Consider the following 71,552-nt stretch of genomic DNA (forward strand, 5'->3'; position numbering starts at 1 on the left):
GCTCCGGGGCAGCCCAGAGCCTGGAAAGAAGACCAGGCAGGATCTGTCCTGCTTCAAGGAGCGCCTTTCTTATTGCTTTTCACACAGCTGGCTCCTCAATGACTAAGCTTTTCTTTGAAGAAAGGTTTGCTTGACCAAAAGAAAAAAAAAAAAGATTCTAGAAATATTTGCGGATGCTCAGGACTGAATCTCAATGTCAGCTATTTTTTCCCCCGGCTTTGCTGCTCCTCAGACTTTCTTATGGTATTTTTGGAATGAAACCACAGATTCAGACTCTAGTATGAAATCCCAAAGCCAACATCGTCTGATATTTTTTCCCACAAGTGCGTTAGAACCACAGGGAATGAAAGGACCCCCTCTTAGCAGATCACCGAGGCAGCGGGACAGAATGTGAGGAGATGAAGGTTGCTCTGGTGATTGGGGGTCAGTGCTATGGGGAGGTCGTTAGCTGGGCACCAGTCTGTCCTGGGCAGAGCCCAGGATGCATGATTCCCTGCAAGGGGCACCTGCAGGCACAGGAGCCATGGGTCAATGCCTGCTCCAGGCAGATGCCCTTCTGCACAAATGCATCTCTGTCTCCCAACAAGGAGGGCATATGGAACATGATGACATTTAATCACAGGCCTGAGAAGGCAATCAAGTATGAAATTAGAATATCAGCCTAAAATTGTACGCTAAATTTCCAGACCAAATACATGCATTAGTAGGCATGTGTGTGTGTTAGTCTCTCAGTCGTGTCCAACTCTTTGAGACCCTATGGACTCTGGCCTGCCAGGCTCCTCCATCTGTGGGATTTTCAAGAATATTGGAGTGGATTGCCATTTCCTTCTCCAGGAGATCTTCTCGGCTTAAGGATTGAACCCAGGTCTCTTGCATTGCAAGCAGACTCTTTACTGTCTGAGCTACCAGGGAAACCCATTGTAGGCATAGATCTAAACTACTAGTTGAATTTAGCACAAGGAAAGCCAACAACGTCTGGTCAGTGTACCTCCCCAGGACCTCTGCCTGCCCTGGTCCTGACCATCCTCTTGGCCTGAATGCCCCCAGAAGCCCACTCCCTGGGCTTGGTAGTTAGGAAAACTCATGCTAGAAAGATCTGTTCTTTTCCTTTGTGCTGGTTGCTCAGTCCTGTCTGACTCTGTGTGACTCCATGGACTGTAGCCCGGCAGGTTCCTCTGGCCATGGGATTCTCCAGGCAAGAATACTGGAGTGGGTTGCCATTCCCTTCTCTGGGGAATCTTCCCGACCCAGGGATCAAACCTGGGTCTCCTGCATTGCAGGCAGATTCTTTATCATCTGAGCCATCTTTTTCTTTACTTTTCTTAATTTTTTTTTTCTTTTTTACTTTCTTACTCTATAACTTGCTTTGGGCAAATGCTCTCATCAGGCTGTGGGGTACATTCAAAATGAGCAGCAGGAATGACAACTTATCTTTATTTCAACATGGAAATGTGGTTTCTCCAGATGTTTCTAATGTTCCAAATGAGGATTTTCAAAGACGAGTATTGCATTGAGGCCTCCAGCCTGAGAGACTTCTCACAGTGACCATGCTTCTGTAACACACACAAACTCACACTCTCTCACACACACACACCCAGAAGTGCAGATAGTGACTTGGTCTGTGACACGATAGTGACGAGTCATCACAAGTAAAGATGACTTGAGGGGAGAGGCGCTGTTTCTTCCTGGATGTAGTCAGACTAGACACTGAGCAGCTGCCTTCTTTGAAGATCCATGAAGTGCATGAAAGAGCATTAAACAATCCAGACCATCTAGTGGTGGGTGAATCATCCCCAGAGCTGGTTTCCCAGACCACAAAGCCAGGGAGGTGATCTGGGGAGACGTCGAGAGCTCACATCATAGGAAAAACCATATATGGCTGCAGCCTGCAGCATCCATGGAGAGAGAGAACAGATGGACAGAGAGACAGGGCAGGAGCACAGTGAAGGAAACATAACTTCTGTGAGAGTCACTTGCTGTTGTTTAATCGTGATGAATTCGTCGGTGGGGGGAGATGTGGAAATGGTGGCCGGAGCACGAGGGTTCAGAAAATGCACTCGTCTCGACAGCTGGCTTTGCCACCACATGGGGAGGCGGCTGTTGACTGTACATTGGTGCATGTCTGTGCTGTTTCAGCTGCAAGGTGTCTCAGAGTACCGTTCAGGGCTTACGATAAGCTATTTCCACAATCACCAGATGACGTCTACCTTGGGATAAAATCCTTCATTCAGTAAAACCTTTCTGCTCATCTCTTAGGCCCAGCCTGCTGGGAGATAAAAATGTGATTCCAGTGTCGACTCTTAAAGAATTCACCATCCAGAGAGGAGATGGGCACAGAGGCAACAGCTGTCATGTGAACGGTGTGCCCTGTGCGTGGGTAAGAACCAAGGGGCAGGTCTGGGATAGTGGGAGGGAGCTGCTTGCAGGAGGCAGAACTTGAACTGAGGTTCCAAGATCCTGGAGAAGTCAGCCAGACAGACCCAGGGGAGCAGGGGTGCCAGAGGTGGGCGGGGTGCGATGTCCTGCAGGTTAGCTTGTTGAGGAAACTATCAGCTGTTCAACATTTCTGGAGTGCACACAAAGATAAACTCAATCACGTATTTACTGAGAATCAATAAAAGCCTATGGGTTTGGGTCTCAGCTTGTTCAGAGGTCGCCTTTGGTGTGCTGTGCTGAGAAAACACATTTGTGTTCATACTACGTTTTGCTCTATCAGAGGACGACGGGAAAGCTCTCTGCTGCCCTTCATCCGACTGTGAGGAGGGTGGGCTATGTCCATGGAAGCACAGCAAAGACTCAGTCTCTCACCCAGTAGACTCGTTTGTCCCTGGAGTCGGGCCAGTGGATTGGCACTGTTCTCATACTCATTTTCCTGGTTCATCAGACTGGAGCCTAAAGCCACAGCCATATTAGGTATTCTCATATAGAGAGATCCACATTTGGGCCAGAATTATTTGAACATCGCTACACAACCCCCCAGTGCAGACATTTTCTGGATTTTCTAGGACTCACTGATGTTAGGGGACAGGGTCTGCTAACCTTTCTCCCTGTGTTAGTCACTAAATCTTGTCCAAGTCTTTGTGGCTGCTGGACTGTAGCCTGCCAGGCTCCTCTGTTCATGGGATTCTCAGGTAAGAATACTGGAGAATTGCCATACCCTTCTCCAGGGGATCTTCCTGACCTAGGAATTGAACCCCGGTTTACCTGAATTGCAGCAGGTAATTTACCACCTGAGTCCACCAATCAGAACATAAATAGCCCATCAGGAAACATTATCCAATACAATGATGAATTTGCCATGGTGTTTTGTGGAAGAAATGTCAGTTTTCTGGATCCCTTTATTTAGTAAAAGTTACAAGTGATGGCAAATGAATTCAACAGCAGTTCCTCACAGCTTCAGAGTCTTCTGTTTACTTGTTCCTTGATGAAAGATGGTCTTATGGTTACTGTATATGAAAAGCCCATTTGACCAACAAGAAACAGTACTGACGTGCTGATATGGTTACTGAGTTTTTCTTTCATCTGATGTCTTCTATGGATTCAGCTGGGGTGTGAATTCCACTGCGTTTGGGCTTGGTGGGATTCACAATTGCTGGGAAAGATTGAGGGCAGGAGGAGAAGAGGGCGACAGAGGATGAGGTAGTTGGATACCATCATTGACTAAATGGATATGAGTTTGAGCAAACTCCAGGAGACAGTAAAGGTCAGGGAAGCCAGGCGTGCTGCAGTCCATGGGGTCACAAACAGACTTGAGTCAGTGACTGAACAATGACAACAACAACTGATCATGTTGAGCACTGGCAATCTCAATCTCAAAGCCAGGAATAGTTTTATTTTATTTTTTACTTATTTTTGTTTGCAAATTTATTTTATTGAAGTATAGTTGATCTGAGCTTTCCTGATGGCTCAGATGGTAAAGAATCTACCTGCCAATGCAGAAAACCAGGGTTTGATCCTTGGGTCCAGAAGATCTCTGGAGAAATGAATGGCTACCTACCCAGTTTTCTGGCCTGGAGATATCTGTGGACAGAAGAGTCCATGAAGGTCACAAAGAGTCAGACAAGACTGAGCAGCTAACAGTTTCAACTTTCAATAGTCGATTTACAATATTGCTTTAATTTCTACTGTGCAGCAAAGTGGTTCCGTATATGTATATATATTTCATATTATTTTCTTTATTTTTAGCTTTTTACGGGAAAGAGAGTAAAACAGAGACCTGAATAGGTGTGAGTCATGTTGTCTGTCTTTTCTTTTGTGAACAATAAGGATTAGTGGTTGGCACTTCACTGGACTAACTGGGTTAGCTTCTAGGAAAAAGCCGAAAAGGACACCAAGGAGGATCATCCCTCAACCCCACTTGGCTTTGCCTCCTTCTTTCAGCTCAGCTGCACTAGTGAAGGGCAGAAGAGAAGCTTGGGGTAAAGCCCGTGGCCTGTGGGGGACCTGTCGTCCATCCCAGGAAAGTAGGGGTCCAGCCCCCCATCCCTGACTTCTGGAGTGGGTTTGCTGATGATTTTCTGATCTAGTGGGGTCATCACTGGTGTCGTGACAGCCACACACTGACTGAAGCATCGGGGTGTCCTGCTCACTTGCTGCCCTTGTGCAACATCCAGTTGGGGGTGTATAAGGGTGGAATTCACACATCCATGAAAAAGATAAGTGAGACATCTATTTCTAAACTTCCTTTCTCAACTTAGCTTCAAGATACTTCTCTGCTGCACATCATTTTAATCCTCCTGATGGAATGAAAATTACTTTGATTTTAGAAATCACTTTATCTTTGATATAGACCCAGATAACAGGTATAGAGCACAGGGAGGAAACCTGGTTACAGCATGGGATATGAAGCATCTGTCCTGGACTTTTCAAAGTGTTTCTTTTCTGATTTCAGAAGTGAGATACTCTCATTTAAGTGTGCACTTTATATAAACTCATTGTACAGAAGGTGAAAAATTTTCAAAGTTCTTGACAAACTCATTGGATGGAGAGCTTTTCGTATATTTTTATGGTTTGTGAGTCTGAGAGATATCCTTCTGACTTCTCAGGTTCTTGCAGTGCTCTGGGTGAGACAGCCTGTGGGCTGCTGGGGGCAGATTCTGACCTGTGATGACCACGTGGTGAATGCTCACATCACGCTGATCTCAGGTGGTCTTGTTAACTGCCCAGAGCAGGGAAGGGAGGCTGCTGAAGGGGAGGGAGCGTCTCTTTCTAATAGACAAGGATAGAATCACTTTCTCATTGGAGAAAAATTATGTTTTCAGCTTTCTCCTGAGAACTGGTGTCTATAGATTGAAAACCAGGTTCAGTTTGAAGGAAAAAAGTGTGCTGATCCCTGCTGTGTGAGACACTATGGCCTGCACTCCTCACCCACCCAGAGTCAAGAACGGTCCTCACTGCGGCTGAGGGAGGGGAAGCACTAGGCCGTCTTGGGTTGGGCGTCGAGCGGGGTCAGCCAGGGAGCCAGAACCCTGCACGCCTACCCCCGCCTCCGTGCTAGGACCGCAGACCAGAACTGCCTAGGTTATGATGGAGCTGCAGCCATCAGTTCCTTTAAAAAGTCCTGTCACTGATGTTTGTGTTGCAGGATGGCAGTTTTGCAGGATAAATGAAAATGCTGCCCCTTCCTTGTTTAAGATCTGAAGTTGAAAAAGGAGAGTGGCTGCCTTTAAGGTCAATCAGAACGCCTCCCTGGAAAGGCACCTGGGCTCTTTTGTGTTGGCAGGGGTAGAGGACCAGGCTGGCGCCCTGGGGAGGACGCTCCCGTCCCAGGTCCAACCGGCATCCTGGCAGCGGCTCCATCCTGAAGGCCTCCAGATTTTCCTAAATTGTAAAAAACCTAAAAGTTACATTTCAAAATCGTCTTTTCTCCTAATTCTTTTTTATTGCCTTTTTATTGCCTCAGGAAAGCAGTAATACAAAGACCCTTTTACGTCTTTGGTTGAAAGCACAGAATCCAAAAAGTGCTTGTCTGGCTGGGATCATGGAGGGAAATCCTTTTCTGATCAGCATTCGTCCCACAGTGGGAGCCCGATTACGGCAGACAGGCCCATTCAGGCTAGCTTACAAATGCAAGAAAATGACTTTAAAATTGTGGCATAGGAGCCAAACGCCTGGATTCTCACTCAGTTTCATTTATTATGCATTATAAAGAAACCTTTGTAACTAAGGCCTCTATCATTTTCTTTCTCTTTTGTCCTGTAAAGTTGTTTTTATTGTGCTAAGAAGCTCCACCCCCACCAACCTGAATTTTATATGATATCAGCTTAATTTCAACTTAATATCTATTATACTATATAATATATTAATATATAATATCCTTAAACACTATATATATATAATGTGCTTTTCAGCTGAATTTCAAACTTTCTGAAAGCTGCTATGCTATAAAGAAATTTGTAAAGAATTTGGAATCATTCAGAACAAGTGTGTGCTGTTTCCATTCCATTCTTTCACTGGGGGGATGGTCTGCTCTAATAGTCCCTTCGCCTAGGACCGGGCTTGCTCAGCAAGCAGTGGGATGCGATCAACCGGAGTGAGCGAGAGAACGATCCTGAACTTTTGCACAAGCCCTAACTCTCATCCCATCATGAAATGCAGGGGCTCAGCCTCTATCCCCCTCCCTTCCTGAGACCCTGCACCCTGACCAGCTTTTCCAGCCTAATTTGGGAGCTTGGGAGACATGCAGGACCTTTGGTCCCCTGCCAACCTTCTAATTCTGAATTTGGGGGACAATGTATGTTTCCACCTGTCTTTTGCTGATTCCGTGCTTAGTCTCTAAATCTTATCTGACTCTTGGTGACACCATGGACTATAGCCTGCCAGGCTCTTCTGTTCATGGGATTTCCCAGGCAAGAATACTGGAGTGGGTTGCCGATTACTCCTCCAGGGGATCCTCCCATGATTCCAATGCCCTTTCAAATCCGAGAGCCACTAAGCAGCCACTAAGCAGCAGTGCTCTCCATGGCCCTGGGACCCCTTCTTCTCCATTCATCTTACCCCCGATGCTGGTGATACTCCACTGGGCCTCTCACCTGTCTGTGTGTCTGTCTTCAGGACACATGGAGGTTGGAAGGGCCTCTGGTCCCCCAAGGGCTGCTGTAGGTCCAGCCATCATCCTCTCTTTCCACAGGAGACAGGATGGGGGACTATGGTCAGTGTGCTTCAGAGGGGACCAGGTGTGCATTTTGGGCTTGGACTCAGAAGATTGCTTTTATCTCTAGCACATATAACTTGTGGTGATGACCAGAGCTGATGAGCAAGGCCTGAAGCACAGCCAGGAGGAGGGCAGGACCTCAAAGCTCCACAGGCGCACAGACACCACTGCCTCCACCTGGGTCAGACCACAGCATCTATCCCCCTGTCAGGGGTGGCAGGTAGGCCTCCCAGGGACCCCGAAAAGCTCGAGTTAAGCAAGACGGGGCTAACTGCGCCTGGTCAATGGCCACCCTGACAGAGATGCCCGCCCTAGGCCAGTGCCGCATCTCGTGATGCTCTGTGGCATTTTGCATTGTGTGTGTGTGTGTGTGTGTGTGTGTGTAAGTCATACAGTTGTGTGCAGCTCTGCGTACTATAGTCCACTAGGCTCCTCTGTCTGTGGAATTCCTGAGGCGAGAATGCTAGTGTGGGTAACCATTTTCTTCTCTGCGTCATTCCCCAAATCTGACATTGGTTCTTACCTTGAGGCAATTTCTGCTGAATTTACCCCATTATAATTCACTCCTTTACTTCCTTTAGACCTATAGGCTTAAGACGTGGTGATCTGTATTCATTCTATTTTGTTTTGACAAACATGGTTTTAAAATAAATTTACTCCATAAAATAAGAGGACACAAAGTGATCAGTATATGGTCAATAATGTGAAATTTATCCTTCAGATGGTACTTAATGTAAGAAACAGGCACAAAAGATTACTGCTTCCTGTGAAAGGGTGTATGGAATAATGTTCTGAGCCCTTGCATATGGAAGATGCTCTTCATAGCTCCTTCATTTGTGATTGTTTGGCTGGGTGTAAAATTCTAGATTGGAGATAGTTTTCTTTTTATTTTGAAGTCACTGTTCCTTTATCTTCAAATGTCCAGTATTGTTGAAATGTCTAAAGCCATTCTGATTCCATGTTCTTTATATGTGACTTAAGAAAAAAAGTCTCTTCAAAGTTTTAAAAAAAGAAGTAAGGAATCCTTCATTATACACAGCTGACCCTTGAACAACACAGGTATAGGTGAGGGGTGCCAAACTGCCCACAGATGAAAATCTGTGTATAACTTTACAGGTGACCCCAGTGTCTGTGAATTCAACCAGTCATGGACTGTGAGGTGCCACAGTGTGTAGTGAAAACAATCCATTTATAAATGGACCCGTGCAATTCAAACCTGTGTTGTTCAAGGATCAACTGATTATTATTATATATTCCTCATTCAATGATAGACTTAGGGAGTAAAATGATCCTCAGTTTAATTGTCTGTCATCCTTTTATTGTATTTTGGATGAGTTTGGCTATTATGGGGGGGAAAAACATTTAACAGAGAAAAGAATCACTTGCCATCTGTTCATAAAAAATCATTTTCTCCTAAGAGTGCCTATTTGAAATTTTATGTAGGATTAGTAAGTCATACATAACTAAATTAAAACAACACAGCAAAAGTAATCTAGGAACTAGAGAAAAAATACATCAATTAATTTCCACTCGGCAGGATGTCAAATGTCTGTAAAAGATACAAGGTGATTGGGCAGGAGAAGCCTGTGCAGTTGCTCCCCAAGCTGTGAGCATTCCTAGAGGAGGCCCACAGTACTCAGGCAGGAGCCCACCGGAGGGCCAGGGGAGCGGTCCAGGCTGGACCTGCCTCATCAGCCTTGCCAGCGTGGCTGGTTTTCTCCCTTTGGGCTGAAATCACATTTAAGCTTCTCTGCAGAGAGCAAGGCCCAGTCTTGCAGTGGGAGTGGAAGCAGCTGGTGTCTGTTTTCCTGTTCAGTGGCTAAGACACATCTGACTCTTTGCAACCCCATGGACTGCAGCATGCCAGGCTTCCCTGTCCTTCACTATCTCCTGAAGTTTGCTCAAACTCAAGTCTATTGAGTCAGTGATGCCATCCAACCATCTCATCCTCTGTTACCCCTTTCTCCTCCTGCCCTCTATCTTTCCCAACATCAGGGTCTTTTCCAATGAGTTGGCGCTTTGCATCAGGTGGCCCGGAGGAGAGGAGCCGCTTCACTGGACATCTGTGTGGTCTTGTCTTTACCACCTTCAGCTTGCCTGGGGAGTGGGTGGAGCTGGGAGCTGAGTGTGGTCACAGCCTGGCACCCTGGGGTGATGTTCAAGGGTCAGCCTAATACCTGGGAGCCAGCTAGAAATGCAGACTCCCAAGCCCTGCCCCACCACAGACCCCAAGACGACCACAGCTCATGGAGATCTGAGAGGTGGGGGCTGTGAGGACCTTAGCCTCTTTCACTGTTCTTTCTGCCAAGTCTGAGTAAAAAACTCATGCATCACAGGAGAGCTCCGACTCTGCTCATCTGAGCGTCTATAGGCAGAAACTGGAACTCAGGAGAAATATGATGCTCATTCGTTGTCTTTGTTAGAAGAATGTCTCCCTATTTCACTTTGCCTGAGTCTTTCTTCCCGCTTTCTACAACCAGCTCTTGCTACCTGCTGATTCTCAGAAGCAGAAGTCCTTCCCTGGGAGGGGTGGGGCCAAGTTCCAGCCCACAACAAATCCCAGGAGAAGGCCATCCATCCTTCTCCCCATCTTGACTGTCCCCCGACGTTGTCTAAGAAAACTAGTTAGTGATAACTCACAGATCATCTCCCAAACAACTGGCCGAGTGGATCATAAGCAGAAGAGCCTACCTCAGTGAGCGAGTGCACAGGCTGTACCAGTGCACCGGCTCCTGTGGGCAGCAGGCTTCCCACTCACGGCTATAAATACCCTGCCGGCCTCTCTGGGGTCCCAGGCCAGGGATGCAGGGCCGTTTCCTCTGCTGATCGCTCATTGTCTGGGGTCTGGCTGGGGGCCAGGGCGGAAAGCCTGCCAGGCTCACTGCTTTTTCCGTGCACGCCGTCCACAGGGTAATGATTACTTCCTGGAGGCCTGAGCGGCCGGCCCTCACTTAGCCCAGAGCTCAGGCCCTGTGGTTGTGGACACGTACTTCTACCAATGCAAATGAAACGAGAGGATTTTCCCCTCCATGTGTGTCTGTCTCACGTGAGGGGAGTCTTTCTGCTCTCCATCTGCCCCCGGTGGGAAGATAAGAAGGAGAGAAAAGCCGTCTCACTCGAGAATCCTTGCTCCCTGTGATGACAGGACACTCATTCTTAAGTGAGTTTTGCTCAGAACACTTCCCGTATCTAAACTAGGAGCAACTCCTTGGAAGTGGATGTCAGCCAGGGAAGCCTTCGACTTTTCACAATTATAATTGCCTCATTACCCTGGAGTGTCCACATTTTAGTGGTGAAAGAAAGGATGTTTGCCTTGGAAGCCTTGTTGTCTCTGGAGATAAAAGCCGGGTGAGGAGTGTGGGTGTGAGAGGGAGCCGTAGTGGCCTTCAGAAGATGAAGTGTTAACGGCCAAGGATGGAGACCAGCTGCCTTCCAGCTTGCCGGGGTGGGGGTGGGGGAGGAAATGGTTTGTGGCCCCAGGAGGGCGTAGGGGAGCCGTGGGGAGCGGGCCCTGCCAGGCGGCCCTGCAGGAAGTGGGGCCAACAGGGCTTCTCCAGCCGAGTTGGGAAATGCCTCGGGAGATTGTTGGACGTGATTGTGTAATCCCCGAGTTAGATGGTTCCTGAGCTCAGTCCTGCACTGTGTGATCTAGGAGCGCATCCTCTTGGGCTTCCAGAGGCCTCTGCCTGCCGTGTGCCTGGGACGTGGGTGCCCATGACCCGGGTGCTCCAGGGGCTCTTCCTCCTAAGGGCAGCGGAAGAAGCAGGTCTGGAAAGCCGCAGAATTTGGGTTTGGATTTCAGTTCTGCAGCTCGTGGCCTCTGCTGCCCTGGCTCCGTTTTCCAAACTCGGAGTTTAATGTTTGTAGCTGTAAAAGACCAGCTGCCCAGAGACACTGTGGCCACTGGAGGTGACCGGATGAGGGACATCTGTCCAGGGAGCAGGTTTGGCTGAGTGTGGAGTGAGAGCACCGCGGATACCGTGCCCGGGACTGTCGGGTCGCGGTTGTGACCCTGCGGGTCTTGTCCTCCTTGAAACTTCAGGAAACGGGGTGCCGAGGGGTTAGGTTGCAGAAGGGCATAAAGCCAATAATGTAAACATATGAGCTGAAAATAAAAGCTGGGACGACTCCTACTGTGCCACTCTGTCTCATACTATAGGGAACAAGAATGGATCCTGAGTAGGCTCTTTAGAACACATCCTGATTATTAAAACCATAGTTTTCAAAGCTCAGGTTCTCAGAAAGTCCATCAAACCTGGTCCTAGTGCCCTTGCCCCTTATCCCCTGTTTGAAGCATCTGCCCTGTTGGAGGGAGGCTGGCATCACTAAGTTAGGAGACTCACCAGCACATTTGCCTAGAGGATCTCTCAAAAATTATCAAGACTTTTTGCAGTAAAGGGAAGTATGTTAAATGTATTTTAGGTCTGCAGACCATTTTCACCAATTTCTATTATTTTAATTCACTTAATTCATTCAACAAACATGCATTAATATCTGTGTTCTAGATGATGTACTGGCTGCTGTGAGTTTATTTTAAGGTGCTCTGTCTAGTGAGGGAAAAAGGTTTCAAGAAACCGCCCTTCAGGGAGATAAGTACCACATTGTAAATGATATAACTCTTTCAGAAAGATCAAATTTGGGGAAGTATTCGAAGTATGTGACATCCAAGCCAGGTCTTAAGTATTACAGGATGTGCAAAGACCTCATAGAAAAGCTGAAAATTCTAAAAAATTACTGAGTTATACCTATAGAAAATCTCAATATCTTATTGATGTACTATACTTCAAACTCATGACATTAATGAAAGTAGAATATTTAAATCATGAATCCAATGAAAATTGTGAGGACAAAGCAGAAATATACATTTTATATGTACTGCAAAAAATATATAATATTGCAAAAATATTATCACTAATTCTCCACTAGAAAATTAAATGAATGAACAGATTTTCCCCTTAGAATATAATGTTTGTGTTTTGGACACCAGGAAATGAGATGCCTGCAAATCTACAGACAAGGAAAGGAAAGCGAGCCATGTGGTTCTGGGAGGACCAACCAGAAGGCCCCAATGATGCTGCCTGCCTCACTTACTTGTATCCTTGTGAGATATTTCTACTTATTACCTGGCCTGCAAGCTTCTGGGCATCGTTTATATACCATATACATGAACTAAAGCAGTCTTTTCTTGACTTTAGAATGCCCCAGACAAGACATCAGCCATCTCTGTTACATTTATAAATTGCTCTTCAAATAATTTTGCTTTTGAGAGCTATGTCCTGAGATACGAAAAAATTAAACAGAATATGAAATTGAGGGGTTTCTTGGTCAGCGCACTCCCTTTTTATATGTCAGCTAAATCTTAAATGTAACACACGTTGGGATGTGTCTGAGCATCTAGGGGATATGCTGGTATTGCTAATGTCTTTGAAATACTGGTTCTGGCTTTTGTTTGTATCACAAGGACATTAGAAGGAAAAATAATTCTTTGAGTTCTGAGCAAGCCAGAGAGAAGTGATTAATGGCAGCAGGAACTCTGCTCAACATGGGTTTGAGTCTGGATTTAAATACATAGTGAGGTGACTGTCACAGTGCCTGTGATGGTGGTTTAGCATCCTGATGTGTGAGTTACTCCACTGTGTTTGGTGAGCATGTGCTTGTAGGTGGGCTGACCAGTCTTGCCCTGTTGGAATAGGTCACAGTGGGTTTGAGTGGGGGCCTCTTCAAAATACCGTAAAAAGAAACCCCAACCTTCTCTTTCTTAGCCATGCACCTGTCAGACTGCTGATTATCTTAACCCACTAGATGTGGGGCTTTCTTTGAATGACTTAATTTTCCAACCTGTGTAATTTATAATAAGTCTACCGCTATAAATAAATCTTTTTCCTGATCTTTTCATGCAGATGCTCTATTTTTCTTCTTATATATCATTAATGACATTTCTTTTAAAGTCCTTAAACTGTTCTGGTGGCAGACACTAATTAACCAGTGACCGTAATTTGATTTCATAAAGCCAACACAATCAAGTCATCAAACAGAAAAAGTTTTGAAAGATATTCTTGACTATCAGTAAGGTGAATATTCTTAGCACTCAGAAAGTGTGATTTTTGTTAAAGAGGCATGCTAACACACTCCCAGTAAGATGTTGTCTTTCTGAATGTAAGAGTATTATCTTAAGAGTAAAAAAAAAATTACTGGCTTTACTATAATCGAACACATAAACTAACAATTGATATTCATAATGAACACCATTCACTTTATCTCTTATTAACAAAAGAAAAGCAGCTCTTTCTATAGTTGTTTGAACTAATCATGAAGTAAGTAAAGTTTCTGAGAGCATACAAACAATAGATTTTAAATCAAAAATGTTTATTGTAAAAAAGAACCTTGAAAACTTTTTTTTTAAAAAAAGAAATGTAAATTTCACAAGTCTTCAGGTTGTTTATAGGCATTGGCTATAGACAACTTTTCACTTTCATACAAAACTCATTCAATCATATAAAAATAAACACAAATTTACATGGACTCATCAACTATACAGTTAACTAAAAAGACAGCTAGAAGGGGTGCAGTTGTGGATTGCATTTGTTGTATGCATTTAAAGTTGTTTAAGTACATCACAGAGTTTCTAAAAATCCTTTGTTGCACTTATTCCCATCTTTAGTTGATTTTAGAAAATCATTAAAAATCTTTTAAAACATAAGACATGGAGCATGCACCAGGAATGTTCAAAATAGTCTTTCCTGACTCCTGAAGGCACATACTATTTATTGGCTAAAAAAGAAGAAAAAAACACTTTTAATACATTCTCTTGTGTTTTTCCTTCTTGTTCTTTCTCTCTTTCCTTCTCCCTCTCTCCCTCAAAAACAAAGTTTAAAGTACGACAGGTAATAAAGCAGGCTTCAGTTCAAGGATGGTGACCAGACATGACACATGTAACAAAGTGAACTTGGAATACTTTATAAGGCACCTGAGATAGTGTCTGGCAGATTCTTGTCCTATAGGAAAATCTATTACAAATCCCGTACAAGGCAACACTGTTCTTTTCAGTTGAAATGCTTTGGCAGCAAAGTAAATCTTTGCATTCTTTCTTAGTAAGGAAAGATGCAATGTGCTTTTTGCTTCATCTCAGAAGAGCAAGATTCTTGTCTTTTATCCTCTCCATCTAACGGTCAGTAAATATATGGTCATTTTAAACTTCACATGGAAAGGATTAATCTGATGCACATGGAATCCCCTGCCCTGGCAGCTGTGTGTGTGTGTGTGTGTGTGTGTCTATACATATTATTTGGGTTTGTCAGCACAAGACAAAATGCCTTAGGACTTTTACTTGTCACTCAGAGGCGGAGTGACAAGTAAAATGCGTGACAAGTGAACTAGAAAGGCGTCCGCCCGAGTAAACAGGGGCTGTGTCACTAGTGCGCCGCACAGCAGCCAGACTCCTCGTGCTTGTGCAGGAGGGACATCCGCGAGAAGGTTTTGGAGCAACTCTTGCACTGGTATTTCTTGACGTCCGAGTGCGTCTGCAGGTGAGCCCTCAGATTGGACCTGTCTGCGAAGGCCCTGCTGCAGTGAGAGCAGGAAAAAGGCTTCTCCCCTGGGGGTTGGGGCGGGGTGGGGAGAAAGAAAGACGGTCAGTGTTTTCAGAGGAAATGCAAATCCAGAAGAGGCTTACAGCAATCTTCACACTTTGCCAAAAGCAGGAGAAGGAGCAAAACATGATTCAAATCCCCCTTAATCGATATTTGTTTCAACGTCTGGCCCTTTAAGACAAATGTGAAAGTTGCACTTAAAAAAAAAATCAAAGTTAAAAAAATTAAAAAAAATATATAATTGCTGCTGCCAGTCCTAGAGAAATAATTCCTGTCGTCCTAGGACTTGGCTTGTTCAAGCTCTCTTCTTCGGCAGGTGCAGCTAACGGCCAGCTCCTCCCCAGGTTTCCCAACAGTTCCCCTTTTCCCTCCTTCTGTATTATGACTCAGCCTGGGTGAGTGCCCCCGCTCCTGGCAGGGTGATTTTGTGCTAGGAATAGAAAACTCAGCAGCAAAAACAAAACAAAAGCAAACAACGGAAAGCAAATTCAGCTCTCACTATCCAACTTGCTGTGGGTGAGAGACAGCACAGCAAGAATGTAGCTAACAAAAACCCAAGAACCAAAAACGTCATCGGTCTGTCTGCCTAATCAATTGATTGGGAGAATAGCATCTGTATTTGCTAATCATTGGGAGACATTTCACAGAACACACCTCCAAGCACATCTCTCCTGATTTGCTAACTGATCTTTGAGACCAAACCTCCTGAATCTAACTTTCCAAAGTCTAAATGCTGTTTGCAGTCCCGGGAGCAGAGGCTGTGAGCAAGCAGTGGAGCCCTTTGTGCTTTGACGACTTTTTGAGTCGTCAGGAAATAGCTAAAACCGAACATCCATCATCAAAAGTACTGTGTCACCACTTAAGGCAAATCGGACAGCCAGCCCAGAGCTTCCTTCTGCTGGACGGCGACACCCTGACTATGTGTTTCTCTTACCAGTGTGAGTTCTGATGTGTCCTTGCAGTAACCAGGGTCTGGAGAACGCCTTGCCGCAGATCTTGCAGACACAAGGTAAGGTGTGCGTCCGAATGTGCATCTTGAGGGCGCCCAGGCTCACGTATTCCTTGTCACAGTACTTACAGCTGAAGGATTTCCTGGACTGGGCGTCACAGTGCAGCTGCCTGTGTTTGCCCAGCCCTGAGAAGGTCGAATAGGTTTTATTGCATAAATTGCACTGAAACTTTTCAGCTTCGATGGCGTGGGGGTCTGAAAGCTTGGACTGTAGCCTTTCTTCTTCGTCGCTAATGGGGCTCTCGGAGCCGCTGTGGTCCTTGGATGAGGTGTCGGACGGAGGAGGGGGACTCACGCGCCCCAAGGATGCGGGGTATCCGGACAGAGGGGAGAGGCCGGCGGGCAGCGGGGCGTGGAAGGGAGAGGCGGTGGTCCACACGGCGATCGGGCTGTAGGCTCCCGACCTGAGGACCTCCGGCTGCGGGATGACAGGCACCGGGTAGCCCTCGTAGAGACACGGGGAGATAATCACTGCGGAGAACGGAGAGGAGCGGGGCGTGAGACAGAGGGCACTGTGAAAGCGCAGTGAAGAGCCAGGCTGCCGGCGCAGGGAACGAGGAGACAGACTTCCCAGGAGCAGGCAGGCGCTGGGAGGACATTAGTTTTCCGCCGCTGCTGCTCGGGGTCACTGCGCTTAAGGCTCATTTGTGCCCCCCCCCCCCCGACCCCCGGCCCCGCACACGACCGAGTGTGGGGGCTGCCCGACCAGCGAGCGCAGGGGGAAACCTACCCACTTTCTAAAGATACAGAAAAGTTCTCTTCCATCTTATGCGTGGGGTACTTGCTTGGCTCACGCCGGTAAGTACAAAGATTGGCGTAAATCAAGCCGCTTTCTGGAGGAAAGGAGCCTTATTACATGAAAAAGGCAATAATTCAACGTTCACGCACTGCCTCACCCAGCCTCCACGTCCTCATTATGCAAGTATGTACACGCTGCGGAACGTGACGTCGCAAGAGCCCAGGGAAGATCTCCTCGCCAGCTCAGAGTGTGGAAGTTTTGAATTAAACCCGAGCCCAAACGATCTGAGGAAGGACCGCTCTTTCGGGAGCAGATAGCCTGGGTGTCCAGCTCTTTCGTATCAAAGTCGAGCGGCGGCACACCCCTGTCGTTACCTATTTACAGACTGAGATGCGGACATCTGACCCCCCACCCCGCCCCTTACCTGTGTGTGTGTCCAGCTCGCTGTAGTTGGGCTTCTTGGAGGCGTTGAAATGCTTCTTGACCAGGAAGGAGCGCGGCATCCTGGCGGCGGCGCGGGGCGCGGGGCGCGCGGTCCTACAGCATCTCTGCCCCGCAGGTGCGCGCGCGGCGCCGCCAGGTCGCGGGCTCCTCGCGGACTGAGCCCGCGGTGGCGGCGGGGAGGCCTTTTTTTCCTCTCTTTTGCGAGAAGGGTCCAATCACAGCCGAGAGGTTCAGATTTCAGCTCCTCCCTCTGGGCCAGCTGTGAGCAGAGGAGGAATCTGTTGTCAGACTAAATTATTCTGGTTCAAAATGGGCTGTTCCCGAGCTTTCAGTGGAGAGGAAAAAAGTGCTTCAGTCTTTTCGGGAGAGGTCGTTTTCCTTCCTGATCGCAGAGCCGGGCGTCCTTGCTCCGGGCGCGCTGGGTCCGCCGGCCGGGCCTGGCTTTCAGGTGCGGGGTCCGCGCCGGCTGGGAAGGCTGGGCTCTAGGCTCCCGGAGCCCCGCGGCTTTGGAGAGCTTTGGCGCGCACAGGGACGGAGCAATTCACTCCTGGCTTTTGAAAAAGGAAGGTAGCGGCGAGGACAAAGCCCCAGTGAGTGAGCCGCGGGCCTGCAAGGGGGCAGCCCGGGTCGAGACCCGCCCGCTTCGCGCGCTTGGGGATGCGCTTCGTGTCCTGGCGGCTGGGGGTGGGGGAGAGGGGCGCTTCCTCGGGAAATAAAGCGGTCGTGTCACTTGTTAAATTTGGGGCTTGAAAGAAGCGCTTTGTGGCCCCCGAAGGACCCACGTCCAGGGAGAAGCGGGCCCCCCGGGATGAAAGGAAAGGATGAACTAAGGTCCCTGTCGTGGGAATCTGGAACCCTCTCCCAGAGGCCTCTGAGAAGCGCTTCTATCTTTTCACGCATCACGAGTTTTTTTTTTTTTTTTAATGGAAAAAAGCCTGAATGGGCCGTTAGGGACAATAGTTTCAAACATTTATTTGCTTTCTGTGGTGCTGTTTTTTTCAGTATAGTCACCGCATCATCTCTCTGCCCCTCTCCTGTGTGGCGTTTTTAAGGAAAGGGTGCCTCCTCTAGCGCTTGGTTAAGTTTCTAAACTAGCCGGGTAACTAGCAAAAACACCTTGATTTTGCGTACGGTATTGAGTCTAAAAATACACTAAAGTGGCTGGTTGTAAAAATGACATTTCAACCATGTTTTCAAGCATCTCTTCTCCTTTCCACCTCTTGCTTAAAGATTAAGGAAAGAACAAATTTGCAATCAGATCACCCTACCCTTGATTCGAACAGGTGCTGGGAGAAAAAAAAAAAAAAAAGAAGTGGAAAAATAACAGTTGAAGTCAAGACTTGCAAGAGGAAGGCGCATGTCTGGCACATAACTTCTTAATCTTGCGGTGAGGCGGCAGGGAGGGCGGGGCCCCAGCTGCCTCGCTATTGTGCAGGATCCCTTTACCTTCCTCCTAACAGTCACTGGTTCAAACACCAGAGAAAGGAATTTAGATGAAACTTTATGTTGAAAGAAGCAGTTTTCATGGGTGCCAGGAAAATATGAATATGCATCAGAGTCCTCCACAAACCATGAACTGCAGGATAACCCAGAGCAACTTTCCGAACTTCTGTTTTGTGAGGGAGTGGCTACTCACTCCAGTATTCTTGCCTGGAGAATTCCATGCACAGAGGAGCCTGGCAGGCTACAATCCATGGGGTGGGTTTCAAAGAGCTGGACTCGACTGAGCGACTAGCACTTTCATTTCAGATTGGCCGGTTTATTGGGACAGGAGCTCTCCTCGTCCCTCCCAGCCCGCTTCCTGCAGGAGGCACTTTCTCATGGATGCGACCCCCTTGAGAAAACCCAGATGCCAATGCACTGACTTCCTCCTTCAGCTCCACCCAGAGTCTGCTCAGCACAGTGAGGGGGCTGGAGGCATTCTGGTGTTTGTTGGTTGATAATTATGGCACAGGATGACCTGCTTAAGTGTGTATGTGAACAATCTGCTCTAAGAGTTGAACAGTATTTCACTCCTCAAGGGAAAGCCCTTGAATCTGGGTTACAGATGCCTCATCACGTGGACATCGGGCAGAGTCGGGACGTGTTCCCGCGCCTGCTGGGCGGCGAGGGTGTCAGGAGCCTGTCTGAGTCGTGTTCTCGCACAGGTCTGCCAGGCCTGTGTGAGGTCCTCTCTGCTGCAGGAAGGGCCAGCCCCCGGTGAGTCAGGGCACAGGTGCCCCGCTGAGACACCTTGGGGCTGGTGAGGATGGCAGGATGGAGGGGACCATTGGGACACCCCCTGGCAAGAAGACCCACTGCAGGGATTCTGGTCAGACCTGTGGAAGTTCCTCTCATGTGGGCCAGAAACTGGCCCAGTCACTGCCCAGGACAGAGCCCTACATGGAGGCACGGACCCCTGGCTTCCATGTGTCACTGGGGCAGTCACTGCCCAGGACAGAGCATGGAGGCACGGACCCCTGGCTTCCACATGATACGGGGGCAGTCACTGCCCAGGACAGAGGCCTGCATGGAGGCAAGGACCCCTGGCTTACACATGTCATTGGGGCAGCACACTCCCAACCTGGGTTTTGTTCAGCAAGAAACCAGTCCTGGGCTGATGGCTTAGGTGGCCAGGAACAGTGAGGAAGGACACTTGTCCCGAGATGTTACTGACTCACAGCCCAGCCAGGGAGCAGCTGGGGGCACAGGTGTGCCCCCTGACAAGGGACAAAGTGGGGACAGGCTCAGGGTGGCTCTGCTGTGGGGCAGAGACGTGAGGGGAGGGTGGATGGTCTGAGGGCAGTGTCCAGGCTCCCTGGCTCTGACTCCCCAGAGAATCTCGGTTCTCCTGGAGGAAGTGGGGCTCTAACAATACCTGCCCCGTGGCTGAGTCCCACTGGCAGGAGTGCCTCGCCTTACCTGTGATCTGTGGGGAGGCCCACATCACCTGGTTCCTTACTCATCACGAAGTTTATTAGTCAGGACCTGGTGTGGCTTAGCAGGCAGTCTCTCCTTTGCTCTGTTTTCTGAAGAAGCTGACGGAGAAGACTTGTAGACAACTCTGTGACCTCGTTGGGGGCCAGCCCTTCCCCACGGCTCCCTGTGCCAGTGGGGTTTCTCCCAGACCCAGGCTTTTCTGTGAAAGACATATTCTTGCCTTGCCAACTTGGGGTGTAAAGTAGATGCATGAGGTTTGGGAGTGCATCTCAGGTCTGTGTACTTTGCAGGAAGATTTGTGCACAGGTAGGTCCTCAGATATGGGAGCAGCAGTACAGATACTGAGCTAAGGAAACGGGGTGATTCCAGCTCCAGAAGAAGCCACAGCTCAGCCAAGGCAGAGAACCAGCTCCTGAGACCATGGCTTCTTTTCCGACTTCAGTTTGGGCCATTACCCTGGTGTGGGCGGGGGCGGGATTACCTCTGTTGAAAGACATGCAGTCACGGAATGTCGCTGGTTTGACTGTGATATCCGGAGAATATTAGAGCGTGCAGCTAACTTCTTAACTATTTAGACAGTAACAAAGTGTCATGATACTGAACTTTGAAGTTTGAATGACAAACGTGAGCAGCCTCATGGTATTGTGTGTCTATGTGTTGTTCTAACTCATGATGGAACTCAGCTTCAGGTAAAGTCAACCAGCCCCTGAAAGAGAAGTAAATGTTTCCTTGGATTCCTGGGTTTCTCTGTCTGTAAATTATGTTCGGTACTCTTCCTTTATTTCTTTTATGGTGATCTGGGGACAGATATTTCCCAAGGCAGAAGGGAGACAATCAGAATGCTTGTCGGGTTTTGCTAAGATGTTCTGAGCTTTGTGACAAGCAGGATCCCTTTCCTCCAGGGATGTGGATGGAACTCAGGTACACACGTGTGTCTGCTCAGGGACGTCAGCGTGAGCGTCTGTGTATGTGTGTGTGTGTGTGTGTGCATGCACTCAAGGGAGAACCGGGGTAAGGAACCATGGGGAAGCGTGCTGTCTGTGAACTCTGTCCTGTGTGGTATGTCGGTGTTCGTCCTTCCTGGGTGTCTGGGGCCTCCAGTGCCAGTCTCCCAGCCACAGGCTCTGTGTGAGTCCATCTGGCTCTGATGTTGTGGTCAGGAGACACCACAAATGCTGTGCATCTGACATCAAACAGAAAATCTTGCTGAGCGTGGGAGCAGCACGAGATGCATTTTGTGTTGAATCCCTTGGATTCTGACCCTCATTTCCAGCTACGGTTTTCGTGTCCCTCTTGCCTCTGGCGGCTGCCCCGCGGTTACTGTGTCATTCAAGGTCAGACATCCGGGCCCCCAATGTCCTCTCTGTACTTGTGGACTCTGCAGTTAGAGGAACAGGAATGACTGCAGAGAGCGGGTGTTTGTCCTCCGCTCCGCGGCTCCGGGATCTGTGGGTGCACAGCGACCCCTGCTGGTGAGTTCTTGCTTTCCTTTCCAGACTCTAGCAAGGCCTGTCACCTCCCGATGGTGGACCAAGAGTCTGTGCACCCAGGACAGGAACTTGACCTCATTTTGTAATTGCCCCAATTTCAGGAGACTGTTATTTAAACCTTGACTTAAAAAAAAAAAACTTTTCTGAACTAACGATGGCTTACTTGGTTTGTAGAAACACAGGTGGTGTTTACAGATGTGTTATATCCCTTACATGTCGGTGAGCAGGGTGATTGTGGTTGATCCGGGCTATCATGAAGAAACCTCATATTGGGACTGGGAACTGAGTGTGGGAGGGGCTGAAGCACGGGAACTGGGGGTCCGAGGCAGGACTGCCCCTTGCCCCTTGGCCCTGCCCAGGTGTGGACCTTCTCAGTCTCACTGGGATTAGATCTGACACTGCTGGTCTCCAGATAAGGCACCCACAGAGGTCTTCACAGTGCCCAGAGCCAGGCCACCTTGTGCTGGGATGTGATTCATCTGCAGACCCTCCTCCAAAGCCTTTAAAGGCATCACAATAGAAAGAATGAGCCTCAACTTCAGAACTCCTGCACATTTAGCATCCTGCCGTCCTCTGTCCTCCCCAGCCCAGGAGGGGGTCTGGCCTAATGCCTCCGTGAGGATGCCACCTGCCTGGTTAATTTCGGTTACCTCCTCTCCTTCTGCACATCAGATGTCCCGGCGCTATGCAGAGATTGCAAGAGACAGCAGGTGCCGCTGAGATGGCAATCGTGCTCCCACCCAGGAGAGACCCTCACTTGTGGGAGGAGAGGGCAGAGAGACTTGGGTTCTGAGTGTAAAGGAAGACTTGGACCCTGCGCCCTGCAGCAGAACAGCCTCTGTGTAAGGGGCAGCCTACAGGGCAAGGAGCACAGCTCAATCTGGTCTTCCCAGACCCCAGTTTTTGGTTTGCTCTTTATGATCACTGGCAGGGAGACTCCCCTGGACACTGAGCTGTTTTGGGGGAGCACTTCAAACAGGCTGGTCTGGCTCATGAGTAGGTGATACTCATGGATATCATGACACGTGAGGATGGGGCTGTCTCCGAGGTGGAGACATAGTTCCTCTGCCCTGACACCTGCCAAAGCACCGGACAAATCTGTGTTCTCATGAGACTGGCCACGTGGGTCGTGGAAGGCCCCCCAGCCCCACCCAGTCCCTCCTGTGGGAACCTACAACCATGCTGACCCCCTGGTACAACACAAACATCCCGCAGTTCTTAAGATGATGACGTATATTTGTTCAGTTATGCTAAGGGAGAGGAAGGAAACAGGTTTCTGGTAGCCATAACCTTTAAACATGCAGGCTGAGGCCAGGTCCCTGATTCTGGAGGGCTCAGAGTCGGCTGTCCCTGTTGTCTCCATGACATGGATCAAAGCCGTGCTGTGTCAGAATGGAGACTCCGTGCTGGCAAGTGTCACCTCTGAGCCCCTGGGAAGCCCCAACTTGACACTATGATGTTGAAAGTCAACATGGATGATGCCCCAAGGTTAAGCAACGGAAGAAAGTGAGTAGGTGCCCTGTGAGGAAGGCTCCCCAAATGCAGGCCTCTGTGGGCCCCTCCCTAGAGAAACCTGCTGGGAGGAGGCAGGGCTGGACTCCACACAGGGGTGGAAGCCCAGTGATTGTAGGGCCCTACAGGAAATTTAATGCACTGCCCACTTGATTCCAACCAGTTTGGAAGCTAGTCCTTTGTGCAGAGGACGAGATGGTTGGATGGCATCACTGACTCAATGAACATGAGTTTGAACAAACTCCGGGAGATGGTAAGGCACAGGGAAACCTGGCAATCTGCAGTCCACGCGGTTGCAAAAAGTCGGACACGACCGAATGACTGAACAACAACCTATTTGCTGTGCATTCTTTTTTAAGGATAGGATTGTGCTGCTTTTTTCCCTTTGTACTTGGAATCAGTTCAGTTCAGTTCAGTTGCTCCGTCGTATCCGACTCATTGTGACCCCATGGACTGCAGCATGCCAGGCTTTCCTGTCCATCACCAACTCCCGGAGTTTACTCAGACTCATATCCATTGAGTTGGTGATGCCATCCAACTATCTCATCCTCTGTAGTCCCCTTCTCCATCCACCTTCAATCTTTCCCAGCATCAGGGTCTTTTCCAATAAGTCAGTTCTTTGCATCAGGTGGCTAAAGTATTGGAGTTTCAGCTTCAGCATCAGTCCTTCCAATGAATATTCAGGACTGATTTCCTTTAGGGTGGACTGGTTGGATCTCCTTGCAGTCCAAGGGACTCTCAAGAGTCTTCTCCAACACCACAGTTCAAAAGCATCAATTCTTCGGCCCTCAGCTTTCTTTATAGTCCAACTCTCACATCCATACATGACTACAGGAAAAACCATAGCTTTGACTAGATGAACCTTTGTTTGCAAAGTAATGTCTCTGCTTTTTAATATGTTGTCTAGGTTGGTCATAACTTTTCTTCCAAGGAGCAAGCATCTTTTGATTTCATGGCTGCAATCACCATCTGCAGTGATTTTGGAGCACCCCAAAATAAACTGTTATTGTTTCCACTGTTTCCCCATCTATTTGCCGTGAAGTGATGGGACCAGATGCCATGATCTTAGTTTTCTTAATGTTGAGTTTTAAGTCAACTTTTCCACTGTCCTCTTACACTTTCAACAAGAGGCTCTTTAGTTCTTCTTCACTCTCTGCCATAAGGGTGGTGTCATCTGCATATCTGAGGTATTGATATTTCTCCCAGCAATCTTGATTCCAGCTAGTGCTTCATCCAGCCCAGCATTTCTCCTGATATACTCTGCATATAAGTTAAATAAACAGGGTGACAATATCCAGCCTTGATGTACTCCTTTCCCTATTTGGAACCAGTCTGTTGTTCCATGTCCAGTTCTAACTGTTGCTTCCTGACCTGCATACAGATTTCTCAAGAGGCAAGTCAGGTGGTCTGGTATTCCCATCTCTTTAAGTATTTTCAGAGTTTGTTGTGGTCCACACAGTCAAAGGCTTTGGCATAGTCAATAAAGCAGATGTTTTTCTGGAACTCTCTTGCTTTTTTGATGATCCAACTGATGTTGGCCATTTGCTATCTGGTTCCTCTGCCTTTTCTAAATCCAGTTTGAACATCTGGAAGTTCACGATTCACATACTGTTGAAGCCTGCCTTGGAAAATTTTGAGCATCACTTTACTAGTGTGTGAGATGGTGCAATTGTGTGATAGTCTGAGCATTCTTTGGCATTGCCTTTCCTTGGGATTGGAATGAAAACTGACCTTTTCCAGTCCTGTGGCCACTGCTGTTTTCCAAATTTGCTGGTATATTGAGTGCAGCACTTTCATAGCATCATCTTATAGGATTTGAAATAGCTTGACTGGAATTCCATCACCTCCACTAGCTTTGTTCACAGTGATGCTTTCTAAGGCCCACTTGACTTCACATTCCAGGATGTCTGGTTCTAGGTTGGTGATCACACCATTGTGGTTATCTGGGTCATGAAGATCTTTTTTGTTCAGTTCTTCTGTGTATTCTTGCTAGCTCTTCTTAATAGTTACGTCCATACCATTTCTGTCCTTTATCGAGCCCATCTTTGCATGAAATATTCCCTTGGTATCTCTAATTTTCTTGAAGAAATCTCCAGTCTTTCCCATTCTGTTGTTTCCCTCTATTTCTTTGCACTGATCACTGAAGAAGGCTTTCTTATCTCTTCTTGCTATTCTTTGGAACTCTGCATTCAAATGGGTATATCTTTCCTTTTCTCCTTTGCCTTTCACTTCTCTTCTTTTCACAGCTATTTGTAAGGCCTCCTCAGACAGCCATTTTGCATTTTTCCATTTCTTTTTCTTGGGGATGGTCTTGATCCCTGCCTTCTGTACAATGTCATGAACCTCTATTCATAGTTCTTCAGGCACTCTGTCTATCAGATCTAATCCCTTGAAACTCTTTGTCGCTTCTACTGTATAATCGTAAGGGATTTGATTTAGGTCATACCTGAATGGTCTAGTGGTTTTCCCTACTTTCTTCAGTTTAAGTCTGAATTTGGCAATAAGGAGTTCATGATCTGAGCCACAGTCAGCTCCTGGTCTTGTTTTTGCTGACTGTAGAGAGCTTCTCCCTCTTTGGCTGCAAAGAATATAATCAACCTGATTTTGGTATTGACCATCTTGTGATGTCCACATGTAGAATCTTCTCTTGTGTTGTTGGAAGAGGGTGTTTGCTATGACCAATGCCTTCTCTTGGCAAAACTCTATTAGCCTTTGCCCTGCTTCATTCTGTACTCCAAGGCCAAATTTGCTTGTTATTCCAGGTATTTCTTCACTTCTTACTTTTGCATTCTAGTCCCCTATATTGAAAAGGACATCTTTTTTGGGTGTCAGTTATAGAAGGTCTTGTAGGTCTTCATAGAACTGTTCAACTTCAGCTTCTTCAGCATTACTGGTTGGGGCATAGGCTTGGATTACTGTGATATTGAATGGTTTGCCTTGGAAACCAACAGAGATCATTCTGTCGTTTTTGAGATTGCATGAAAGTACTGCATTTCGGACTCTTCTGTTGACTATGATGGCTACTCCATCACTTTCTTCTAAGCGATTCCTCCCCACAGTAGTAGATATAATGGTCGTCTGAGTTAAATTCACCCATTCCAGTCCATTTTAGTTAGCTGATTCCTAAAATATTGATGTTCACTCTTGCCATTTCCTGTTTGACCACTTTCAATTTGCCTTGATTCATAGACCTAACATTCCAGGTTCCTATGCAATATTGCTCTTTATAGCATTGGGCTTTACTTCCATCACCAGTCACATCCACAACTGGGTGTTGTTTTTGGTTTGGCTCCCTCTCTTCATTCTTTCTGGAGTTATTTCTCCACTGATCTCCACTAGCATGCTGGGAACCTTCTGACCTGGGGAGTTCATCTTTCAGTGCCCTAGCTTTTTGCCTTTTCATACTGTTCATGGGATTCTCAAGGCAAGAATACTGAAGTGGTTTGCCATTCCCACTCCAGTATTCTTGCCTGGAGAATCCCATGGATGGAGGAGTTTGGTGGGCTACAGTCCACGGGTCGCAAAGAGTCGGACACGACTGAGCGACTTCACTTTCACTTTCTCCAGTGGATCACGTTTTGTCAGAATTCTCCACCATGACTCGTCCATCTTGGGTGGCCCCACACCATGGCTCATACTTTCATTGAGTTAAGACAAGGCTGTGGTCCATGTGATCAGAATTGTTAGTTTTCTGTGATTGTGATTTCTAGTCTGTCTGCCCTCTGATGGAAAAGGGTAAGAGGCTTATGGAAGCTTCCTAATGGGAGAGACTGACTGAGGGGGAAATTGGGTCTTGTTCTGATGGGCAGGGCCATGTTCAGTAAATCTTAATCCAATTTTCTGTTGATGGGCGGAGCTGTGTTCTCTCCCTGTTATTTCAGTTCAGCTCAGTTCAGTCCTGTCCGACTCTTTGTGACCCATGAATCGCAGCATGTTAGGCCTCCCTGTCCATCACCAACTCCCGGAGTTCACTCAAACTCACGTCCATCGAGTCGGTGATGCCATCCAGCCATCTCATCCTCTGTCGTCCCCTTCTCCTCCTGCCCCCAATCCCTCCCAGCATCAGGGTCTTTTCCAGTGAGTCAACTCTTTGCACGAGGTGGCCAAAGTACTGGAGTTTCAGCTTCAACATCAGTCCTTCCAATGAACACCCAGGACTGATCTCCTTCAGAATGGACTGGTTGGATCTCCTTGCAGTCCAAGGGACTCTCAAGAGTCTTCTCTAACACCACAGTTCAAAAGATTCAATTCTTCAGTGCTCAGCTTTCTTCACAGTCCAACTCTCATATACATGACTACTGGAAAAACCATGACTAAAGGGACCTTTGTTGCCAAAGTAATGTCTCTGCTTTTTAATATGCTATTTAGGTTGATCATAAGTTTCCTTCCAAGCAGTAAGCGTCTTTTAATTTCATGGCTGCAATCACCATCTGCAGTGATTTTGGAGCCCCCAAAAATAAAGTCTGACACTGTTTCCACTGTTTCCCCATCTATTTCCCATGAAGTGATGGGACCAGATGCCATGATCTTTGTTTTCTGAATGTTGAGCTTTAAGCCAACTTTTTCACTCTCCTCTTTCACTTTCACCAAGAGGCTTTTTAGTTCCTTTTCACTTTCTGCCATAATGGTGGTGTCATCTGCATATCTGAGGTTATTGGTACTTCTCCTGGCAATCTTGATTCCAGCTTGTGCTTCTTCCAGTCCAGCATTTCTCATGATGTACTCTGCATATAAGGTAAGTAAGCAGAGTGACAATATACAGCCTTGACATACTCCTTTTCCTATTTGGAACCAGTCTGTTGTCCCATGTCCAGTTCTAACTGTTGCTTCCTGATCTGCATATAGGTTTCTCAAGAGGCAGGTCAGGTGGTCTGGTATTCCCATCTCTTTCAGAATTTTCCACAGTTTGCTGTGATCCACACAGCCAAAGGCTTTGGCATAGTCAATAAAGCAGAAATAGATGTTTTTTGGGAACTCTCTTGCTTTTTTGATGATCCAGCAGATGTTGGCCATTTTCTCCCTGGTTCCTCTGCCTTTTCTAAAACCAGTTCACTGTTCACTTATTGCTGAAGCCTGGCTTAGAGAATTTTAAGCATTGCTTTACTAGTGTGTGAGATGAGTGCAATTGTGCAGTAGTTTGAGCATTATTTGGCGTTGCCTTTCTTTGGGATTGGAATGAAAACTGAGCTTTTCCAGCCCTGTGGCCACTGCTGAGTTTTCCAAATTTGCTGGCATATTGAGTGCAGCACTTTCACAGCATCATCTTTCAGGATTTGAAATAGTTTAACTGGTATTCCATCACCTCCACTAGCTTTGTTCATAGTGATGCTTTCTAATGCCCGCTTGACTTCACATTCCAGGATGTCTCTAGGTGAATGATCACAGCATCGTGATTATCTGGGTCATGAAGATCTTTTTTGTTCAGTTCTTCTGTGTATTCTTGCCAGCTCTTCTTAATATCTTATGCTTCTGTTAGGTCCATACCATTTCTGTCCTTTATCAAGCCCATCTTTGCATGAAATGTTCCCTTGGTATTTCTAATTTTCTTGAAGAAATCTCTAATCTTTCCCATTCTGTTGTTTCCCTCTGTTTCTTTGCATTGATTGGTGAGGAAGGCTTTCTTATCTCTTCTTGGTATTCTTTGGAACTCTGCATTCAGATGCTTATATCTTTCCTTTTCTCCTTTGCTTTTCACGTCTCTTCTTTTCATAGCTATTTGTAAGACCTCCTCAGACAGCCATTCTGCTTTTTTGCATTTGTTTTCCACGGGGATGGTCTTGATCTCTACCTCCTGTACAAAGTCACGAACCTCTGTCCATAGTTCATCAGGCACTCTGTCTATCAGATCTAGGCCCTTAAATCTATTTCTCACTCCACTGTGTAGTCACAAGGGATTTGATTTAGGTCATACCTGAATGATCTAGTGGTTTTCCCTACTTTCTTCAATTTAAGTCTGCATTTGGTAATAAGGAGTTCATGATCTGAGCCACAGTCAGCTCCTGGTCTTGTTTTTGTTGACTGTATAGAGCTTCTCCATCTTTGGCTGCATAGAATATAATCAATCTGATTTCGGTGTTGACCATCTGGTGATGTCCATGTGTAGAATCTTCTCTTGTGTTGTTGGAAAAGGGTGTGTGCTATGACCAGTGCATTTTCTTGGCAAAACTCTATTAGTCTTTGCCCTGCTTCATTCCGCATTCCAAGGCCAAATTTGCCTGTTACTCCAGGTGTTTCTTGACTTCCTACTTTTGCATTCCAGTCCCCTATAATGAAAAGGACATCTTTTGGGGATGTTAGTTCTAAAAGGTCTTGTTTAGGTCTTCATAGAACTGTTCAACTTCAGCTTTCTTCAGCGTTACTGGTTGGGGCATAGACTTGGATTACTGTGATATTGAATGGTTTGCCTTGGAGACGAACAGAGATCATTCTGTCGTTTTTGAGATTGCATCCAAGTACTGCATTTTGTACTCTTTTGTTGACCATGATGCCTACTCCATTTCTGCTGAGGGATTCCTGCCCACAGTAGTAGATATAATGGTCATCTGAGTTAAATTCACCCATTCCAGTCCATTTTAGTTCGCTGATTCCTAGAATGTCGACGTTCACCCTTGCCATCTCCTGTTTGACCACTTCCAATTTTCCTTGATTCATGGATCTGACGTTCGAAATTCCTATGCAATATTGCTGTTTACAGCATTGGACCTTGCTTCTATCACCAGTCACATCCACAAGTGGATATTGTTTTTGCTTTGGCTCATCCCTTCATTCTTCCTGGAGTTATTTCTCTACTGATCTCTAGTAGTATATTGGACACCTACTGACCTGGGGATTTCCTCTTTCAGTATCCTCTCATTTTGCCTTTTCATACTGTTCATGGGGTTCTCAAGGCAAGAATACTGAAGTGGTTTGCCATTCCCTTCTCCAGTGGACCACATTCTGTCCGTGTTATTTACCTGGGGCCAAAGTATGGTGAATGTAATGAGGATAATGGTGACCTCCTTCAAAAGGTCCCATGCATGCACTTCTACATTCAGCACCCCTATCCCTGCAGCAGGCCACTGCTGACCCAAGCCTCTGCCAGAGACTCCTGAACACTTATGGGCAAGTCTGGGTCAGTCTCTTGTGGGGTCACTGTTCCTTTCTCCTGGGTCCTCGTGCACACAAGTTTCTGTTTGTGCCCTCCAAGTGTCTGTTTCCCCAGTCCTGTGTAAGTTCTGGTGGCTCTATGGTGGGGTTAATGGCAACCTCCTCCAAGAGGGCTTATGCCACACCCAGGTCTACTGCACCCAGAGCCCCTGCCCCTCCAGCAGTCCACTGCTGACCCGTACCCCACAGGAGACACTCAGACACAGTTCTGTCTCAGTCTCTCTGGGGTCTCTGGGTCCTGGTGCACACAATTTTGAGCCCTCTGAGCATTTCTGGCGGGTATGGGTTTGATTCTAAATGTGATTTTGCCCCTCCTACCATCTTGCTGGGGCTTCTCCTTTATTCTTGGATGTGGGGCTTCTCCTCAGATACTTGGAATAGAGATGTTAGCTATTTCACTAGCAGTGAGTCAAATGGATTCCAAAGTGAGCTTAACAAATTGTAATCTGGAAATCATAGGAAGTGTTGTGCTTACCTTTATCTTCATCATCTTCATCATTTTTCCATAACAACCCTGAAATTTGTGTACTTTCAAGATATTTTACCAGATACACCTACGATTAGTCCAGGTAGACCAACCACTCAAACGAAGCTTCAACATGATGGCTGGTACATTCAGGTGAGGAAAAGTCAGTTTTTGACTTGGAAAGGACAATTAAAGATGATCCATTATAAATCCTTTGTTTCTAGGGGACTTACATTTTCTCAAGTAAGAGAAAATCTGTCAGCCTGGGGATAAAAAGGGGTTTGAATAGAAGCACTTGAAGAGCAGTTCTTCTGCTTTGTCCCACCAGCCGCATACACAGGCTTCCTCTCAGGGTCCCCAGCTCCTGCTTGGAGTCCTGAGTGTCATGGTGCTTCTCCATCTTGATGGCTGTGTTTCCGTCTCTGACCACCAAGGTGGCTGACCATGCCCATAGGCTGCGGAAGCCCTTCCCGAACCCCCTGAGACCACCCTCAGCTCCTGTCCATCCATGTCAGGTGTGTCCTGTTAGATGGTGTCCATCCCCAGGAGCTGGGACCTCACCCGGACTTGCCTTGGTCTCCACTTCCTGGATAACACGGAGGACAGGACAGAGCAGCAATCCCTGGCCCTGGGTCTCCCACAGCCTTGCCTTTCCCATACACTTGACTTCACCTCCCACCCTGGGACCCAGAACAGAGATGTGAGGATGTGGGGCCTGATCAGACGACAAGCCCTTGACAAATGCAGTGCTCGAGGCCAAAAGGCCTCTCTGCTGCAGCCTTGAACCAGCAGCCTTCAGATTTGACCCTTTGGTTGTTTTTCCCCTGGAGGCTTCTGGTCCTTGATGCAAACAGACACCTGGAGGCATCTCTCTGGGCTGGTGCCTCCTGGTGGTCAAGGGTCAGGATGAGCAGAACTGGATTCCTTCGCTTCCATCTCCCTCCTTCCCTTCCTTGCTCTCTTTCCTTCTTTCTCTTTTCTTCCCTCTTTCTTATGGATTTTATATCCTTATGCTGCTGCTGCTGCTGCTGCTGCTAAGTCGCTTCAGTCATGTCCGACTCTGTGTGACCCCAAAGACGGCAGCCCACCAGGCTCCACCATCCCTGGGATTCTCCAGGCAAGAACACTGGAGTGGGTTGCCATTTCCTTCTCCAATGCATAAAAGTGAAAAGTGAAAGTGAAGTCGCTCAGTCGTGTCCGACTCCTAGCGACCCATGGACTGCAGCCCACCAGGCTCCTCCGTCCATGGGATTTGCCAGGCAAGAGTACTGGAGTGGGGTGCCATTGCCTTCTCTGTTATATCCTTTTAAGAACATGCATATATATATATATATATGTATATATATATATATATATATATATATATATTCTTTTTTTAAAAAATAAACACTAATGAGTGCCTACCTTTAGCCAAGAATTGCACTAACTATATTTATGAATCTTATTTCCATCTCATAACAACTGTCTAGGACAGGTATAATTTATTATTTCACAGCTGGTGAGACTGAGAACTAGACTTCATACACATGGCAGTTGTTCTAACACTAAGTCTACTGGCTTTTACACTGAATATTAGCAGATCGACCATTTATTGACCTCTGAGTATTTGGAAATCAGACAATAACAGCCCTTATGCAGACTTGGGTAATTGTGTTTGGTTAAGGGTACAATAAAGAATAATATGACCCAGCCTGAGTGCCCATTAAATTATGCAGTTTTCAAGTTAGGAATGTTCGCAGACTTTGAAGTTCAATAGGTCTGGATTTGAGTAATGACTAGTGTCACATAGTAGCTGAGTGACCTCAGGCTAATTATTTCATTCTCATTTACTCTTTAGTGAAATGAGAATATTGACGATTGTCTCTCAGAGCTGTTGTAAGGACTTGAGATGTTGTGTGTAAGGTGCTAACTATAGTGCTCAGCACAGAGCAGAGTATTAAGAGCGACCCTTTATTCTGTGCTTACCTTGTGCTAGATATTGTTGAATCCTCTCCTCATCCCTTTAATCTAGTCCTGAGTTAGTTGGAATAAAACTCATTTTGCACACGAGTTGCCCAAGTTACACCCATCAGTCCTGTGGACAAGACTCGAGTCCAATTAGTCTGAACACAAATGTTATGCCCTGTGCTTCTCTGGCAGTGAGACCTGCTGATGAGAAGTTGAATGAATGACAGCTATTATTGTTAGAGTTCCATAATACAGCACCCTAAAAATGGCATTTTTTTTGTTGTTGTTATAGAAATATTTTTAAAAGGAGCTCTGGGATGGTTCAGACTGTGAAAGATCTGCCTACAGTGCAGGAGACCCAGGTTTGATCCCTGGGTTGGGAAGAATCCCTGGAGAAGGAAATGGCAACCCACTTCAATATTCTTGCCCAGAGAATTCCAGGGACAGAGGAGCCTGGTGGGTTACAATCCATGGGGTCACACCGAGTCAGACACGACTGAATGACTGACACTGTGACTTTCATGCTGACCCCTGGCAAATCCAGCAGCAGTTTTGCTTTAGGAAACAATCATTGGCCTTTCGGTGCCAGGATTCTAGGTGCCAGGTGACCCTCGGTTACTTTTTGTTTTGTTTTGAAACATCTTCTGACAGTCTGGGGTAGAAGCAACTCTGGGGCTTCTTTGAAATAAGGTCCTGTCCCCACCCTTACTGCCCTGGGTCCTCAGGTTGGTGTTTTCACTGCTGCCCAAGAAGGCAATGGAGCTGAGCCAAAGTAAGCTATTGAGACCTCTGCCATTCCCCTACCAAACCTGAGCAGTACAGTAGATCCTTGTCACGACATGACTCATCCTCAGATCTGGGTATAATGCCGGTCAGGCAGAGTCTTCCAAACATAACAAGGATGCCTGCCAAAGTCTCGATGAAGACGGTGAGTCTGTGATACAAGTATTGGTCCTATTTCTTGGGACTGGAGTTGTAAGGATGAAGGTGTTACAGCCTGAGTATTGCTGGGATAGAGTTTGTTACACTGCAATAAATTACGGAGATAGATTTAATTTCTGCTTTGCTCTTACTCTCAAAGCTGGAGTTTGTACATTCTATGTGAGGAGGTGTGTGGGCTTTAGGAAACGTAACCATATATATATTAGTTCTGCACTTATTCAACAAATTCCATGTTGATAGTTTTCTTTTTTTAAGTAACTGACAGCTGTCTTTTTTTTTTTTTTTTACTAGTTAGAGAGAGATAAACATCTATGGTGTTGTTTTTACTTTTAATACATCAAGCTAAATCTACTATACTATAAACTAACAGCAAATATATTATTGATACAATAAACCAGTTTATTAAAGAGAAGAGTAATGAAAAGACAAGGCTGATGGAAAGAAAACAAGAGGACTCCATACACTGAAGTCTTTTGAGATTTAAGAAGAAGTCTAGGGAATCGAGGGTAACAAGTTGAGGTGATTAAGGGTTATAATCAGACAGGGGAAATTTGAGTTAGTGCCTTTTTTGGCAGGGGGGGAGGGGCGGATCTCCATGTCATTCAAGCATTCATATCGTTTGAAATGAAGAAGATGAAAAAAAACATGCATGTGCAAACAGCCCCCATAGAAAACTAGAGTGGCTACATGACTATCACACAAGAGACTCAGATGTTGCTAGAGACAAAAAGGAAATTTTATTATAGAAGTGGTCAACCCATTCAAAAGTTATAGGAATTCCAACTTAAATGCACCTACCAGCAGAGCCTTTACAGATGAAGTAGAAACACTTGATAAGATCCAACATTTTGTTCTTGTGTGTGATAAAGACAAGCCACTGTCTAGACATGGAAGGGATTTTTCTCAACATGACAAAGGAGATTGATGAAAAGAAAACCACACAGTTCACATACTTAATGATGAAGGATGAGTGTTCCCCCTAAGATCAGGAGCAGCACAGGGATGGCCAGCCTCCTCACTTCTGCTCAACATGGTATGGAGGTTCCAGCCAGGAAGTCAGGCAAGAACAAGGCATTGAGATTAGAAAGGAAGAGCTAAAACTTTCTCTATTTTCAGATGACACGATCTGGCTCATAAAGAATCCTATGGAGTCTCCTGCAACGTGATTAGAACTAGTAAACCTGCCCAGCGAAGAAGCAGGATACAAGATCAGCATACAAGTATCAGTAGTCTGTGAACCGCTTGAAAAGGAAGTTAGCAGCTTCACGTAGCACCAAAATGAATAAAACACTTGAGGACAGATTTAGCAAAAGATGTAGAAAACTTTTACTCTGACAATTACAAACCTTGTTTAAAGAAAGAAAATCCTGCAATAAATGGATAGGCATTTCATTGTGAAACAATGAAAAGAAACATCGATTTGTCTGATATGTCCCAGCACATATTTAGAGGCAGAAAATACACTCATGGATGCACAGGGCTGAAGGGCTTGGGGGTGGGACAGAACTGGAAATAAATGCTGATGAGGATATGAGGATAGATGGATGAAGGTAATGTTGTCAAGTGGACCGTGGTGGTGGCTGCACAATCCCACGGATTTAGCAACACTAATAATCATGAGGCTTCCCTGGTGGCTCAGAGGTTAAAGCGTCTACCTGCAATGCAGGAGACCTGGGTTCGATCCCTGGGTCGGGAAGATCCCTTGGAGAAGGAAATGGAGAAGGAAATAATCATGAAGCTGTACACTGTCCTTAGCTGAACTGTATAATATAGGAATTATATCTCCCAAATGCTACTACATATTTTGTCTATATTATGAAACAAGATCACTGTAAATTAAACATTTTTTAGTATTGAAGTGTTGTGTATAAATAAAAGAATCATTGAATATTTATATTTAACAGCGTTAAAAACTCAGGGTGGGAACATGCTTATCTTCTTTAAAATGCTGTTGAAAATCTGAAAAATACAGGAAACTCAAAATAAGAATGAGGAATATGATCTGTAATTTCTCTCTTCTCTCATTCTCTGCACTTCCCAGAATAAAATAGGAGCCAAGATTAGGGATGTTATTCTGTCTCAGGGAATCAAAGTCTGAATTCTTTCTTCTTAATGTATGAATAGATTTAGAAACAAATGGAAATCTTAATTGATACTGAAAAAAGGCACTTGAGAAAACCCAGCATGTTACTAGGATAGAAACAGAGGTGAGACTGAGCCAGAGGGAAGTCCAGGTGAGAGGGACATCCCGTCCAGGGAAGTGCTGGTCCCGCGGATGGGGACCACAGCTGTCGGCAGATCCGATGGTTCACGGCAGATGACTCATGGCTTCCTGACGAGACAGCAAGGATGCAGGGCCTGGAAATCCATTTGCTCAGCATCTGGGTGCAACTGACCCAAAGACCTTCATGTGGTGACCTCGTAAGGAGAGAAAAGAGTAGTATTTCTCAACCTCACAACTGAGCCCCCTGTTGATCTGACTGTAATCTATTCACAATCTACTAAATTCTGTTGGGGTTTAGATTATGTCCTGAGAGAGGAGGCTTCATCGTGGGTTTCTGTGGTTCACCCCATGGTGCCCATGTGACCAGGGCAGGAAGCCGTCCCTCATGGTTCAACCGCCCATGGGTCCTTCAGCCACTGGACACCACCAAAGGAATCAATTTCAATCAGCTTTCCTTCCACAGTTAAAATATATTCTGTTATTGTTTTTTTTTTTAAATTTTATTTTGAGCTTAAAAAAATAAGTCTTCGTAAAGGAACAAGGCTGTGTTAAACAAACACAAATATCACGAATATCACACCCAGACAGGAGCTGTGGAGCTGGCATCCAGGAACCACAAACCACTCAGGTTCGGCTGGATTGTAATCACAGCCTTTCAAGTGTTGGGTCTAATCCCGGTTCATGGCCGGCTTTGAGGGTTGTTCAAGGAAGACTGAAAGAATGATGAAATCCTTGCGCGTTCATCCCCCTAGAAGGAATGCGAGATGCTTGGAAGGAATGGGCTCCCCAAACACTGTGCAATTTATTTTCAGCTTATCAGCTGGACACACAGCAGGCTTAGCAGAACCGCTGGCCCTGGAGTTTCTCTGTTTGCCTTTTAAGCAAATGAACACACTACTCGGTGGGTTCCAACTGTAAGTCACAGCTTTGATGAAGGCTGTCCCAGCTGTCTAGTATGAAGTCATCCGTCCTTCCAAAGACTGGAGAACTGTAACACTTTAAAAGTAATATTTTTTTCTCTTACATTTTGGTTTCTTTATTCTTTTATTTTACTGTAATCTTTTGATGTATTAAGAGATCCTAAACTATTTGATACCCATGTGAAGCAGCCCAGTGATATCATATTTTCTGGATGTATTGTTTTTTATTTCTTGGAGGTTTTGTTAAAGGCTAAAAAATGCCAGCTTTTAAATTGATCAAGTATGTTTTCCCCTAAAGGTAATAGTGTTACTGCAGATCCTTGGAAAAGAAAAAAAGGCTACTGTCTATTATATTTATAAAAAATAAATTATGTTACATTGTTGAAAAGAATATACAGTTTTTGAAAGATGTGGGAAATGGAGAAAAATTTGTTATATTGCTATTAGCACTCTAACAGAGCCTTTGGTAACACGTTGTTGTATTAATTTTCAAACTTCTTTCTATACACATTGCATATGTTGTAAAATAATAATGTCCAGCAGAACGGTGTTCTGCTCTTCTATTTAGCATTGCACCCTAAGGATTTTCCTGTTATTAAATCTTCCTCAGGATTGTAATGTAAATAGCTACATAATATTCCATGGTTGCAAAGAGTCGGACATGACTGAGCAAATAACACACACACACGATATTCCATCACAGGGACAGATCCTTAGGTGTTTCAGTATCTTCTGTTTGTGGACATTGTTTGTTTCTGGATGTTCAGTGTTACAAATGATGCTACAATGAATACGTTTGATGACACAGAAAACAGTTCTAGAGGTAAAATCATTAGGCCAAGGGGTACAAATGTATTCATGGCTCCTGATGCAAATGCCAAGCTTCCAGCTATCAAACCCAAGCCATTTGTGTCCAGAGGTGGTTTGCGGGCGAGTTCCCGCAGCCACACTGCCATCCACAAGGTACACTGTTGTTTTACAGCTGATGTGTCTTTAGTAGCAGAGAAAACGGATATTACAATTTAAATCTTGGTTTATCAGATTCATTTAAGTTGTGTGAGGCCATCAGCTAGCAGTGAAGTCAAGAACAGAACCCAGGTGTTTCTGATCACAAAGCTTATTTTATTAAAACACATGCCATATTTCTTCTATGATCATCGCTAGAATGAAATTGAGATAATAAACCTCTACAGGATGTGATAAGATGCACGAGGTGATATGTGTGGGGCTTTAGGACAGAGGCAGGGCCTGAAATCCCTCAGACTGTGCCGTTGATGATTATTTCTATGTGTAGCCCACTCGCATGAATATGTGTATTTTCAGTTTTTTTTTCCATTTGTTTCAAAGAAGATTAAGAGCCCTTTGCTTTCACTGATCTTTTTTAAGCATTCAAATTAACTGTGTAACAGAGCCAGTGTTACTGACCCTTCCCTGGCGAGCTCGGACTCGGCTGCCCTAAATACAAAGTCTCCTCGTGCAGAAATCCCGTGAGGATGCAGTCAGCTGAGACAGTCACCTGCCCTCGGAGGCAGGGCACTTAGTGGAGAGGTGGAGATGGAGCAGCGCTGGGCGCGGGCCTGCAGGTGATGAGTGGACATCGTGAGGCACGTGAGGCACTCGTCACCTGTAGGTATGGATATTCTTCTCCACATCCCTGTCCTCTGAACTGTTCTCTTATTTCTACATCAAGGAAATAGAAGTAATAGATGTAACGGTCTGTGATAAATACATAGCAATCTCACCTGCCACAGCTGTTTCCATGGAAACCAAACAAAGACTAAGAGAGATGCATTGTATATTCCGCTGCTTTCGGGAACAATGCCATAAATTCATAGTTTCATGTTTTGTTTCCATTAGAACTCCTTTAATGTGTTGAATGAGAAAAGCATTTGGGCTGGCCACAGACCCCAGAATATGCTAAAATCTCTCCACTTGCAGCCATCATTTGCTAAAAATATCCACTCACCAGCAGTATTATTGAGAGTCTAGCATGTGCCAGTGTTGGAAGGTACACCCATGAGAACTGTTGCTCAGACAAGGAAGACGGAAGAGGTGGCAGCTCCTGAGCCCCAGCTCTGCACGAGAAGAGGCTGGGTGACTGCAGGCAGCGTCACACTCTGTGAAACACGCGTTATTACTCAGAATAATGAGGCAGTGATCCTGTGCTACCTGTGGTCTGAGGATGAGGAAGCTGAGGCTGAGTGACAGTAAATATCTGCCTGAGGTCACGTTCTTAGAAAGCAAGCTGATCTATGACTTTCAAATTCCGGCTGCCTGTTACTTTCTGTTTCAGTTGTCTGTGATGCCTTTATCAAACTCTAACATGTAAATATTTTCATAATTTAAAAAATGAAAAAGAAAGAGAAAAAATAAATTAGTGAGTTAAATCCATCCATTTTGGTGGTGCAGTCTATCTAGAGAATCAGTGAAATGTATGGCACGTCTTGGTTATAGCCTTATCTTAGAATTATGTTCATGTGTGAAAATATGTTAAATGGAAAATAAAAAACATGAAATAAAAAAGTTTAAAGTACATTTAATATTTTTAAAAAGTTTTTAAAATTTAATATTTTAAAAAAGTTTAAAATATGTTTAATTTGAGAAAAGTTCTATTGCACATATTTTATTGTTTTAACTTTTTATCAGTGACATTTTGATAAAAATATTCTAAGAAAGATTCTAAGATTATAAAAAGATAAAAGATAAAAATATTCTAAGATAAATAGTCTAAAAATATTCCAAGATTACCTTTAAGTAACTAGCTATGCTTAAAAATTAAAGAAATAAAAATAAAAATTTGAAAATATTGTTTGTTGGAAAATAAGTTTCAGGAAACAGCTCATTCACTTCGGGAAAAATAGTTTGTTTTCTGGGGAATGCTGGGTTCTTCACAGACTCAGTTCAGTTCAGTTCAGTTTAGTCGCTCATTCGTGTCTGACTCTTTGAGACCCCATAGAATGCAGTGTGCCAGGCGTTCCTGTCCATCACCAACTCCTGGAATTTGCTGAGACTCAAGTCTATCGAGTCAGTGATGTCATCCAACCATCTCATCCTCTGTCACCCCCTTTTCCTCCTGCCTTCAAACTTTCCCAGCATCAGGGTCTTTTCCAGTGAGTCAGTTCTTTGCTTCAGGTGGCCAAAGTATTGGATTTTCAGCTTCAGCATCAGTCTTTTCAATGAATATTCAAGACTGATTTCCTTTAGGATGGACGGGTTTATTTATCAGATTCATTTACATTGTCAGAGGCCATCAGCTAGCAGTGAAGTCAAGAACAGAACTCAGGTGTTCCTTGCAGTCCAAGGGACTCTCAAGAGTCTTCTCCAACACCACAGTTCAAAAGCATCCATTCTTTGGTGCTCAGCTTTCTTTATAGTCCAACTCTCACATCCATACATGATTACTGGAAAAATCATAGTTTTGACTAGATGGACCCTTGTCTCAAAGTAATGTCTCTGGTTTTTAATATGCTGTCTAGGTTGGTCATAGCTTTTCTTCCAAGGAGCAAGCGTCTTTTAATTTCATGGCTGCAGTCACCATCTGCTGTGATTTTGGAGCCCAAGAAAATAAAATCTGTCACTGTTTCCATTGTTTCCCCATCTATCTGCCACGAAGTGATGGAACTGGATGCCGTGATCTTAGTTTTTTGAACGTTGAGTTTTAAGCCAACTTTTCCACTCTCCTCTTTCTCTTTCATCAAGAGGCCCTTTGCCTTCTGCCTTAAGGGTGGTGTCATCCGGGTATCTGAGGTTATTGATACTTCTCTACAGACCAGGTCCACATCCATTTTCATAGTAGGCACACAATGACCAGCAGAGGGTGGTATGGGTTTACAGTTGGCCTGGAATTATTAAAAAGGGAAAATATTCTAACTTGCTCCAAAAATCTATTCTGTAGTAGGTGAAATCTTTAAAATTATTTGCATTATATATAGGTGGGCCTGTGATATTTGCTTAACTATTATGACAAAGTACGGTGGTTGAATATTTTTTATAAACATGAAAGGGACTATTGCCTGCCACCTGGCCCAGAAGCTTCCTAGCCCGTGGACAGGACTCAGCAGGGTGACTGGGCCTCTGTCCTGTGATGTTGACCCCAAAACCTGCTTCGTCTCTGTGGCAACCATTCAGACACCCCTTCCCTCTCCCCTGCCACCCTGTCCCCTTGGTTGATCTCTGTTTCCTGGGCTTCTGTCTCCTTGTTTTGCTGATATTCATGCCCTGGGGCTTGGGCTTCCCTGGTAGCCCGGCTGGTAAAGAATCCACCTGCAGGGCAGGAGAGCTTGGTTTGATTCCTGGGTCAAGAAGGTCCTCTGGAGAAGGGATAGGCTATCCACTAGAGTATTCTTGGGCTTCCCTGGTGGTTCAGCTGGTAAAGAATCCACCCGCAATGAGGGAGACCTGGGTTTGATCCCTCAGTTGGGAAGATCCCCTGGAGAAAGGAATGGCTACCCACTCCAGTATTCTGGCCTGGAGAATTCCATGGACTGTATAGTCCATGGTGTCACAAAGAGTCAACACGACTGAGAGACTTTAACTCACTCACTCTGCCCTAGGGGGACAGGTGTGCTGGCTGTAGGAGTCCTGGGAAGCAGAAAGGTCTGCCCCTGAGAGCCTGATGCTTGCAGCCGATGTTAATGGCTATCAAGACAGTGGACACACAGAGCCTTCTCAGCTCTGGGGGCAGGAAGTCGGGGAAGGCTTCCTGGAGGAAGTGGCATTGTTACGATGGAGTCTTGAGCTGTGAGCTGTAGTCTCTCTGAGGCCCCAGGAGCTCCCGAGGTGAGGAGGGCAGTTGTGCAGTATGGAGAAGTGTGGACCCTGAGACTGGGCAGAGGGGAGCTGTGAGACACCACAGGCAGGTCGCGGGGTGACCTCCCATCTTGATATGAGGGCTCTGTTCCGACAGTGGTGACCACAGGTGTGGTTTGGAAACCACCCTCCGTCCAGGCAGTCCCTGCTGCGTCCCTGACCCTCTGCTCACCAGGCAGGTCCGCCCGGTTCATCTCTGGCACAAAGAACTCACGGGAGCAGCTGGGTCTGTTTCTTTTTCATTCTGCTTCTCACAGATATTATACTGACGAAAAGAGTAAAGCAATTTCTCTTCTTTTCAGTTAGTTCTGTTTGTGTGAATTCTAGATATGTTCCATGCAAAGAAAGCACAGGCATGAGTGCACACACACACATATACACACACTAGTCAGGCAAACACGCACACACACATGTACACACATGCACACACATGCGGACACACACATGCACACACACACAATGTCCATGAACACAGTCTCCAAGCTCTGCCCACTCACTGTTTGCCCTGCTCTCCGTCTAGAGGAACTTTAGAAATCAAGTAAATCTACCTTTCTCCTGCCTGGACTGTGAGTGTCTCACAGCCCTCACGTGAGAGCTGCCTGGAGATGCTGCAGGGCTGCCTGTGACCCTGAACTCCACAGCTCATGGCTCCCTCCTTCAAACGGCAGCAATGGGTCAAAGTCTGAGGTTGTATAATTAGTAGTGCAGCATTTTCTGGGAAAAAGATTTATTTTAGTATAAATATATATTTGCTCTCATTTTTGTATAATAAGGATGTTTATATAACAATATTAATATTTATATTATTTTATTATAATTATATACAATTTCCAAACTTGCTAATCTCTCTCAAGAATGGAACTGGCATAGAAAAATCACACACATGCAAACCGCGGGCAGCTCATCCCTAATCCAGAGCCTGAAAGATGACTGCCTACCGATGCCAGTGGAACTCGGGCTTCCCATCCATGCTAGGTAAACAGTAGTTCTCAAGGATGTGTTAGTCACTCAGTCGAGGATGCCTACAGTCTGACTTATGTGTTGAGATGCCAGCAGCACCTGCCTCCTAGGCTAGTTCCAGGAGCAGAGGTGTCTTCTGGTGCTGCCTGGATGGATGGGGCTGAATGGACTGCTGGGCGCCGTGTCAGAGCAGACTCACTTGGGGGAGTGGGGTGCCCCAGTTACCACCATGTGGGTGGGCCATTTTGGGTGTCAGACCCCCTGAGCTAACCTGGCTGCTGCTAGAGGAACACAGCTGGTTTGGGTCAAGGCTGCTCCACCAGCCCTTTGCATCTGGTATGGTGGTGGTGGGTTGTTACAGGGATGTGTGGCTGCTCCATGAACAGTGATTAACCCCATGTTTTCAGACCCCCATCTCATGTCTGTGTTCTGTTCTTTCTAGAGATTCCTGGGGAATTGAACTGCAAGCTCCCCTCCAGGGTCCCCTTGCTGGGAGTTAGAACCCACTGCAACCCTCCTTCCCACTGTCCCTGGGTCAGCCACAGCCCCCACCCCCCCGCTATCCTCACCTCTTGTTTCTCGGCAAACCTTTCATTGTCACGTCAAGGGGCCTGGCCTGGAGAGGTCAATACAACCTAGTCTCCGTAGGGTACAACTGCCTTGTCCAGTGCCCTGGTTATGGCCCCCATCTCCGCATCTACCCTGCGTAGACTTGGCTTTCATTTCACTCTTGTGGGAGCCGGCAGCTTCCACCCTTCACGTCTATTTTTCTGTGCATCTTGACTTGTATCCACCCAGGGAATTATTGAATTATTGATTTAACTTCCCGTTTTGATCTTCTGATGCCTGGGGTTGAGGCCAGTTTTTCTACCAGTTATCCTAGCATCATTTAGGAACTGATTTTTCATCCTTAATGGAACAACAGGCACGTTTAAGGAAGAACTCTATTCCTTTCTCTTGTCCTGCCACCTGGCTCAGGGACCACAGTGGGGACACAGGGACAGAGCAGCTCCTGGATCTGTCCCCCATGCAGGAGGCAGAGGAGGGTGTCAGCTTCCATGGGGAGAGGAGACCCAGGTCACTGAGTTCTGCCTGACGTTGTCACCAGGACCTCCAACAGGAAGGGGCAAGCCTCCCTGAGCTCCCTTCTGTTGCTAGATCAGGGTCAGAGGTTCATGCCTCGGTGGCTCCTCAGTTGGGAGGAAGACTCTTGAGGGCCCTTGGATAGCAAGGAGATCAAACTAGTCAATCCTAAAGGAAATCAGTCCTGAATATTCATTAAAAGGACTGATGCTGAAGCTCCAATATGTTGGCCACCTAATGTGAAGAGCTGACTCATTGGAAAAGACCCTGATGCTGGGAAAGATTGAAGGGTGGAGGAGAAGGGGACGACAGAGGATGAGATGGTTGGATGGGATCACCGACTCAATGGACATGAGTTTGAGCAAACTTTGGAAGATAGTGAAGGACAGGGGAGCCTGGAGTGCTGTAGTCCATGGGGTTATAGAGAGTCAGACACGACTGAGCGACTCAGCAACAACAGTTACACTTTTTGCTCTCCTAATTCAGCCTTGGCGCTCTGAGAGTTCCCAGAAGCATCCATACATGAAATATAAAGGTATTCAACACCTAAATAGAAAAATATCTTTACCACCTTGGGCTACACACAGACTTCTTAGAGTACAAAAAAACACAAAACCTACTTTTTAAAAGTGATTAACTGGTCTTCAACAAAATTAAAAACTTCAGCCCACCAAAAGACATGACTAAGAAAAATTGTAAGGCAGCACACAGAACGAAAGGAAATATTCACGAAGGAGAGAAAACTGTTCAGAATAAAAGCTTGCTCCTACAAGTCAATAACCAAGGGCAAATAACCCAAATGCAACACAAACAAACTTGAACTGATGCTTTCTTTTCAGAAAAGAAAATATGTTGTCAGGAAGCAGAGGGAGGGATGCTCGACATCATCAATTATCAGAAAATACAGAAGAGAAGCATCGTTAGACACCATTTCACCCCAGCAGGATGGGTGATGATGAGCCCTGACAAAGACACACACTGCGAGCACAGCCTTCCCTGGGCTAGGCTCTCACACATTGTTGGCAAGAGAGTGAAAATTTACAGCCATTTTTAGAAAACTGTTTGGCAGCTTCTTATAAAGTTAAACACATGACCTGGCAGTTCCACCCCTTAAGTATTTACCCAAGAGAAATGAAAACACTTGTCTACAAAAAGACTTGTAAACATGTGTTCTTAGCAACTTTACTTACAATAATCCCACACTAGAAACCCCCAAATGTCTGTCAACAGGAGAACGGACACACACAGTATGGTAAAGTCACATGTCGGAATGCTACTCGGCAAGAAAAAAGAACACAGAGTAATAAAGAAAAGAATAAACAAATATGTGTAAGACTGAAGTCATTGAATTTTCCTAAAATGAGATGATCTCTTTGCGTTTTCTGTTTGGGAAACGTCTCATCCTAACCCTAAACCCCGACTACGGCCACCCCCTTACTGAGCTTGTCTGAGATTGCCCTCACCCTGATGCCAGGCATGAGTCAGCTCCTTCACTCAGACTCTGCCCGGTTCACCCTCTCAGAGAGGCTGTTCTCTCTACCTCACCTAAATCAGCTCCCAGTGCTCTGCCTGCTTGTGAAAAACTGAAAGTGTTAGTCGCTCACTCATGCCGTATTCTTGTGACCCCATGGACTCTAGCCCGCCAGGCTCCTCTGTCCATGGGATTCTCCAAGCGAGAATCCTGGAGTGGGTTGCTGTTTCCTTCTCCAAGGGATCTTCCTGACCCAGGGATTGAACCTGGGTCTCCTGCATTGCAGGTGGATTCTTTACCATCTGAGTCACCAGGGAACATCCTGCCTGCTTAGTTATCTGTTTTTTGCTTGAAGTATGTTTCCCTGCTAGGAATTATACTAGTTTACTTCTAGCATCCATGAGATCAAGGATGTTGTCTTGGCTACCATACGTGTCAGCATGGTGAGATACCTGCTACATAGTACATGCTTAAAAAACACCTTAGGAGGAATGAACAGTAAGCAAATCTGAGTTTCAATGGGTGCTGAGGATTCAGAATATTGAGTTTCACCTCCTTGTAGAACCATATCCGTGAAAGACTAGTGTCCATGAGTGATAAACACCAGATGTCTGTTGAAAATGCCGTTGTGATATCAACTCCTACTTTCCATTCTGTTGTAGACAGAGATGTGACATTCTGTTAATCCTCAGGAGTCTTCACTGAGTCCACAGGATTCTCAAAATTAAAAATAGTAGCCTGGTGCCTGACACATAGCAACCGCTCTGTAAATAGCTGTGACATGGATCTACTTGCTGGAAAATTCATTCTCATCTTAGTTTGTCATTTGATGATGACATTTGACTTCTGACTTCTAGATTGTAAAATTAATTCATCAGTTTTTCAGGATTTGGTAACTGTCACCTGTAAACTCAGTATTAGAACTTTGTCTTTCCTGCCCCCCAACTTTTTGAGAGTTATTGAACACCTCTTGCTAACATGACAGATGGGGCCTAAAACACTGCTGATCCCAAGTAAAGAGGTGCAACGTATGTTCCAAAGGAAGAAATACTGATGCTCACCAACATATGTGTGGTTTACCTTCAGGGATGTTCTTTACGTGGCCCTTGAAAAGATGACAAAGTGCTTCAGTTCATGATCTCTGTTTTGGGTGAAATATTCAGGAACGTTTTTAATGAGTCTGAATGAATGATTGTGAATTTTGGACAATGAGCTTTCATAAATATTCATTGAAAAATCATAAACACTTTATCCCTTGTATGGAAATCTTAATTAATTAAAAGTTAAAACAAACCCAGAGTATTCCCACTAGACATGAAAGAGCGGCTTCTGTTTTGTTTACTCTAAACTCATTACTGATTATGTTTAATAAAATGAAATCAGTGAATTTGCAGTCATTGGGTGTATTGTAGCATAAGCCCTACAGAAAACATGTCCTAATTCTGTTCAATTCTCAATAAAATATCAAATCAAAGATACTTCAGTGGAGCTGCTTCATAAAAGGGCTACATTCACCAAGGATGTAAAATTGCTACAAAGGCAGACTGTTTTTAATGATCAAGGAAAGTTAGTTCTACAGAGTTCATTGAAGGGAGCCCTTGGCCTCTAATATGGTTATTTACTCTATAACCCAACTCCAGTAGACATATTCTCCTGAAGATTTGCTAAAAGAGGCTACAATAGTTCATGATTTTTCACAGATATCTAATGTACAATTAGAGATTAATTTTTAAGTAAAAGGAGAACACTAATTGGATTGAATCGCTAATAAGGGGCATCTTGTGTCATGTTTTTCAGAGCATAGACCAACTTAAAGATCCTTGGGTGCAATACTTTGAAGTATATTTAAACGTTAGGAGTCCTGTTCTTACAAAAAGAAATAAAGATGTAGGGAGATGCATGCCATCTTGCTCACCCAGCACTTTTACGCAAAATCCAGACCTAAATGGACTGGGTTCTGAATTTCATTAGCTTTCTTTCCCAATAGATACAAGTAGAAACTATCCATCATGGGAAGTCAATATAAGGAATTTTGTCCTGGTTTATGTGGGTTTGATCCCTGGGTCGGCAAGAGCTCCTGGAGGAGGGCATGGCAACCCACTCCAACATTCTTGCCTGGGGAATTCCATGGACAGAGGACCCTGAAGGCTACAGTTCATTGGGTCACAGCTGAAGAGTTGGACACAACTGAAGCGACTAAACATTAATAATGTAGGGTGACTCTGGGGGATGATTTGGGGAAGGTGATGCAGCCTTAGTGAAGAGTTATAAAACATCAAAACACCTGTGAAAATCCACCCTCATCTGAAATGAGCCTGGATTCATGAAAGGATCCTAAAGATAAAATCTTTATTTTATCTTTACATAGAGATACATCTATCTATGCATTATAGATGTATACACAGAAGGTTGTGCCACCGATTGAAGCAATTAAATTTTCAGCAAATATTTCACCAGTATTTTCTCTGGATTTCAGGTAAAACTAGTTCTACAAATATTTACTATACAAGCAGCTAAAATTTCACATCTAGGCATGTTTCTGTGATTGAGGGCCTGCATTTACATACACATAGATCTGACACCGCTAGAATCTAACGCTTTAGAAAAACACCCTGTGACTCACGTAACCTTAATTGCTCCTGCCTTTCTGTAGTTAACCATTCATAAATTACCTTGAATACGTAAAACTATTTTATAATGTTATAATGGGTTTGCAATACAAGTGAGCTTTCTGTGGCTCCTGGCAACAGCTTGGGAAAGTTCTGCCAGAGGTCCTTTTTTCCTCCCCTTCCTCTCTGGTGATGAAATTCATAGAGATAGCCTTCCTTCCCTGGGCTGAAGTTCAAAATCCACTTGTGTTTTGGATCATCTGATAAAAGTTGATATTTCATCTGAAAGTTGAGCAGAATTATTTTTGAAAAAAAAAAAAAAAGCAGATAGGAAGTGAAAAATGCCACCTTTAAAAACTCGACTCTCCATCAGGCACAAGGAGTGAAAAGGACAGTAAAATAAATATCACTGTGAAAAATATTGTTTCATTTTATTTGTAAATCTCAGACTTAAAATAATCTAATGTTTTCAACATGTTAGGTTGATTTGTGCTCTTTGATAATTACTATGAGTCGATTAAAAATGAATCTCATGTTTCTGCCTCTAAAGTTCATGGCTTCTCTGGTTTTAATTCTAAATAAGAAACTATTTCTTGTAAGCTTAGTCAAAGGATCAGTGGAAACATGACCACAGCATATGAAATTTTTTGTCAGAAACCATGTACATCATGTTCCAGCGATAGCAGTGCCCAGATTTATGGATAAAGATACATCAAAATGGATATAATTCAGGATATTCAATCAATTCATGTCTGAAATGAAAGCTTTTGTGCTTAGCATACACTTTGTGTTTGAAATCTCGCTTTACCTGGCAAGCTGTCTGAGTGATCTCGTGATGTGTTGATGAGACTGATGAATTGAACAGATAACGCCCAAGGCTTCTTTCTGCGCCATGTGTGTCTCAGTTTCTGCTCTCCAGGGAACCCGGCCAAGGACAGGGTGACCTGGGGCTGGGGTTTCAGAGTTGGAGCACCTTTCGCCTGGTTGGCAGCTGTGTGGCCCCCGTGGTTGGTGATGGGTGAAGTGCCACAGCCTGTGGGAAACTCCAGCAGGCCGTTCCAGGCTGAGGCACGTGTTGAAGTCCTAGCCCCCAGGACCTCAGGATATGACTATATTTGGAGATAAGGTCTTTAAAGAGGTGATTAAGTTCAAATGTCATTGTTAGGATGGGACATTGGTCCAATATGACTGAGTACCCGTTAAGAGAGGAGACTAGGACACCAGACACACAGAAGACAACCCTGTGAAGACACAGAACAGTCTACAAACCAAAGACAGGGGCCCCAGAAGAACCCAACCGCTGCCCCCAGAACCGGGAGAAGAGAAAATATAAATTTCAATGGTTTAAGCCACCTCGCTTCTGGTGCTTTGTTACAGAAGCCCCAGCAGACCAGGGTGGCTATTACAGCCTCTACCAGTGATGATTTGGGGGTGGAGGAGTGGGGGGCACTGTGGCAGGGGCTGGTCTAGCATCCATGGCTGTTCAGGGGTGTGATGGTCAGAGAAACAGCTATCACTGGACATTGGGATGAGCTGGACATAGTGGGATGGCATCCACACACTGGAAATATCTGTGAAAGGAGAAAGACTATTAACCAGTGTAGGTGGATGGGAAGAGTCTGTAGGTGAAGGATTTCTCACCTCTGGCAGCTGTCAGGCAGGGTCACCAACAGCCTCAGGGTCAGAATCCTGAGCTGTGTGAGCAAGGTGGGACCCTCGCGGTCCCAGGTCCACAGCTGTCCCCTGGCGCCACTTGAATCCGACACTGCGAGCTGTAAGTTCGCCCTTGGTGACTCAGGCAGGTTTCTTTTCTTAGGAAAGCTCACAGGAGGAAGGTGAGGGGGTGAAGGGTGATTCGCCAATCAAGCACCTGCCACAGATGGTTGGATGGCATCATGGACTCAATGGACATGAGTTTGACTAAACTCCTGGAGTTGGTGATGGACAGGGAGGCCTGCGTGCTGCAGTCCATGGGGTCGCTCAGATACCACTGAGTGACTGAACTGAACTGAACAGTGTTCATTTGAAGCTTTGGTTATTATAGAGGCCTTGTGTATGGTTTTGGGCTTCCCTGGTGGCTCAGTGGTAAAGAATCTGCCTTCCAACGCAGGAGATGCAGGTTCGATCCCTGGGTTAGGAAGATCCCCTGGAGGAGGAAATGGCAACCCACTCCAGTATTCTTGCCTGGGAAATCCTGTGGAGAGAGGAGCCTGGCAGGCTACAGTCCACGAGGTCTCAAAAAGTTGGACAACACTGAGTGGATAACAACAACAGAGTGTTTGTGTTTAGTGGGGCATGTTCATTGATTCCAATGTCACTGCATGTTTAAGACCCCCAACGTGTTGTGTGCACACACAGACATGTCAGACTGGAGCTGGAATGAGGCAGAGGCAGTGAAGTCACCCAGACTGACCTCACCTGGTCAGTGGTCTGACAGCACGGGGTGGCAGTGAATTATCTATAAGCACCATCTTTCTGCCGTGAATTTCCATGCTCTACAAAACAACGATGGGATATCTGTCTCCTACTTCATCCATCGTCAACAAACCCAGAAAGGGTAATAGTGTCTCACATGGAATAAACTGGTCACCCCTCAGAGAGACTATGGTGAACTGTGACTAGTAATTAGTCTTACTTAAATATGCCTTTCTCTTCCTTTAATGAGATGTCCATTAAGTTTGAAGTGTGTGTTATAATCAAAGAGAAATGTTTGCATAACTTAATTTTAGGATAAAAGACTCAGTGAATTGTGGATGGATCTAATTTTAATAGTGAGATATTGGAAAATAACATGGGTCAGAGAACAATCGGGGAGAAATTAGCCTGCCTTATGTCTTGGTTGCGGTGTGGAAATCGGAGCCCTATTATAACATTTTAATCGTTAGCCGAGGATATAACCCTCATTACCACACACAGGAGGAAGACCACATTGGTTTTGCTAGATTTTCAGAACAGGAGCTACGGTATATATTCGGTTTTGTACTGGGTGTCGCTAAAGCAAAAATATATAGGATATCCATCTCACATGCTAGCAAAGTAATGCTCAAAAATTTCCAAGTGAGACTTCAACAGTATGTGAACCGAGAACTTCTAGATGTTGAAGCTGGATTTAGAAAAGGCAGAGGAACCGGAGATCAAATTGCCAACATCCGTTGGATCAAAGAAAAAGCAAGAGAATTCCAGAAAAACATCTGCTTCATTGACTATGCTAAAGCCTTTGACTGTGTGGATCACAACAAGCTGTGGAAAATTCTTCAATAGATGGGAATACCAGACCACCTTACCTGCCTCCTGAGAAATCTGTATGTAGGTCAGGAAGCAACAGTTAGAACTGGACATGAAACAAAAGACTGGTTCCAAATTAGGAAAGGAGTACGTCAAGGCTGTATATTGTCATCCTGTTTATTTAGCTTATATGCAGAGTACATCATGCAAAATGCTGGGCTGGATGAAGCACAAGCTGGAATCAAGATTGCCAGGAGAAATATCAATAACCTCAGATAACGCAGATGACACCACCCTTATGGCAGAAAGTGAAGAGGAACCGAAAAGCCTCTTAATGAAAGTGAAAGAGGAGAGTGAAAAAGCTGGCTTAAAACTCAACCTTCAAAAATAAAGATCATCGCATTTGGTCCCATCACTTCATGGCAAATAGTTGGAGGAACAATGAAAACAGTGAAGACTTTATTTTCTTGGGCTCCAAAATCACAGCAGATGGTGACTGCAGCCATGAAATTAAAAGATGATTGCTCCTTGGAAGAAAAGTTATGACCAACCTAGACAGCATATTCAAAAGCAGAGACATTACTTTTCCAACAAAGGTCTGTCTAGTCAAAACTATTGTTTTTCCAGTAGTCATGTATGGATGTGAGAGTTGGGCTATAAAGAAAACTGAGCATTGAAGAACTGATGCTTTTGAACTGTGGTGTTGGAGAAGTCTCTTGAGAATCCCTTGGACTGCAAGGAGAAACCAATCCACCCTAAAGGAAATCAGTCCTGAATATTCATTGAAAGGACTGATGTAGAAGCTGAAACTCCAATACTTTGGCCACCTGATAGGAAGAACTGAGTCCTTAGAAAAGACCCTGATGCTAGGAAAGATTGAAGGCAGGAGAAGGGGATGACAGAGGATGAGATGGTTGGATGGCATCACGTACTCAATGGACATGAGTTTGAACAAGCTCTGGGAGTTGGTGATGGACAGGGAAGCCTTGCATGCTGCAGTCCATGGGGTTGCCAAGAGTCGAACACGACTGAGTGAGTGAATGGAAGTGAACCCCCTGTCTTTGAGAGGCTCATTTTCGAATCTTTCAAAAACTAAAACCATGGGTCAAACCTGGATACCACCAGACAGGAGAGAGGTGTGGTGTAGTGGCCAGGGGTGGTGCACAGCTAGACAGAGCAATGGAAGTTGCCTACCACTCAGAAAGAACCTGCAAATCCATATCCCAAAATTTGTGAAGAAATTTAGTGCTAAGCAACTCAGCCAACAGTTCAACAACTGTGACAGAAAGTGTATCTGTAAAACTAGGAAAAAATAATGTAGCTAAAGGGAGCTAATAAGTTATTTTTAAAAAGAAACAGAACAGATAGCAGAAAATAAAGAGATGAAAGGAGATAATTTCTGATTGCATATAAAAAAGCAGCTGCCACAAAATTAGCATTAGACCAATGAAAATCTAGGGCTGAAGTTAAACCTTTAGTGCTGATAAAGGAAAGTAAAATCCAAGATCCACCAAGAAGCTATGACATCAGGATTCTGTGCACACTTGCCCACATGGCTGCAAAACACATGAAGCCAAAATGGACAGACTCAACTGATGCAATTGCAGTACAAACTGGGAGGGCAGATGGTAAGACATCAGTAAGTACATAAATCATTTGTTTAACATAATTAAGTAACACAATCAAATAGATACAAAATCATGACTGTGCAATGGAAGAATATTTACTATTATTAATACACAGAAAGCCACTTCCAAAATTATTTGAAAGAATAAATAAAAAAGAAAAGACTCTCTTGACAACATAAGGTATTTAGGAATCATCAATTAAAAGATAACTGAGAAAATTTATATGTCTAGGAAGTGAAAGTGAAGTCACTCAGTAGTGTCCGACTCTTTGCGACCCCATGGACTGTAGCCTACCAGGCTTCTCTGTCCATGGGATTTTCTAGGCAAGACTACTGGAGTGGGTTGCCATTTCCTTCTCCAGGGGATCTTCCCAACCCAGGGTTGGAACCAGGGTCTCCTGCATTGCAGGCAGATGCTTTACCCTCTAAACTACCAGAGAAAGTATATGTCTAGAAAAGCATCACTAAATAATTCAAATATTCAAGAAATGTCATAACAGCAATAAAAATATTTTGAAATAGATAACAAGAATAACCTTAAAGTAAATAAAAGGAAGAAGAATAAAAGAAGACAGGAAATAAAATATAAAACCTAAAAACAAGAGAGGTAGTTCTTTGGAAGAACGATTTAATAGAGAAACCGCTAGCAAAATAAATCAAGACAAAAGGAGAAAAGGCAGAAATGAATAATACTGGCAACAGAAAGGAGTCATAACCAGGTAGAAGGTGAAGGTGAAGGTGAAGTTGCTCACTTGTGTCCAACTCTGCGACCCCGTGGATGGTAACCTACTAGGCTTCTCTGTCCATGGGATTCTCCAGGCAAGAATACTGGAGTGGATTGCCATTTCCTTCTCCATGGGATCTTCCCAACCCAGGGATCGAACCCAGGTCTCCCGCATTGGATACAGATGCTTTAACCTCTGAGCCACCAGGGAAGCCCAACCAGGTAGAGTAGGTATTTAAAAAGAACCATGATGGCAAACTAAGACAAATATTTTGAGTAAATTTGAACATAGGTGATGAGCAATTCTGTATACGTTGCCAAAATTGCTTTAAGCCAGTGAAACTAACAGCCACCAAATGAACGGAATCATCAACTGACAGCATCTTCCTCCTAATATCCGGGGATCCACAGCTGGACCTCTTGGCAAACTGAGTCTAGGAAATGGCAAAACAGTTCAAGTAAGGACCATTGCTAAAAGCAGAACAGAAATGCAGCTTTTGTTTCAACCAACATTGTTGCTAGAAGGCTATCAAGCTCCTGTTTCCTCAGTCCCCATGATTTCCACGTGTCTTGAATTGCTCTTGCTGGACTCTCTAACCTGCTGTCCATTGTGGATGCAGTGAACGGCCCTCCTCTGGAAGGCTCCCACGCTTCCCCGACCTCTTTTCTGTCCCTGTGACTCTGCGCTGCATCCCCGTGGCTGTGATGACATCCAGTCCCCCTGCTGGCCTGCAGCCTGTCCGTGGTGTCCCCCTCAGAGCCCAGCGTGGTGCTGTCCCCAAGTGTGTGACTGACCCCAAGTTTGTGTCTCTGTCGCCAGAGTGGCTATTACCTCTCTCCCTGTCAAGCCAGCAGTCCTGAACCAGGACTGTCCAGAGGGCCTGGACAACACCACGTCCGGGCCAAGGCCTGCCTGGCCCACAGCCCCCCTGGCAAGCTGACCCAGTCAAGGGCACACAGGCAGGCAGGGTGCCTCTGGCTCCGCCTGTGGTGGCCCAGTGCCCACCTGCGTCCACTCCCAGCTCAGGTTTCTGCCTTCCAGACCGAGGGGTACTGTGCTCCCTGATGGCTCACTCCGTGCCCCATAGCAGGTCTGTCCTGGATCACCATCAGTCAGCCCTTCCCAACTCTGCATTTTCTGAAGAAGCTGTAGACCCTCGTTCACTGGAAGAGCAGGCTGAAGAAAGCAGGCAGGTGAGTGATGGTCAGGGCTGTGTTGACACTTCTGGAGCCAGCTGTGGACATGTTACACCTGGATATAAATTTTTTCTTGTGTTTTCACAAGAAATGAATTGCATTTTTTGTTTATGGCAATGAATTTGATTACAATTTTGTGTGAACTCTTTAATTCTTTACGGGGTATTTATTACATGGTAAGTTATGTTGCTTTACAAAAAATACTCGTGGGAAAAGAACAGGAACCCAGTATGATTAACTTTAGCCTCTCACTGCCCGTTTTGCAGGCTGCCGGGCACCAACTCACTGGCTCCTGCTCAGGGGACAATGGCATCCGTGCCTTCCGCTGGTTGTCTTCTGGCCAGAAATCAGTATTATCGAAGTGAGTCGTAACAAATCTAGAGGGTGGCCCTAGACAACATGATCTCCGGTGATGTTTGTGGGGTATAATTAACCTACGTATCATGTCCTGTCAGACCTAAAGGGAGAATATGACAATTCTTTGTGACAGTGAAGAAAATAGGAATAGACCTATCAGAGACTCCCCGAATTAGTAAAAACTGGCAAACGTCATCACTTTGCTTTAACTATATTTTGTTATAGCCATGAAACCATTAACACATAGATCAGTAAAAAGAAGCTTATATTTCACAATTTTGGTGGGGTTGTGGGGAGGGTGGGTGCACTTCCCCAGTGGCGCTAATGGCAAAGAATACTCTTGCCAATGCAGGGTGCGAGGGTTTCATCCCTGGGTTAGGAAGATCCCCTGGAGGAGGAAATGGCAACTCATTCCTGTGGGTTTTACTTTCATGTGCCTTGCCTTTAATAGGATACACTAAAACCTGATAATTTTGCATAAATAAAATATTCATTTCTGAGAAAAGAGAAGTAGCGCAAGTGTGTTTCAGAGGTTCTCTCATTTCCATTTTCTCCTGTGGTTAATCGGTCAGCTTCTACCTGGCCAGTTTTATTTTTACTTATCTCTCCATCTGTGAAAATTTATAGCTAAATGGAAAAGTACAGCTTCTCAAAGAAAATTCAGACATTTCATAAAACGAAACAATCACTTCAGAACCAGGCTATCATTTTTTGAAGTCATACCACCTTGTAGAAAAGTCTTATTTCAAGGGTTATTTGTAGACAAGAGATGGAAACATCTACTAATTTATTCTCCCCCACCCAAAGTTAATCTATGCCCGTGTTCTTAGAATTATTACATTCTTGAAAGTTATTTTTCTATTCTTATCTTTTAGAACACTTAGGTTTAAAACACAAGTATGATATGAAAAATTAGATGTTTTTCTTTTAAAATGATTCTTTTATTTCTAAATTTGATAACTTCTGTAGGATATTTAAATATAACTCATTATATATGACTCGTATACAAGTAATATATTTAATATAGTACAATAATATTCATTCTTGATTTTGTACTTTTTAAGATTTTGAATTTGATAACATTTATTATATATTTTAAATTCTACTTAATATCTGTGTGAGAGTTGTTCACCAGGGAAAGGAACACACTTTATTAATACAAATGTAATATGCATTATTCTGGGAGACTTCTGATTGGCTGGTATTATAACCGAATTTTCAGTTTATAATCCAGGATTAAATGATTTCAGGCCATGCTACTTGAGAGTTTATATGTAAAAATCTGTGTTGGCTTATTATTTATTTGCTTGTTTATTATTGTTTCTTTCCTACAGAGGCCAGTGTTTCTTCAGGCACCTCTTTAACTAGCCCTGATTCTGCCAACTTCGTAGGTGATGACAAAGCCCAGCTAGGTATGTAGTTTACTTCTTATCAGCATCACCCTCCCTATTTCCCTTTGTTTTTCATCTCTCAATTGTGTTTGATAAGACCCTGATGCTGGAAAAGATTGATGGCGGGAGGAGAAGGGGGTGACAGAGGATGAGGTGATCGGATGGCATCACTGACACGTGGACCGGAGTTGGAGCGAGCTCTGGGAGATGGTGAAGGACAGGGGAGCCTGGCGTGCTACAGTCCTTGGGGTCACAAAGAGTCAGACACAACTGAGCGACTGAACCACAAATGTGCATTTTATTTGATAGGATCACCCGAAGTGGCAGAATCCACCTGGTGGTTTAAATCCTTTTTTCAGTCTCTACCTGTGCTTTCAAATGTAAAAAGAGAAGATCAGTCTGCTTGTGGGTAAGTTTAAGTTTCTTCTGATAAGAAGATTTCCTTTTCAGATGAAAGCAGTGCATGTCATAATTGTCACATCAACCGACAGGGAGAAAACATGGTTCTCTCTGGAAGGTGAAGTCTTTGATGTGACCTGTACTTGAGGGCAGAGGTGGGGACGCAGTTTCTTCTAGTTAATCGTTGGTCAGATCTGAGCATTCTATCTCTAAAGAGAAATGGAAAACTCATATGCTGTTATTATGGTGTAGGGGGAATGGACCAGGAAGCAGAAGCAAGGTACCTTTAGGAACAAATCACTACTCTCTTCTCCAACAAGAGGAATCACAGCTCCTTGGAGAAATGGCTGATTCTGGAACAGTAAAACAGTAAAAGACAAGCCTGGACCATTTCATGATGCCCCCAAAGATACAAATGCCCCCCAATGATGGGGATATATCAAAATGACACGGGAATGAATTGGGCACGTCTGGGACTATTTCAGCAATATTTTTCCAGTTTACCTTGACTGTGAAGACAACCTAGCTTACAAATAAGCATTTCTCAGCTGATGATCTCTGCTTTGCGGTTTGGAGGGCAGTGTTGTAACAGTTAACTACACTATGCAAAGTATTACCATTGTTTGCAACTCTATGTAATAGCCACCCTCTGAGGCCCTGCAGGTGTGACCCCCGGACCATTTAGCACCTGAGCTACTCCTGGTGATTGTCTCCTTTATAAGAAGATGAAAAACTTCTGGATATCTCACTTACAAGACAAGACCACTGCAGCCACACACACGGCAAAAGTTTAGGCATTTTCTTCAATGTTGAGAGTATTCCTGCCACCGGTGTCAGCTACATGGAGAACACTGGAAAAGCCTTTGCAAACACGTGACCTTCAAATATACATGATACCTTCAAATATACAAAGATTCATGTGAAATAGCCTTTTCATTACCCTTATAATTAAAAATCAAAAATTGTGTGTTAATTTTCAAAAAGCTTGTTAAACTCTCATTACATCTGTTAATTGTTTTATTATGCCTGAAAACTGAAGCATTCATGCCTAACATAATTGTTTTAAGAGTCCTGGATTCAGAAGTGTAAAAAAAGAGTTGTAGAAATTATATTTTTAATCATGAACATTGGAAATAGAAAACATACCCATTAATACATTATCTGTTGAATACATTACTGTACATATTTGGTTATGTAGACTTTAAAATTCATGATTGTAAATTATTTTCAACAGCATGGAAAACCATGATGATACCACGTTGGATGAAAAAAAGCAGGATAATCTGTATATGATATGAACTTTGTCGTATTTAAAAGGTATATATGCTTAAGAGTAGATTGGAAGGGAATATATCAAAATGGTAACAATGGTTATTTTTAGAGATGGGAGTTTGGGTGGTTTTCATTTTCTTCTTTGTATTTTTCTGTACCTTTTCAAATTGACTAATATGATCATGTTTTTGTGTATAATTTGGAATACGTAGAGGAGGGCTGGAATACACTTTCTGCATGTGAATATCCTGACATCAGATAGAATATTTCCTTCTTTCCTTCATGTTTGGTAGATAATGCTAAAGGAGCTTCAGCTGAAGGTTTTCTGATACTGCTTGCAAATATCTTTCAATGTAAGCTGCCAGTCTTAGCAGTTAGGGATGCTGCGTTCACCCAGAGGTAGACATCAGTACACGCTGGTGTGGCTGACGGTGCACTAACCACCTGAAGGCAGCACTGTCTTTCTGCCAACACAGGACCATGCAGCCATGGCAGGATGGCCTCCTCAGTGATGGACACCTCACCAGCCTTCACCAGTCCCTCCAGATGGGATGTGTTCTCCTTCTAAGTCACGTTCCTTCATCACTTTGCTGTCAGTGAAGGGATTCAAACATCCCTGTGGCCCAATAGTACTTCATTGCTGACATTACTGCTCTTCTAATGGTTACTTGCCTTTACACTTTTTATGCATTAGTGGAGGCTCATTAAACCTTTGAGCTCTACATTTCATTTGCCTTTACTCTAAAATCAAATTAGCATGATTGAAGACTGAATTTTTCCAAAGTGAGAGAAAAGTGCAGTGAAACAAAATGGTAAATTGTGGGGGGTTTTGTTTTAAATTTGAGATTATTAACAAATTCCTTTTTTTTGGTAATCACTTGGGATATGTGTGAACAGATGGCTTGTTTAGTTTATTGGGTAAATTTCCCCAAATAAGCTATCAAGTCGGTATTTACTTTGTCTACTTAGAAAGATACTGTTTGTTAAGTTACATTTTGCCTTTGTGTTTGCAGTATTTTTAATGTGTTTAGTGCTGTTACTGACGGTTATTATTGTTTAAGGTAGTTAAATTTTACATAAGGTTTTAAATCCAACATATTATCATGAACATATATAGTTATTAAGCACTTTAGAGTAATGTATATCTACACACACACTACATCTGTTTGTGCGGATTTGTAGTTGCCAGATAGATAGATGTATAGCTATAGATCCTCTGAAAAATATTAGGAGTCTTTCCAAAAAATAATGTTAAAGTGAACTCATATAATGTTTGGCTTCCCTGGTGGCTCTGTCAGTAAGGAATCTGCCCGCAATGCAGGACGCTCAAGTTCAATCCCGGGTCAGGAGGATCCCCTTGAGAAGGAAATGGCAACCTACTCCAGTATTCTTGCCTGAAGAATCCCGTGGACAGAGGAGCTTGGTGGCTGAAGTCCATGGGGTTGCAAAGAATCGGACATGACTTTGCGACTGTACCACATACAATGATTAAAAACTGAAAGGCTTGCTTTGTGCTATTCCAGAGTTTCTACAGAATTATGATGATAAGAAATAGTGACAACAGAATGTCTCCTAGGTAAATTCTAGATAATTGATTCTCATGCAATTTTCCCACCATTCAGACACTTTGGGGCTGTACTTTAAAAAGTACCTCAGATGTAGGTCTCAGCATTAACTGTTGTTTTAGTTAAAACATCTCCTGGCCTTGTTGCCTACTGAAGAGATAATAAATAGTAAAGGTAATTATGTCAGAGGGGTGTCCATGTGATCTGAAACAAGCTATGATCATTCTAGTGTGATTTATGAAATGCTATTTGACTGGCCCTGGTTGTTGGTATCAAACGAAACAAAGCTTTGATAATTTGCCCTCAGTTTCTATGGAAGTTTATGTTGAGATTCCACTAACCTTTTTGTGAAGTGGTTTTGATGGCAGGTTGGATATTATTGGCCCCATATTGATTACAGATAAAGCCACCAACAGCCAGTCCAATTCTTTCTGAAGTCCTTCTGCTGGGGCTTAGGCCTATTTGATGCTTCATACATTTTGTAGAAGTTTAGGTTGTTAGGCCAATACTTTGGCCATCTGATGCAAACAGCTGACTCATTGGAAAAGACCCTGATGCTGGGAAAGATTGCAGACAAATGGAGAAGAGGGCAGCAGAGGGTGAGATGGTTGCAAGGCATCCCCGATTCAATGGACATGAACTTGGGCAAACTCCAGGAGATAGTGAAGGACAGAGAGGCCTGGCATACTGCAGTCCATGGGGTCACAAAGAGTTGGGCATGACTTAGTGACTTAACAACAACAACAAGGGTTATGAGAAATATAATTGCAGAATTCCACTGGGGTACTAGAGAGTGAGGATATAAATAATTGTCCAGGTTGAATAGCATAGAGCTAAACTTCTAACTCACAGACATTCAAGAAATGTAATATAGCTATAGATCCTCTGAAAAATATTAGGAATCTTTCCAAAAAATAATGTTATAATTAACACTGTAACAGTCATAATTAATCCACCACCACCCCCAACAGTATTCTCTGAGGCCCACACTGTCCCCTATAGTTGAGACTGGCAGTTCCACTCATCAGCCCAGATGACTAGGGAGGTGAGGTTCCCTTATGACCGATCCGACACCAAGCCCTTTAAATTTCATTCTGTGTGTTTCTAGGATCTACCTACTCATTTCCTTTCCCACCATCACTAACTGAATCCAAATTGCAATTATGTCTCCTGAGGGCACTGCCAGGACATCCTTCCAGTGGTCCACCTCTGTTCTTTCTAAATCTCTTCTATAAATAAATCACAGTCATCTTCACAAAACTCAAATCTGCTAATTTTCTCCAGGAACACAAGAAGAGGCATACTCACACCGCCACAACATTTGATGGTTCCATTACTCTCAGGATAAAGTCACACCCTGCCCTGTCCCGCCGCATATTCTTGCCATATAGATCCATCCCACCCACTCCTGTCTCTCATGCCCCTAGTGCCCGGTGGTCCAGCCCCATCAATCATCCTCTGTCCATCCTTCTGGCACCGTCTTCCCTCCTGCCATGGGGCATCCCCAGCCCCCACTCTATTCCCTTAATTCATGTCTATGCATCTTAAATCTTAGCTCCAAAGCCTCTTCCCCAGAGAAACCTCCGATCTACTTAGCTAAATTAGATGTTCCATCACAGGCTGACGGCCTGTGTTTCTCTCCTTCTCGGCACTCACCACAGTTATAATTTTACATGTGTTGTGTTATGTCTTTTCTTCACGGCACCATAATATACGTCTTCCCCACTGCACCATAAACCACATGAGGACAAGGATCATGCCTGCTCTCCTTGACATTTTATCCCCAGCTTGTGACATAACAATAAATATTGGTCAGATGAATGACACTGCTTCTTTGGCTAGAGCTGGGTCATTCCCAAGAAGCGTCACATTTTAGCAGAGAAGAGTAAACACTAAATCAACATGGAATACAGTTTACTGCAGTGGTAAGTGCTGTAAAGGAGATGAAACAAGGTGTTATGTCGAAGTGCGACTAGGCCAGGACAGAGGTGGAGGCAGAGAGGCTTTGATTGGTTTGGTTAGGAGAAGACTCATAGAGAAGGTGGCAGGGACTGGGTCCTGAGGGGGGAAGTGGCCACCTTTGTGCAAGGCACTCTTGCGGACACCAGACCGTGACTGACCAGGCTGTCCACCTGTTTCCAGTACCTCGTGACACTGTCGTCAGGGGACAGCAGCTTTGGGCGAGTTTGGTGTTCTTGTGGAGGTCACATCATCTACAGCATTGTTTCCAGCTAAGCCCAGGGTGAGAAATGGTGGGGCCTGGAGTTCTGTGCTTCCTTCTTAAGAAATCTGTGATCTAGTGAATTGTCCAAAGGCAGGCTGTGCAGCAACAATGTGAAGTCAGATCACCCGAAGGCCCTCCCCACCAGGGTCTCCAGTCTCAGAAGTCATTGTCTTCCCGCCTCTCATACCATGTACTGCTCTTATTTGTTTTTTGCTACTTTCTGTTCGAAACATAGAGCTATTCTGTACTACCTAGAAAAATAGAGTACTACACAGTTACTCTCCTTTCTCAATAGTTTAGAAAGAATGTATTTTAGGTTTGGCACCTGAAAATTTTTTTCATGTTACTTATTTGTTTCTCAAAATGTTGATGGAGGAAGGGAGGCATGAATGCATGCTGCTGCTGCTGCTGCTGCTGCTGCTAAGTCGCTTCAGTCGTGTCCGACTCTGTGCAACCCCATAGATGGCAGCCCACCAGGCTCTGCCATCCCTAGGATTCTCCAGGCAAGAACACTGGAGTGGGTTGCCATTTCCTTCTCCAATGCATGAAAGTGAAAAGTGAAAGTGAAGTCGCTCAGTCATGTCTGACTCTTAGCGACCCCATGGACTGCAGCCCACCAGGCTCCTCTGTCCCTGGGATTTTCCAGGCAAGAGTACTGGAGTGGGTTGCCATGCCCTCCTCCAGGGGATCTTCCCAACCCAGGGACTGAAACCATGTCTTCTGCATTGCAGGCAGATTAGTGACCATCTGAGCCAACAAAGAAGCCCTTTATTTAGCATCAGTGGAATGTAAAAGTTTTACTTCAACATATTTTAATTGGATATACTGAAACTTATTTGCCTTCAGGTTGTAAACACAAAATATATTAAATCCTTTTCACTATAGTGATTATTTGACTAAGAGCCACAGAGTGTGAGTTTCATAAATATTCTATCTTTTTTTACATGCTTAGCAGAGGTTTTTGAATTAATAAATGAGTGGTTACTGGAACTACATTTTGGATGCCAACTCAAGCAAAGGTTAGGATGTTGAAATTCCTTTGCAAGGAAAGAGACAAACATTCTATTTTCAAATAAACTACCTTTGAAAATATTTGTGCAGTCTTAAAATAACTTTTTGAGGGAGCTATCTGTCTTCAGATTTCAAGCTAAATTTCACCATGAAAAGAGAATACAGAGGAAGGCCACCAAGTAGATGTATCATGTTACGTTGTCCTATGTCATCCTTGATGGACTCCAATGCTTGTCCATCTTCTGCTGTCACTGATGCTGCTGAGCATCCTGGAGGAGACCACATTCCCTCTTATACATAGAGGGTCTTGCCTCCAAGCTGCGTCAGGTTGGCTCCACTCGGGGGGGTCCCTGAGGTGGGACCCGAGTCTGTCTGATGGTGAATCAGGGAGCTGAAAGAAGACTGAATTCTGGAATCCATGGGAGCTGTATCCAAAACTGACAGAATTAGACTTCATTCCCAGCAGCACTTTAGAAGAGGAAGAGGGATTTAGGGGTCTATGGGGTTAATAAATTTTTCTTAAATATATTTAAAAAGTTTAACCAGTCTATAACTGGTCAATTAATTCCAATTCAAGTATTTTCCTTTTGGAAACCACCTTTTACAGGACTCCAGAATCCTCTTCCTTTCAGAATTCTAAAAATATTAAATTTTAATATTTTAGAAAGCATTAAATTTCAAAATATTGAGTCTCTCCAGCTTGCTATTATAAGTCATTCTTTGCAGTGTTTCCTTGAAGTACTGGGTTTCTTCAAATGGAAGCAGCAGCTACTCTGATGCTAAATGATTAAAAGGACAGGTGACAGAGAGACAGGCTGGACATATATTACAAAAGTATAAAAACCTCATAAAACCCTTGGATGTTGCCTAAACAGGAAGCAATTTATTTTAGCAAAACTGCAACCATGCAATTCTCAAAATCTGGTGTATCTAAGAACCGCGTGAGGAGCCTTATAAAATGCAGACACAGGGCTGCATCTCCAGGAATCTGAAACCAAGGGCCCTGAGTAGCAGCCTGGGGATTTATTCTCTGCTGAGGCTCCTGGTGACTTGCAACTGATGTGTAGAGTAGTGCTTTCTGCTGTGGTACATAAACACAATGGAATATTACTCAGCCATTAAAAAGAATACATTTGAATAAGTTCTAATGAGGTGGATGAAACTGGAGCCGATTATACAGAGTGAAGTAAGCCAGAAAGAAAAACACCAATACGGTATACTAATGCATATAAATGGAATTTAGAAAGATGGTAATGATAACCCTGTATGAGAGACAGCAAAAGAGACACAGATGTATAGAACAGGCTTTTGGACTCTGTGGGAGAGGGCAAGGGTGGGATAGTTTGGGAGAATGGCATTGAAACATGTATATTATCATATGTGAAAGAATCACCAGTCCAGGTTTGATGCAGGATACAGGATGCTTGGGGCTGGTGCACTGGGATGACCCAGAAGGATGGGATGGGGAGGGAGGGGGGAGGGGGGTTCAGGATGGGGAACATGTGTACACCCGTGGCAGATTCATGTTGATGTATGGCAAAACCAATACAATACTGTAAAGTAATTAGCCTCCAATTAAAATAAATAAATGTATAAATTTATATTAAAAAGTAGCACTTTCTTAGATTGACATAAACTGCAACCACCCCCTTCCCCAAACTCAGGAAACAAGCTACTATGTTACTACGTAGTACTATTAGTACTATGTTCAGGTGTGGTTGTCATTTTAGCATTAAGAACTCAGTGGTCTGGGAGAGCACACTGGGCAACTGCACACAAGATCATGTAACATGGAGAAATTGTTTCAGATAAGAAGGGGTGAATTTCCACATGTTCAAGCTGGTTTTAGAAAAGGCAGAGGAATCAGAGATCAAATTGCCAACATCCGGTGGATCATGGAAAAAGCAAGAGAGTTCCAGAAAAACATCTATTTCTGCTTTATTGACTATGCCAAAGCCTTTGACTGTGTGGATCACAATAAACTGTGGAAAATTCTGGAAGAGATGGGAATACCAGGGCACCTGACCTGCCTCTTGAGAAACCTATATGCAAGTCAGAAAGAAACAGAACTGGACATGGAACAACAGACTGGTTCCAAATAGGAAAAGGAGTATGTCAAGGCTGTATATTGTCACCCTGCTTATTTAACTTCTATGCAGAGTACATCATGAGAAACACTAGGCTGGAAGAAGCACAAGCTGGAATCAAGATTGCCGGGAGAAATATCAATAACCTCAGATATGCAGATGACAACACCCTTATGGCAGAAAGTGAAGAGTGTTAGGTAAAAGACCAAGACACCAAAAGAGTGTCTAACAGGCTTTTTAATGGTGAAGTGCTCCCAGGCTGGGTTCCCAGACCCGAACGAGGCAGGTCGAGGAAGTCCACACCTGGACTGTGCTGGGGGTGGTTTTTACACATTCGTTGAGAATGTCAGGCTAGATGGATGGGGGTTCGGATAGGTCGCCAGGCCGAGGTGTCGCGGGCTGACAGGTCATTCTACATGGCTGGGGTGGGGCGGCTTTAGCTGGTGAACTGTGCTGTCATTAGTCGCCGGGATCTGGGAGGCTCTTTCCATTAGGGACTCCCCCGCTGCCGGCAGGAGGGAGAGGAGGGGTGGCCCATCATGGCCCCCAGGGTCCGGCCTTACAAAGAGGAACTAAAAAGCCTCTTGGTGAAAGTGAAAGAGGAGAGTGAAAAAGTTGGCGTAAAGCTCAACATTCAGAAAACAAAGATCATGGCAACTGGTCCCATCACTTCATGGGAAATAGAGGGGGAAACAGTGGAAACAGTGTCAGACTTTATTTATTTGGGCTCCTAAATCACTGCAGATGGTGACTGCAGCCATGAAATTAAAAGACGCTTACTCCTTGGAAGAAAAGTTATGACCAACCTAAATAGTATATTCAAAAGCAGAGACATTACTTTGCCAACTAAGGTCTGCCTAGTCAAGGCTATGGTTTTTCCAGTAGTCATATATGGATGTGAGAGTTGGACTGTGAAGAAAGCTGAGCACTGAAGAATTGATGCTTTTGAACTGTGGTGTTGGAGAAGACTCTTGAGAGTCCCTTGGACTGCAAGGAGATCCAACCAGTCCATTCGAAAGGAGATCAGCCCTGGGATTTCTTTGGAGGGAATGATGTTGAAGCTGAAACTCCAATACTTTGTCCACCTCATGCGAAGAGTTGACTCATTGGAAAAGACTCTGACGCTGGGAAGGATTGGGGGCAGGAGTAGAAGGGGACGACCGAGGATGAGATGGCTTGATGGCATCACTGACTTGATGGACGGAGTCTGATTGAACTCCGGGAGTTGGTGATGGACAGGGAGGCCTGGTGTGCTGTGATTCATGGGGTCGCAAAGAGTCGGACATGACTGAGCAACTGAACTGAAATGAGGAGCATTGGAGGAGGAAATGTCAACCCACTCCAGTGTTCTTGCCTGGAGAATCCCAGGGACAGGGAAGCCTGGTGGGCTGCCGTCTATGGGGTCGCACAGAGTCGGACGTGATGAAGCAGCTTAGCAGCAGCAGCAGCAGCAGCAGCAGGAGCTGAACATGCACAACCAGTCGACTTCAGCCTTTGGAAGCAGAGTTGGAGTTTGGAAGGACTTTCCCCTTGGGGAGAAAGTTTTCTTCTCCATCCTCAAATGGTAATGATTACCAATAACTGCTCATTTAAAATTAAAATGCACTTCTTGTTTTTCAGACCCTAATTCACCCATGTTAGAGATAAATGCAGTTTAAGGAAACGATCATTTTTCTTGATTTATCTCCATCGCACACCTGTCAAATAAAATGCATGTTATGCATCTTTGATAACAGTTTTTTCTGTGATAGCACTATGGCTGACAAAATAAATGTTAGAAAGGCAGTCTATAAAATCACTTAATTTTAAAAAATTGGAGCATTTGAGTGAAGTCATTGTGGACTGAGACTCTGTGGTGGGGTGGTCACCCCCTGGAGCCTCAAGTGTGGGATGGGGTCCCACTCGCCTCTGCCGGCCAGGTGGGTGCAGCTAAAGATTCTGTGTGCTCTTTGGCTGCAGGACAGAGATTATTACAAAACTGTCGGTCTGGCCAGCAGGCCCTTTGCCTGGGCCTCTGACCTGACAGAGCAGGCTCATTATAGCTTTTTGTTTGCTTGTTTCCCTCATTGGTGTTTCCTGGTTGCTGGCTCCTACAGTATTCAGTTAGAAGTACACTGTTGTTTAGTCACTAAGTCGTTTCCGACTCTGTGTGACCCCATAGCCCTCCAGGCTCCTCTGTTAATGGGTTTTCCCAGAAAAGGATACTGGAGTGGGTTGCCATTTCCTACTCCAAGGGATCTTCCCGACCCAAGAATTGAACCCGCATCTGCACTGGTAGGTGGATTCTTTACCACTGAACCACCAGGGTAGAGCTTAGGATACATTAGGGAGAAATGAAACCCAGGGAACTCTCCCCCATGTCCTTCCCTGGCTCTGAGAACATGGCCATTCCCCTCTCTGAGACGTCTGTGCTTGTTTTATATATAACATCAGGGTTTTTAGTTTTACTTACAGGAGGAATGTGCTTCCTTGGTGGCCCAGAGAGTAAAGAATCCACCTGCAATGTGGGAGACCTGTGTTAGGAAGATCCCCCAGAGGAGGGCATGGCAATCCACTCCAGTATTCTTGCCTGGAGAATCCCATGGACAGAGGAGCCTGGCTGGGTACAGTCCATGGGGTCACAAAGAGTCGGACACGACTAAGTGACTAAGCACACACAGGAGGAATACACCTCCTCCACATTCCCAAGAAGTGGAAGTCTTTCTTTCTGTACTAGTTTTCTTCAGAAGTTTACTTTGTATTTTTACTTCTCCATATAAAGTTTGAAAACTTTTCCTTTTACCCCCTCCTCCTTTTTATCCTCCCAAAATATTGTTGCTATTGTATTGTGACTGCATTAACTTTCAAGATTAATTTAGGGAGGATGTTCACTCTTGTTAAATTAATTATTTCCCCAAAGATTAAGCATGGTTTTCTATTGCTCAAGGCTTCATTGCATTGCAGCTCCATTTTAAAATTTTCCTCACCTTGCTGTGTATTTTGGGAGCTGATTGTCTTCCTAGATATTTTATGGGTTTTCTTCCATCTCCTAACTGCTTGGGTTTGTCTATTGCAGACTAATGATTTCTGTATATTAATTTTCTGTTTAGGCATATAATGAATTATAATAGTTTTTCAGTTGATTTTTAAATTAACAATAAGCAGTCATAAAATCTGCAAACAAACCATTACTTTACCTTCTGTTTCCTGGTTTTTATATGCCATCTCTGCCTCGTGTCCAGATGTGTAGTCTGGTATATCCATATCAGTTTCAGGTAAATGACCTTCACAGCTGAACTAAACAAGCTGGGGAGGGGACATTGTGTCCCTGAAAACACCCTGACCTACAGCACAAGGACCCTTGGGGTGCCAATCAGGAACCTTGTCTTGCTGTGGCTTTTTCACTAAGCATCTTGCAAACTTTAAGGAATGCAACTATTTAAGAGCTTTTTCAAACGAAGAATGGATGATGATGTTTTAAGTGCATTTCAAAGTCTATGGAGTTCATTTTAATCTATGGGACTATGACTCAGTTCATTTAATTATAAAATTGATCTATAATTTTCTTCCCTTGTGATACCATTTTGGAGTTTGTTTTAATGTTGGCTTTATGTCCCGAAAAGAATTTGCAGTATTTCTTTCTTTTTCTAAGTTCTGGAAGAGGTTAAAAGCATTGGCATGATCTGTTCCCTAATGATTTGGTGTAATTATCCAGTAAAGTCACTGGAAAGTGCAGCCTTTTAGAAACAGGGTGAGGTTGCTGGGGGGAAGGGCGGTGGGCAGCTCTCTGAATAGCTGCATCTCTGCCCTCGCTTCATCATTCTTACTCAGTTCATACAGGTTGTCACATTTATTTGCATAAAAGTGATCAAAATAACTTCTTGGAATTCTTTTAATTTGAAGGGTTGTTATACTCTCCCCATTATAATATTTCTTATTTTAAAATATTTATCCTTTTTTCTCTACTGGGTGGTAAATGTTTGTATATTTAATTGTTTATCACAAATAACTAGCTAGCATTAGTATTTTTAGTCTTACCCTTACTATAATGATCTTAAGTTAAAATTTTGCATTTGTATTATCTACCATTTTGTTTTCCCTGTATTTATTTTTTGTTATATTTTTCAGTTCTTCAGTTGGAGCTTATTTATTTCCATTCCATGTGAAAATTTTAAAGCTTATGGGTATATAAGGGTATACATTTTCCTTTCACCTCAAACACAGCGTTGTTGAGCTACTGACCCCAATAGGTCAGCAGGGGGAGATATTTTGCTCTTACACATTTGGCTGATGTTCTGGTCACTGTCTCTCACAGCATCCCAGACTCAGACTCCTTCACTGGGGAGTACACACCTGGATGGTACCCACGGGAGCCTCCAGCTGCAGAGCATTTGCAGCAAGACTTTACCTGCATTCACTTGTCAGACATAAAAATAAAAGGAGCTCATTATCACTGTAAAGTGCCCATTGTGACAGATATTTATTTACTTATTTACAATCCTGAATTCTGTCACTTTTTTTTTTTTTTAAAGATTACAATATATGTAGTTTTGTTTACTTTCATTTGTCTGGAATGTTTTGAATGTTTTTTGCACAAACTTTTTCTATTTCTTTGTTTTATAGATATTGCTTATCTACCACTTGAGCCTCCCTGGTGGCTCAGAGGTTAAAGTGTCTGCCTCCAATGCAAAGTTAGATTTACTTTAAATTCTAATTTTTTCTTTTTTCTTTTAGCATATGAGTTTAGACCATTTATATTTATTTATATACAATAGACATGTTTGATATTATTTCTTAGCTCACATATTGTCCCGTGGCTTTTATTTGCATAGATTTAAAAATAAATTTTACATCTGTCTGACTCACTGAATTTCCTTCTTTAAAATTCTGCTCTGTATTACTCCTTGCTCTAATGGTTAGCAAGGTGATCACAAGTTTTAAAGATGCTATTAGAACTCCAGATAATACCTGTTTGTTTTCTCCTCTATACAACAATAGAATTCATATAAATTCTCCCTTGACAAAATCCTTGGGGCACAAGCTTAGAATTCAAATTTTTAGAATTTTAGAGTGAAGGTGTAAGTGCTTACCCATGCATGACATACCAACAAACAGAACTAAGAATGTTAATATTGTATGATCACAGAGGGCAGAAAAAGGAGATTATAGAAAGCCTCCCATTCAAATCAGGTTTTGAGTTGAACAATTGTCTAAATAAATTAGTACCTTGAAAATCAGGAATTATAAATTTCAGAAAGAGGATTGTAGACCTTTGTACAGTATTTTCTTCTTTCTTCTCCACCAAATGTATTTAACTGATTATGCTATTTTTATTTTATTTATCTTTGCAACTTCAAATATACTTATATTTCCACCATATGGCTTAGCAGTATTTAACGATCTCTGTCAATCAGCTATTTTTAAAAATTGAGAAACTCAGAGCTGTACAGACTCTCCTACACTCTTTCTCTTTCCAATTTTAGCAATTTATTATCATTTCTACATTGCCAAGATTTATAATTTTTACATTTTTTCCTGTAATCATAATTAACATATGTATTTCAGACTTCCATCAAACAATCCACATACTCAATTCTCAATGCTGGAATTTTGCCATAATAATTTAATTCACTAATTGTTTGGCTGAGGTTCATTTTCTGATATTTTGCTGAAGAATAACTTGCAGGAACAATGCTCCCTGGACACCCGTCCTCTGGCATGTTTGTCTTTAATTCTTTCTTTGTGCTTGCACTGTTGTTTGGCTGTGCCTGAAATTCTTGGACTATATTCCTTTCCCTGAGGACCGTGTGGGCTCTGCTCTGAGGTGGTCTAGCCTTGAAGAATGTATGTGGAGCTGAAGAAGGCTGCTCGTTTTCACCACGGGGGCTGGGGCTTTCATGACTTCAACAGAACTGGGGAGAGGAATGTGGGAATAAACTGCTAGTGTTCACATTCTTGCCAATATTCATTCCTTTTTTTCTTTTTTTTTTTTTTAAAGAAATGTTCTGGATTGTTGCAAACCTTTGGTTCATTTCCAAAGTTCTGAAAGAGTTGATTTGACCATTTTTATGATTGTTCTCATTGCTTTCATGAAACCACGTAGTTTTGGAACCCTCTAAGCTGCCATTTTCACTGGCCTAACTTCCGTGTTCTGTGTGACTTGTTTCCATTTCATTTGCCTGCTTCTCTCTTTCTTGCCCTCCATGTTTCTTGCTGTTTTTGTGATTTTTACTCTCTTGTTTACTGTGAGTAATTTGATCTTGATTGCCATAATACTTTTAATTTTTTTATTTCACTTGTGTTTGTTTCATCTCTTTTGTTAAATCTCTATAGCCCTCTTGGTTTTTTTACTTCTGCTCTTTGATCCTGTTTCATGGAGGTTATATTTTCTTTTCTTCCTTCCTTCCTTGTTTTCTATTTTTATTCATGTCAATATATTTGGTCAAAATTTTCATTTGCAACCTTAGTAACATTTTTGTTGTGGTGGTGTACTCAGTTTGTTTATAATATGCCTTTATTTCCTGTAGAATATTTCAGATGTTCTGTGCTTGTTCCTTTTTATACCCTTAATCTCTTTTGAACAAAGTAAGTTGTTTCTAAACAAGAGGCTTAAAATTATTTTAGTTTTTTTTTTTTTTTTTTGGCAGGAGCTTCACAAGTGGAATGAGCTGGAGCTGCGTGCTCTGAACAAACAGGAATTCTTTATTCACTGAGTTTTGTGTGTCTGTGTCGGTGTGAGCCCTCAAAGCCACATTCTCCAAATACAGTGCAAAACTGCCCCTGCAGCACTGTTTGTGACACAAAGTGCCTCTCCTCCACCCGTGTTCTACCAGCATGTTGTTCTTTCGAATTATGGCTCTTCTGTGCAATCGCTCATTTGTCTGTCTCCTCTGCTCGCTGAGACTCTGCTCTAAAGATCAGGGACTGGAACCTTGTCAGCCCTGCATCTATGACTGTTGTTAACAGTTAAGGTTTGCTGGTCTCAGACCCCAGGCCACACCATTTCCCAGACACAAGGATGAGCCCGTGACTTTTTATTAAATTCCCAGCCCTTCTCTGAGT

At 44.2% G+C, this 71,552-nt stretch overlaps 2 protein-coding genes across 2 annotated transcripts; one reads left to right on the forward strand and one right to left on the reverse strand.

Annotated features, from left to right (window-relative positions):
• Positions 1 to 13,618: 13,618 nt before the first annotated feature.
• Positions 13,619 to 17,066, reverse strand: SNAI2 (snail family transcriptional repressor 2). The gene is made up of 3 exons (XM_068983404.1): positions 16,915 to 17,066; positions 15,677 to 16,222; positions 13,619 to 14,747 (listed from the first exon to the last, which is right to left on the reverse strand). Exons 1-3 carry the CDS (start codon positions 16,991 to 16,993, stop codon positions 14,566 to 14,568), a joined length of 807 nt encoding a protein of 268 aa, XP_068839505.1. The 5' UTR covers positions 16,994 to 17,066; the 3' UTR covers positions 13,619 to 14,565.
• PPDPFL (pancreatic progenitor cell differentiation and proliferation factor like) lies at positions 15,504 to 57,419 on the forward strand. Its single transcript, XM_068983405.1, has 5 exons — positions 15,504 to 15,751; positions 54,472 to 54,566; positions 55,897 to 55,974; positions 56,263 to 56,362; positions 56,605 to 57,419. Exons 2-5 carry the CDS (start codon positions 54,512 to 54,514, stop codon positions 56,723 to 56,725), a joined length of 354 nt encoding a protein of 117 aa, XP_068839506.1. The 5' UTR covers positions 15,504 to 15,751; positions 54,472 to 54,511; the 3' UTR covers positions 56,726 to 57,419.
• The last annotated feature ends 14,133 nt before the right edge of the window (positions 57,420 to 71,552 follow it).

This window comes from Capricornis sumatraensis, chromosome 11, assembly GCF_032405125.1.
Source record: "Capricornis sumatraensis isolate serow.1 chromosome 11, serow.2, whole genome shotgun sequence".
NCBI classification, from domain to species: domain Eukaryota; kingdom Metazoa; phylum Chordata; class Mammalia; order Artiodactyla; family Bovidae; genus Capricornis; species Capricornis sumatraensis.

Excerpts from the sequence above, each read along its gene's own strand:
- SNAI2 (XM_068983404.1), bottom strand. The coding sequence starts at position 16,993 with ATGCCGCGCTCCTTCCTGGTCAAGAAGCATTTCAACGCCTCCAAGAAG. Across the intron at positions 16,223-16,914 it reads CGAGCTGGACACACACACAG|TGATTATCTCCCCGTGTCTC; the intron begins GTAAGGGGCGGG and ends CGTTCTCCGCAG. Across the intron at positions 14,748-15,676 it reads ACACATCAGAACTCACACTG|GGGAGAAGCCTTTTTCCTGC; the intron begins GTAAGAGAAACA and ends CCCAACCCCCAG.
- PPDPFL (XM_068983405.1), top strand. The coding sequence starts at position 54,512 with ATGGCATCCGTGCCTTCCGCTGGTTGTCTTCTGGCCAGAAATCAGTAT. Across the intron at positions 54,567-55,896 it reads CAGAAATCAGTATTATCGAA|AGGCCAGTGTTTCTTCAGGC; the intron begins GTGAGTCGTAAC and ends TCTTTCCTACAG. Across the intron at positions 55,975-56,262 it reads TGATGACAAAGCCCAGCTAG|GATCACCCGAAGTGGCAGAA; the intron begins GTATGTAGTTTA and ends TTTATTTGATAG.